The following is a 72,089-nucleotide window of genomic DNA, read 5'->3' as shown; positions in this document are numbered from 1 at the left end:
GTCTTCAATGCAGCGAGAAATTCCCGCACCCGGAGGCGTCCTTCAGCTGGCCCCTAAACAAATATATATACTAGTTCAGTGATAATGAACGCCATACTAAACTCCAAATTGTACACAAGAAACTAAAATAAAAAATAATACAAGACTGACAAAGGCTAGAGGCTCCTGACTTGGGACAGGCGCAAAAATGCGGCGGATTTAAACATGTTTATGAGATCTCAACCCTCCCCCTATACCTCTAGCCAATGTAGAAAAGTAAACGAATAACAATACGCACATTAAAATTCAGTTCAAGAGAAGTCCGAGTCTGATGTCAGAAGATGTAACCAAAGAAAATAAACAAAATGACAATAATACATAAATAACAACAGACTACTAGCAGTTAACTGACATGCCAGCTCCAGACTTCAATTAAACTGATTGAAAGATTATGTCTTCATCATATGAATATCAGGCACAATCCTTCCCGTTAGGGGTTTAGTATCATACCATCATAACATATATGAGAAGAACATAACCCGTGTCATGCCAACAACTGGTTTTTAAATAAATGTGTTTAGTGCGGATGCAAAGACCCTATAAGTGAATCAATATTAACGCCAAAATATGCAATCTTTAATGACCTGACAACAGTATCGTAACTATATCCCTTCTTAATAAGTCTATTTAAAGGTTTTGTTAGCTTCAGAGGTGAATACTGACATTTTTGTGCTTTATAAAGAATATTTCCATAAAAAATTGGATGTGAAATACCTGAACGTATAAGAAGTCTGCATGTTGAGCTATATTTACGAATGATGTCCTTATACCGATGATAAAATTTAGTAAATGTTTTGACTAGTTTGTGATATCGAAAACCCTGGTGTAATAATTTTTCAGTAATACATAAATTTCTCTCGTTAAAATCTAAAACATTGTTACATACACGAGCAAATCGTACAAGTTGTATGAATTGACCCCCCCCCCCCCCCCTCCCCAGGGCCATAAAAATGAAAGAAGAAGAAAAAAAAACGACTGAATGTGTTTTGGTATGTTCCCTGCATAAAGTTTGTTTATTTTGATTCGCTATGATAAACTTATTAAACTGTTAAATGTCACTTGAATATTTTTGATTGGTTCTAAAAAATACCCTGTAGTATAGGGAAGTTAACAGTATTGGTATTCCTTAGTAGATTTTTTGTAAAATCGGTCAGCCAATTAAACATGTTGAATAAAAGAACGGATGGAGGGGGATACAAAAAAGAAAGTCCAAGCAGGTGAAGCATTAAACGTAAGAGCAAATCACGTAAAAAGTATTACACATTTTTCGTTTCAACAATAGTTTTATATCTTTGCTAAAAATAGAACTGCCATTCGGAAACATTTTGTTTGTAAACATGTTGAATCGATACAATTTTGAAATTAATCTTTTAAAAATATCATTGTTCTTCAGTTATTATAGCTTGTATTTCATTTTTAGGTTTATTTGGCATCTTTAGAGATAAAAATTTTGATAGTTTGAAAATTTTAAATCACAATAATATTATTTTCTTTCACAATAAGTGTGTGAAGTCCAGGTAATTATTTTAGATAGTCACGATTTGGGGGATCCATACAGATGACGTTTTAATTAGAATAATCGTATGGGGATTTCTTCCTTCCGTTTAATATATATTTTCTGAAGAAAAAAAATCATTATCACCAGGTTATGTCAGTGAGGATACAGTTTCATGACAAAAATCATCGAAATCAATATAAAATCTAAAGAAATCGGCAATGGAAAGGTTCAGTATCAGCTTACTTATGATAACTCGTTTGTTCATATTCTAAATATATAGTGGAACTATTGGTTATATTTGAAAAGTATATGATGAACAAATTTAAAAAAGTAAGTAAGCGGTCCCAATCACACGACGATTTCGTGCATCTTAAACCTTGAACATTGGATTTGCACCTGATTAGCCCACTGGAATTTGTATGAGAATTATTTTCACACGAGTCGTGCCTTATAAAGCCCCCCCATGACATCATATGTTCGATTTGTATGTATTTTCTCTGTAATTTGTCAGTCTCGCCTGCCATCATATATGTATATAATGCTAGTTTATTCTCCTCTTGTACACTCAATGTGCCTGAGGTTAAATAAAGACTTTGAACTTGAACTTGAACTTGTTATAATAAACAGTTTAATCAGAATAATTCACGACGATCATGAATAAGAACACAGTGACATGTACTGGGGTAAGCTGTAACTTTGTTTACGATCCACCCTCCCGCTTTAAAATCGCAATTTATGGATTAAAAAAGGTAACGAAATTAATATCTATCTATAGTAACCATTACACATATCTATAATGCATGTGTCTACATATTCCTAACTTAGCAAATATCGGAGTAGCTAATTCATCACATTTTGAGTTCTGTAAAGTTTACTTTTTTTTTATCATGTGTTGTCTGACAGAGAAATTTACATCCATTACAACTGTTTATTTTTACTTTATTTTGTTGGACTAACCAAGTATTTAAAGAAATGAAAATTAAACTGTCCTAAGCCATGATGATTTAAAATAATGTATGAACGTGAGACACGTTGAGATTTGTTTTGCTTTGTTTTCGTTTTTGATTTAAAAAATCCGACTTCGTGCTGATCATTTCTCCAAAAACCCTTTCTAATTTTTTTCAAAAATTGAGGCAAAATTCAAACAACCACCGCTAGTAAAAAATAGGATACTGGTATAATTGATTTATTGGATATGTTTAAAATATGATTCCTTTTGATAAAGCTAATATCTGAATACAGAAAAAAAATCATCACATTCGTAAGGGAACATTTGTGAACCGAATGACAGATAAAATGACTCGGTAAAATAAGGGAAAAAAAAAAAAAAATTATTTCGGAATTGAAAAAAGAACATTTTTTATGAGGTCACTTTGGTAATCAGTTTCTATTTGCTTGTAGCATAAGATCACGAGTAAAATATCATATATTTCCATACAATGTATCAACATGGAAATTTTGTTAAAATTATGCATCTAAAATTTCATTGTTTAATTTTTCATCATCAGAAATTGACATCAACGTCTTTTTCAAACGAAAGGTACATGGAAATGTACAGTAAAACCAAAGAAAGAGCTGCACAATAGAATATGTTTTCTTTAACTGGGACTATGATTAGATATATTTATGAAAGCTTGATTATTATAATATAATGGTCTCTTAAATGAAAGTACTTGGTTGTAGTCAACATGTTCTATTGATATAAAACGGAACTATGAGAATTCTAAAGATGCTCTATATTACTATTGGTTTACATTGTATTATAGATATAACAAACTTTTTTGCAATCAGATATCAAATTAATTAGGTGCAAACCATTGAATAGTAAAAATCGTGTCTTTTAAAGTTTCTAGAAGAATCAGAAACAAAACATTATTATAAAAATCTAAAACAAATGCCACCGTAAAATACCTATTACTGTATTACATTTCATGTAATGTTCAGTGACTTTATTTAAAAAAAAAAACTTAACCAGCTACACTGAAAGAAATACCTAGTAAATGGTCTAACTTACCCAGTAAAGGCAAATATTCTTACTATATAAATAAGAAGATGTGGTATGAGTGCCAATGAGACAACTCTCCATCCAAGTCAAAATGTATAAAAAGTTAAGTTAATCTTTCAATCAATTTAATTGAAGTCTGGAGCTGGCATGTCAGTTAACTGCTAGTAGTCTGTTGTTATTTATGTATTATTGTCATTTTGTTTATTTTCTTTGGTTACATCTTCTGACATCAGACTCGGACTTCTCTTGAACTGAATTTTAATGTGCGTATTGTTATGCGTTTACTTTTCTACATTGGCTAGAGGTATAGGGGGAGGGTTGAGATCTCATAAACATGTTTAACCCCGCCGCATTTTTGCGCCTGTCCCAAGTCAGGAGCCTCTAGCCTTTGTCAGTCTTGTATTATTTTTAATTTTAGTTTCTTGTGTACAATTTGGAGTTTAGTATGGCGTTCATTATTACTGAACTAGTATATATATTTGTTTAGGGGCCAGCTGAAGGACGCCTCCGGGTGCGGGAATTTCTCGCTGCATTGAAGACCTGTTGGTGACCTTCTGCTGTTGTCTGTTCTATGGTCGGGTTGTTGTCTCTTTGCCACATTCCCCATTTCCATTCTCAATTTTATTTAACAATTATAGGTCAAAGTACGGCCTTCAACACGGAGCATTTGCTAGTTGATGGATTTAGTAAATAATGAATTTTTTCTTCTTCATTTAAATTATTAAAGATATTATTTTCAGTACATATGTGTTCAAAAAAGGCATTTCTTAGTGTTTTATTATAATCACAATAGAGTAAAAAATGTTTCTCATCCTCTAGTATTTTACATTTATGACAAAGTCGTTCCTCTCTTGGGATTTTAAAATATCTCCCCTTTTCAATTAAGAGGGAGTGATCACTTAGTCTAAATTTAGTGATCAATCTCCTTATCTGAAAATTAGATATATTTAGATAAGATTCTAGTTTGCAATCTTTTTTAAGTTTTTTATATAGATAAAATTTACTTTTATCATCAGTGTTTTCAAATTTAGTTTCAATTAAATCTTCATATCTATTTTTCATTTTTAACTTTATATCGTTTTTTATTTTATTTACATCTTTTACGTCCTTACAATTAGAAAAAATATTAAGGTCAATATTAGTCTCTTCAACAATATTCTTTGCATATGTATACCATGAATAAGTTCCAGTCAAATCTAGAGAAAAAGCTTCCTTTATCAATGGATTAATATTATTATTATATAGTCTAGCTAAATATAAAAGGGTTTGTGTTTTAATAAAACATTCTATAGGCAATCTTCCTAATTCAACTCTTGCTCCTAAATTGGATGCATTTTTTCTTATTCCTAGAGTAGATTTACAAAATTTAAGATGCATATTTTCAATAGGGGTTTTGTCTGTAAAATCAAGTTGATTAATTTGTTTTCCTGAAGATAAGGCTCTGTTTTTATAATACAAATAATAGGATAATGGTAGGATAGATAGCTTTTTTAAAAATTTCTTTTTTAGTTTTTTGATCACTTACTATTATAATTGTTTTCCTACTTAGTCAGTAAGGAAGTTACAGATTCCTGAATAATCACCACAAAAAATACTATCAATTGACATATATATATATATAGATTCATGTTTTGCATGCACACGTATAAAAATTGCGGTTTTTATCCAACGCAATCATAGGTTTGAACGTTGTTTTCAATTTAGACTTATATATATAGATTCTTACATTGATACCAGTGGATTATCGGATTTATCCAATCAAGATAGTTAAATTATCAATTTTAAATTCCGAGCCTCGGCGAGGACTTTAAAATTTATAATTTAACTATCGAGATTGGATAAATCCGATAATCCACGAGTAACTATGCAAGAATCTGTTTCTCTAATGATTAAAAAATAAATTTTCCTTTTTTGCTAAACTAAAATCCCCTTCGAGTGCCTTCCACTTTCCGTAAAGTTGTCAATTTCATTAACACCTGTTAGCATATTTTGATGCATCCAGTGAGCTGAGAAAGGTTATGACCCTTAAACTCATCCAATCATCTTCTGGGATCACTGGCAACCACACGTCGATTAAATATTTTTGTACAATGGGTTCGGAAAGGGATAAATTTCCATAGAATTAATATTAGAGAAATAAATATATTAATTCAAATTTTTGGCGGCGTCTACACATTGTTTCATCCACATTCAAAACCAATCCATGTTTAATATGAAAAGGTACATGTAGGTATCTATTCAAATTTTACATTGAAGTTACAAAATGTACTTACTTAAAGTGATATTGTTTTTGTATAAAAATTGGACTTTGATAACAAATCATTAGTTTAACTTAAAGAAGCCAAATACTTTAAAACCCATTGAACCACTCATTGATAGAAATTAAAGGTCGTTTGAAAAATTAAATTTAGAACATAAATCGATCCATTATGTTTTTGTTATTTTGGTAATATTAGAAGGGGGCGATCTCAAAGTTGTCATCCATATTGACGTAAAATATATTTCTTATAAATTTGAGATTGTTATTTTTTTCTCAAGTTGTATTTGCAACACAATAAACAGTCTAATCATAATTGTGTATTGTTGAGCCAGTTGGGTAATTTTTGTTCTAATCAGTGTACAGGAACAATTTTTTCCCCCTTTTTTAAATGAAAGTTAAATGATTACATACGTATAATAGAAAGTTAGAACGAACAAATCCATGGAAATACAGGAAGACAAGACGAACGATCATCTTAATAGCGTAACACTTAAATATAATGACTACGTAATTTAAACATGCACTAGTTACATGTAACCAAAACATCACACTGTTATAGTCGCACCGGAAGTTAACAGTGTTGTCAATGGTTATATACATATAATCAAGTGTTACATAAAGAATTTAAATAGTAAGATCTTACTATATAAATCATTAGTTAAAGTATCGGCGGGAAGAATTTAAAAGTATCCCAGGTATGTTTTTATTTATTGCCTTCTGTCAAAAAGAAAATGTGTTAATACAAATTAACCTATAGCTGTACAATGGAACGTATGGGAATGCAACCCGAGTATAAATCTCAACAACCGAAAATTATACCATGGTTTTGTTGTACTTGGTCTTCGAGAAAAAGAAAGATAGCAAGACCTGGCTGCCTGAATTTTTTGACATTTGAACAACATTCAGTGCGGGGCCACTAAGCTAAACTGCCCGCTTTGCACCAGCCGATATAAATGAATGCCTAGGGTGGGAATCGAACCCACGTAAACCAACTTTGTTGTCCTATATTTTTTTTGAAAAAAAATCGCTGCTAGAACAAATAAATAAAATATATAAATGTGTATATATTATACTGGAAAATATAAGTTGAGTTTTGGGTTATTGAGATTTATACTTGGATTGTATTCCATAGGCTCCACTGTACAGCTACATAGATATAGGAAGATGTGGTATGAGTGCCAATGAGACAACTCTCCATCCAAGTAACAATTTATAAAAAAAGTAAACCATTATAGGTCAAGGTACGGCCTTCAACACGGAGCATTGGCTCACATCGAACAGCAAGCTATAAAGGGCCCCAAAAATTACTAGTGTAAAACCATTCAAACGGGAAGATGTATAGGTTTGAATTTGCCGAGGTGACTTTTTTTTAGAGAGGGGACAGGGAGCAAGCTCCTTTTAAGGAGCTTCATATATGGTAAATGCATAGACTTTTTCATTGCATTACTCCAAATGTTGGCTTGCTAGATCACCCTTTCTGTATCCTGGATCCGCACCCGATTTGTTATACATTGCTGACATCTAGACTTTAACGAGGTTGCTCAAGTAATTACAATAATGTTGAAATAGCGTCTGGTTTCTCTAAATGAAGCTTAATTTTTTGTGTAAATTATTGCTAGTCAACATGTGATTTTAATCATGAACATTTTGAAATCCCTTTTAATTAATGTACGACTTGGGCTTTAGGTACAAATTAAGATGTGGAATGATTCATCCAAACTCTCAAAAAGATTCTTGTGAAATTAATTTCCTCAGAATTACTAATAAATATTAAAAAATTAAAACATTCGAACATTTTGATAAAATAAAAAAAACTAACCCTTTGCAGTTCAATTTTTAATCTGGGGTATCTTGCGTCCATATCCAGAACATTTAATTCCTTTAACATTTGTTCGTCTGTAACATTATCCGTCACCAATGTAAATGTGCATCCATCGCTGTCGAAACATCTCGTCTAACTGATTTTCCCGCTGTTTCAGAAGCCCGTGCTTATTTTAAAAAGTAGGTGGAGCTTTTTGTGTAAGGCCCGAAAAGGGTTATTTAATTGATTCTTATCAAAATTATTTTTAAAGTAAACAAATAAAAATATATGAAATATACAATTTTAAACAGCAAAAGATGCGATAGGTTAAAACAGATATTCCATATTTTTTGGATAGTTTTGCAGTGTTTCGTAAATTATACCATAGTTTTTGTTGAAACCCCTCGGCAACCTCACTCGACTTCGTCTCGTGAGGTTATTGCCGGGGGTTTCAACAAAAGCTATGGTATAATTTACGAAATACCGCAAAACTATCCAAAAGATATGAAATATCTATAACTTATTCTGTATATATTCTATGGAATGCCAAACTGTCTTATTATGCCCATTTTAATTATATGATGTGCATTTACCTTTATATGATATGCACTTGTCATTTTATGATGTGCAAACAACTTTATATGATGTGCAAATACCCTTATCCTCGATGATTGGAAGTTCGTTACTCTAACTCGAAACGGAAGAAATAAATCACAACCTTGAAGCAAATATTATCCACTGTGGATGTAAATATTCTTTACTTATTTCCAAACAGTCTGATACATTTAATTGATGAATAGCTTTAGAAACATGGTCAATCTTTCTACGTTTCGTATTGTGATGCGATTCCGTAAAATAAGTAGACATGCTTGTAAGTTCGTGACCTTTGTTTTTGACGGTGGCTTTTGCGCATGTGCAACAATATATGGGTCAGGCCTATTGTATTATGTATTTGAATATTACAGAATGAATTTGAGATCAAATAACAAATGAATATCTCGAAAAAAAGAAGAAATTGGGACATACTAACATTTTATTCTCCCTACAAAGATTATTATAATTTTTACACGTGACTTTCAATGATCAATTGGAAAGTCAAGAATTAAACACTTTGAACACGTTTAAGATAACTATAACGATGTCACAATGTCATTAATGCATCAAAGTATTTTTTCATTCAATTTGCATTCAATGGCATAGGATTAAATTACTTTTACGAGCCAATATTCTGCAGGTTTTTGCTTTCATCAAACTATATCAAATCATTCTCTTAAAAAATCCGCTCACATACAGACTTTAAAAAATAATACTCTTGGCCTTAAATAGAGGAATAAGAGGCCACATAACCTAAAAATAGATGATGACTCATTGTTGAGATGTCAATAACATTGCTGAAAAGATTTTCCCAAGAATTTAACGAAATTCTAGGAGAGGAATAAAACAGTAGTAGTGGAAATAGACGTTTAAACAAATAATATTCTAGAACATACACAACTTCTCTTTTTCAACCCGATATTAGTGAAAATGCAATGAAAAATATTCGGTTAATTAAGTTTTTTGAAGTAGCACGTCAGTGCCGATGATAAATACTTTTGCATGACGTCACGAATAAAGTGGAAATCCCCAAATGTCACGAACTTCCAAGCATAACGAACTTGCAATCATTGATGTGCAAATGTACCTATATGATGTGCAAACATCCTTATATGATGTGCAAATATACTTATGTGATGTTCAAATATACTTATATGATGTTCAAATATACTTTAAATGATGTGCAAATTATGAAATATACTTATATGTTGTGCATAAATCCTTATATGATTTGCAAATATACTTATATAATGTGCAAACAAACTTATATGATGTGCAAATATCCTTATAATATGTGCAGATATACTTATATGATGTGCAAAGATCCTTATATGATGTGCAAACATACTTATATGATGTGCAAATACACTTATATGATGTGCAAACATCTTTATATGATGTGGTTGTGTCATTATATTATGTGCTTGTTACATGATATGATGTGGTCCGGTTTACTTCATTATATGATGTCAAAACTTCCTTATATGATGTGCTTTCATCGTTGTTATCAATAAACATGATTACGATTAAAACGATTACTGTCTGCGTCAAAACTGATTCCGATATGCTTCTCCGTAATTACTACAAACCCGGCTCAAATTTGTAGTTTTCGTTTGGAAAATTGTTGAGATTTTAAAAGAGATAATCCTTGTCACGGTGGTATCTCGTTTTAAAGATAAAAAAAATCACATCTGATATTGTTGAAAAATGGTCAAAATATGAATTGCAAAGTTTAAATTTTCTAACGTTCGATAAGGAAGCTTGCTCAAACCCACCCACCTACCCCTACATTCGCCTTTTTTGGATTATTTTTCTGCTCTATTACGTTTAGAATTTTGTAACGTTCGATAAGGAAGCTTGCTCAAATTTTTTCAACAATCCAGTTCCTTCCTCAACAGTGATGAAGCCTCAAAAGAAAAATAGACAAATGAATATTAGTTTACGGTATGGCTTAGGAAACAAGCAACTTCGAAGCGAAAAAGACTAAATGTTGATAGTAATAGACAAAAAGCCGCGTGGCACCTCGTGAGAATCAGAACATTGATGTGGAGGCTACTTCTTCTACCAAAGGTAGCTGGAATACAAGCAGAACTGAGTGTATTGCTTCCATTCAAAACCAAATTAATCATGCGGAGTTTCACCCAGAAACAGAAGTCAATTCAGGACAGGCGCGAAATTGTGAGATCTCATGTCGAGGATAAATTCTCAGTGCACAGAATTCCAAGGTGTCACTACAGTGATTCGCAGTAGAGCAGTTGATAGCGATAAAAGAATATTTTCTCAAGACGAGATTGATTCGCCGTTTCAGCAAAAATAATAGTATGTATATCCGTAAAGGGAATCAATTATTCACCCCCTTTAATCAAAATAAGAGGCTCGAGTTGCTAAGTACAGTTTCGCACTTGACCAGTGGGAACATTTCCCTACAGTAGTAAGTCACGTTCCGAAAAGAATCCCTGGTATATTTGATCCAATTGGGGCTCATATCCCGGGAAAGATTAGGGAAAATTGGCTTGGAGAGTTTATTTATTTAGAAGTATTGACTATTGTCAAAATCGGCTAAAGATTTGGCTTCCGATTCCTACTTGGATGGTGATTGTGTTTTGAAAGGAGGTGCTCTTACAGTGAATAATGAGAAATCAGTTTCTTTAAGCTATATAGAAACTTGGACTTCTGACTTTATGATTAACATGGCAATTATGTTTGAAAATGGCCGTCAAAAGCCCAAGAGTATTTAGAATACTAGTATATGCAAAGCATTCGAATGGCGGCTTCTAAATGTACTTATAATGGTTGGGCGGTGTATGATGTCAGAGCAGTATTGATTCAAAAAAGAGCGCTGTTCAACATCTTCTTGGGGTGTCATGGATCTTGAGTTTGTGGGTTTTGTGTGTAGTCACAGGGAACGTCAATCAGTCATAGTCTGTAGCCATGAGCAATAATTTTAGTCCCTTCTTCAATTATCAAGACTGTCAGGTCTCGGATTTCGATCCTAGCAGAATTCAAGCGGACAGTCCTAACGGCCTCTGGAGTGGAGTCAGATTGGTGTTTTGAGGGACATTACGTTTTTTTGCAATTTTTCTCAGTCGTTGTTGCTATTCAATTGTGGGGCCGATTAAGTTATGGTTTAAATTGACAACCAATCAGTTACAGTGTGTGTACATCAATTTCGAATTAATCCTATTACTTCAGAAATTTTGCGCAAGATTATACAATCAGGTGAGCTCACGGTCGTTATTAATATGATATTGGAGTCCAACCCATTTTTTTATTAACGATTTGTCATTTAATATTTCACATAATATATATAAATTGCATTTGCAGATTCGCAGTTTGAAAGCTGACCAAAGAGGTTTCTTTTACGACTTTATTATTCCCCAAGGGGAGGCAGATCTTTGTCCTATGAGCATGTAACATGCCTTTTTCAAATTAAATATCCTTTTACAGAAAAACCCCTGTTTTACATTTTTTTTTGTAATTTGTTTATTTTTGACATAAAGACCCTGTTTTACTTTTTAAATGGGTCACCTTTGACTCGTTTTTCAGTTTATTCCCATACTTAAGAAATCCCCTCCCTTTTCGTGGCGTTAAAGACCAAACACTTGCATTATCGTTAAGAATTATAGATGGAGCATCGCATTTGAGCAGAATGGGGTGTCGGATACAGAAATTAAAGTTGGGTGTCTGGTGCATACACGAGCTACATTCGTATTTATTAAATTATAATAGATATGAAGAACATGAAAAATATATTCAACTTTAAGCAAAACTACATTTTTGTCGAGCCTGCGACTTTTGTCGCAGAAAGCTTGACATAGGGATAGTGATCCGGCGGCAGCGGCGGTTTTAGCTTACATCTTAAGAGCTTAATATTTCAGAAGGTAGAAGACCTGGATCCTTCATACTTTGTATATAGATGCCTTATGTTATGAAGTTTCCGTCTGTCATGTGTCCATTGTCCTTGACCTCATTTTCATGGTTCAGTGACTACTTGATAAAAATAGTTAAGATTTTTAGTATTCTTAATATTTCTCGTATTATGTATGTGCGTACCTTGCAAGGTCCTCATGCCCGTCAGTTTTCGTGGTTAAGTCCATGTCTCATATACTAGAAGCAATAACTCTGCTATATTTGGTGTATGGAATGATTGTAAGATGTTTATGTCCATCTGGCAGGTGTCAGCTGACCTTAAGCTCATTTTCATGGTTCAGTGGTTAAAGTTAAGTTTTTGTCTGTTCTTAAACTGTATGCAATAGATCAACTATATTTGGTGTATGAAATTATTTTTCGATTTACATGTCAGTCGGGCATATTTTATTTGACCTTGACCTCATTTTGACGATTCATTGCTCAATGTTAATTTTAGTTTTTTGGATTGTTTTTCTTATATTATAAGCAAACGGTCAACTATTTTTGGTGTATGGAATGATTGTAAGGTGCATATGTCTGTCTGGAAATTATCATCTGACCATGACCTCATTTTCATGTTTAATTGGTCAATCTTAAGCTTGGTACTCTCAGTCGAGGAGAATCTTAAACTATTCGCCTCCTCAAGTCATTTGGGTTCACACGATTAATGTCTTATCAAACGAAAGGCACTTATGGAGCAAATAAGGTAAGATATAAATATTCGTTTACACGTGTTAACGCCAAATTTCTCCTTGGTTTGGAGTGACATTGCCCCGTAGCTATTGGCACTTGGCAGATAATCAGGTGGCTATCAATTCAACTCAAATTTAAAGAGTTAATCTAGTTGATCGTATTATCATTAAAGATGAAATAAATCATGGCCTTGTCATTTGCCATTCTAATATAACAGCTTAAGAAAGAGATTTGTTCAGCGGCTCAGGAATGATGCAGTGCACTTGTCAGTCAAAGGTAATGATGCTTTCTTGAACAATGTACAAGGAGCTTGAGTCTGAGTTCAGAGTTTGCAAACTCTGTTCGTCGAGTATTTTTTAATTGATCAGCATTATTGTAAGTCAGTACCATCTACCATGTAGTAAACTCGTTTTGTTGGGGATTAGTGTGTATAGACCTACTAATTTTGGCGGGATCTGGCAAGATGACGGGGTCATGACCCTATAATTCTACGTTAGACCATATGCTACAATATTTTTCTGTGGTACCACAGCGAAGTTGTGTTTTTAAATGGTTTTCTCTTGTTTACCAGAGCGGCCGGTTCATTACTGGTACCAGTTTTGGATTATTTTATCCTCCGAGTACCGGGGAAGCGTTATTCAGGTTATAGCCTAGCGTTAGTGTGGGGTCGGGCTCCTCGTTCACTCTAATTTAATTAGAGGAACTTTTGTTACTTCTGTTACCAGAAGAGCACCTACTTGCCAATATTACAAATGCCGGCGGTTTGTATCGTCTTGCCAGACCTCGTTTACTGTTTTTCCTGCGGCCGATATTATTCCACATAGTATTTCTTGAATTATTTAAATCTTTGATCAAAATATACATGTGGATTGATTGCCTATGAGACAATTCAACTGTATAAACAACGTGGGTGTAGGCCCCAAAGGTGACCGTACAACCTTCAATACCACACGCGGCCGATTTTATTCCACACAGTATATTTGAATTATTTAAATCTTTAATTAAAGGTAAATGCACATCATATAATGAAAATGGGCATAACAAGACAGTTTTGGCGCTCCATAATATTCGATAACGATTTTTTAATTTCACTTCTGAATACCAAAATTTTATTGAATTATCTGATAGTAGCAAATGAATTCGTTCTTAAACTGTGTTTATCTAATAAAAAAAAAAAAAAAAAAAAAAAAGTGTCACTTTTCAATCCCTAACCCTCCACCCCCATCCCCCTATAATTTTTATTTCTTTTTTAATTCTGAAAACATGTCCAATCTAAACGATGTCTGATTGATCTCCAACTTACTAGTATGTTTTTTTCTGTTTTGGCACATACTTCCTTTTCGTGAATATAAATAATCGTACTATGATAGATACTTTAATATTTCTTTTATTTGTTTTTCGACCACTAACTATTATAATTGTTTTCCTGCTTCGTCAGTAAGGAAATTACGGATTCCTTAATAATCACCACAAAAATACTGTCAATTGACATATATATATATATATATATATATATATATATATATATATATCAATTCAAATGTTTTTTATTACATTTTTGACGGCGTCCATACATTGTTTTATCCACATTCAAAAGCCAATTCATGATTAATATGAAAAGGTAGGTATCTATTTAAATTCTTCATTGAAGTTACTTACTTGAAGTGATATTTTTTTTTAAATCGGAATTTGATACCAAATTATTAGTTTACTTAAAAAAGGCAAATACTATAAAACCCATTGAACCACGCATTGATTGGAATTTAAGAGCGTTGTGAAAATTAAATTTAGAACATAAATCGATCCATTATTTTTTTTTGTTATTTTGGTAATATTAGAAGGGGTGATCTCAAAGTTGTCATCCATATTAACGTAAAATATATTTTTTTCTCAAGTTGTATTTGCAACACATTAAACAGTCTAATCATGATTGTGTATTCTTGAGCCAGTTGGGTAATTTATGTTCTAATGTACAGGAACAAATCCCCCCAAAACCCATTTTTAAATGAAAGTAAAATGATTACATACGTATAATCGAAAGTTAGAACGAACAAATCCATGGAAATACAGGAAGACAAGATTAACAATCATCTTAAAAGCGTAATACTTAAACATAATGACTGCGTAATTTAAGCATGCACTAGTTACATGTAATCATATAGTTGCACCGGAAGTGAACTATTGTCAATGATTATAATCAATCAAGTGTTACATCAAGGATTTAAAAAGTTATATTTTACTATATAAATCCTTGGTTATAGTAAAAGCGAAAAGATTTAAAAAGTGTCGCAGGTATGTTTTTATCTATTTCCTTCTGTTTTGAAAAATAATGTATTTTCTGTATATATTCGATAACGATTTTTGTATTTCGCCTCCGAGTACCACAATTTTATTGAATTATCTGATAGCAGCAAATGAATTCGTTCACTTTTTAAACCTGTGTGTTTATCTAATAAAAAGTTTCAAAAATCTTGTATCAGGACCATCTTTACCAATTATATTTAAACCATGTTTAAAAAAATTTGAGAAAATTACATAGATTTTACCCGTATTTTGTATTCTAGCTTAGGGAAAAACGAGTGTAATAGATCTGACTGTAGAACGGAATTGATCTCATAAAATAACTGATTATTTTTTATCAAACTGGATTAATTATCAATATTATGTTCGTTTTAGTGCCCTACAAATACTTACATGTATAATGAAAAATAAAGTATAGTTGGTAAATTCTTGACACAAATTCACCAAAAATTAAAAACAAAGGAATGGCATGTTATTTCTGTTTTTCATCGCAAAGTCCCAATGAAACCTTCAGGTATTTGACTATACGTTATAGTTATTGACCAAGCAAGTCGGTATGCATGTATGTCATTTAATCTGCACGGCTCGGGTGACCTTACTTGACCCGAACGACGTAGGCGTTCGGGTTAATGGATCATCCCGACCATGCAGGATAAATGATATATACCGATTTCATTGGTCAATAACTGTTTTAACACATGACGCCATCAATGTACATGAACGTTTTGGAAATATTCGGACGATATTCAATCCACGGTTCATGGGAAAGTTTTCTTGTAGGGTAAAGAAAAGGGGAAAATACTCATTTAAGTAGTAAAAGATTGGTCACTTTTAAATAATAACTTTTTTGCTATTCTGGCTTTCTCCAAAATTGTTACAATATTTGAAGAATTGTGTTTTTGATTGTTTCTGTTAAAATTCACAATATTATATAAATTTCGTGACGATCAAATCAGATCAAATAAGTTGTCTTTTAAGTCGGCAAGATAAATAAAATTGCAACATACGCTCTGAGTGGACATTTGATTAACGATTTAGAAATTGACATATTCCTTAGACACCTGTCTATTGTTGAACACTATATGTAGCCCTCTTGATGTGTTTATATAGTTTTTGTCGTTTGATTTCTGTCTTATTGGCGTATAACCCACATCTCCTTCCTTTTTAGTTCCGTTTGATGTACTTTTAAATCGGTGTATGACAAATCATAAATGAAAAGATTATTGAATATATATTAAAAGCTTTTCTTTCCCTCAAGAATATGCTCAGAGGAAGATTAACCGAAGAGAGATGTACTTAAATTTATAGTGCAAAGTAAACAAAACAAAAAAAAGTTTCACTTTTCAATCCCTAACCCCCACCCCCATCCCCCTATAATTTTTATTTCTTTTTTAATTCTGAAAACATGTCCAATCTAAACGATGTCTGATTGATCTCCAACTTACTAGTATGTTTTTTTCTGTTTTGGCACATACTTCCTTTTCGTGAATATAAATAATCGTATGATAGATACTTTAATATTTCTTTTATTTGTTTTTCGACCACTAACTATTATAATTGTTTTCCTGCTTCGTCAGTAAGGAAATTACGGATTCCTTAATAATCACCACAAAAATACTGTCAATTGACATATATATATATATATATATATATATATATATATATCAATTCAAATGTTTTTTATTACATTTTTGACGGCGTCCATACATTGTTTTATCCACATTCAAAAGCCAATTCATGATTAATATGAAAAGGTAGGTATCTATTTAAATTCTTCATTGAAGTTACTTACTTGAAGTGATATTTTTTTTTAAATCGGAATTTGATACCAAATTATTAGTTTACTTAAAAAAGGCAAATACTATAAAACCCATTGAACCACGCATTGATTGGAATTTAAGAGCGTTGTGAAAATTAAATTTAGAACATAAATCGATCCATTATTTTTTTTTGTTATTTTGGTAATATTAGAAGGGGTGATCTCAAAGTTGTCATCCATATTAACGTAAAATATATTTTTTTCTCAAGTTGTATTTGCAACACATTAAACAGTCTAATCATGATTGTGTATTCTTGAGCCAGTTGGGTAATTTATGTTCTAATGTACAGGAACAAATCCCCCCAAAACCCATTTTTAAATGAAAGTAAAATGATTACATACGTATAATCGAAAGTTAGAACGAACAAATCCATGGAAATACAGGAAGACAAGATTCACAATCATCTTAAAAGCGTAATACTTAAACATAATGACTGCGTAATTTAAGCATGCACTAGTTACATGTAATCATATAGTTGCACCGGAAGTGAACTATTGTCAATGATTATAATCAATCAAGTGTTACATCAAGGATTTAAAAAGTTATATTTTACTATATAAATCCTTGGTTATAGTAAAAGCGAAAAGATTTAAAAAGTGTCGCAGGTATGTTTTTATCTATTTCCTTCTGTTTTGAAAAATAATGTATTTTCTGTATATATTCGATAACGATTTTTGTATTTCGCCTCCGACTACCACAATTTTATTGAATTATCTGATATGAATGAATTCGTTCACTTTTTAAACCTGTGTGTTTATCTAATAAAAAGTTTCAAAAATCTTGTATCAGGACCATCTTTACCAATTATATTTAAACCATGTTTAAAAAAATTTGAGAAAATTACATAGATTTTACCCGTATTTTGTATTCTAGCTTAGGGAAAAACGAGTGTAATAGATCTGACTGTAGAACGGAATTGATCTCATAAAATAACTGATTATTTTTTATCAAACTGGATTAATTATCAATATTATGTTCGTTTTAGTGCCCTACAAATACTTACATGTATAATGAAAAATAAAGTATAGTTGGTAAATTCTTGACACAAATTCACCAAAAATTAAAAACAAAGGAATGGCATGTTATTTCTGTTTTTCATCGCAAAGTCCCAATGAAACCTTCAGGTATTTGACTATACGTTATAGTTATTGACCAAGCAAGTCGGTATGCATGTATGTCATTTAATCTGCACGGCTCGGGTGACCTTACTTGACCCGAACGACGTAGGCGTTCGGGTTAATGGATCATCCCGACCATGCAGGATAAATGATATATACCGATTTCATTGGTCAATAACTGTTTTAACACATGACGCCATCAATGTACATGAACGTTTTGGAAATATTCGGACGATATTCAATCCACGGTTCATGGGAAAGTTTTCTTGTAGGGTAAAGAAAAGGGGAAAATACTCATTTAAGTAGTAAAAGATTGGTCACTTTTAAATAATAACTTTTTTGCTATTCTGGCTTTCTCCAAAATTGTTACAATATTTGAAGAATTGTGTTTTTGATTGTTTCTGTTAAAATTCACAATATTATATAAATTTCGTGACGATCAAATCAGATCAAATAAGTTGTCTTTTAAGTCGGCAAGATAAATAAAATTGCAACATACGCTCTGAGTGGACATTTGATTAACGATTTAGAAATTGACATATTCCTTAGACACCTGTCTATTGTTGAACACTATATGTAGCCCTCTTGATGTGTTTATATAGTTTTTGTCGTTTGATTTCTGTCTTATTGGCGTATAACCCACATCTCCTTCCTTTTTAGTTCCGTTTGATGTACTTTTAAATCGGTGTATGACAAATCATAAATGAAAAGATTATTGAATATATATTAAAAGCTTTTCTTTCCCTCAAGAATATGCTCAGAGGAAGATTAACCGAAGAGAGATGTACTTAAATTTATAGTGCAAAGTAAACAAAACAAAAAAAAGTTTCACTTTTCAATCCCTAACCCCCACCCCCATCCCCCTATAATTTTTAATTTTTTTTTAATTCTGAAGACATGTCCCATGTAAACGATGTCTGATTGATCTCCAACTTACTAGTATTTTTTTTCTGTTTTGGCACATACTTGATTATTAACCACTGATATAAACCTCATTAAATTCGATTCCAAAATAGTTACTTAAAAGAAATTAATATTTAAAAAGTCGTAATAAATTCCATTTAGAACAAAACCAATCCAAATCAGGTTTGACTTTGGAACACATAATATCATTAAATGTTTATAAGGAACAATAATCACTTTCTATTTCATAATTTGAAAGGACAAAGTGTATACAAAGTTGTTAATTGATCAACTATGACGTAATTGATAGGTCAGTGGCGGATTCAAAATTGGGCGAAGAGGCCGTACGCCTCCCTTTAATTGGAAAATGTTTAAGTTTTAATTGGAAAATCGTCATTTTTTTTTATAGAACTACGCCCCTATACCATTGAAAAATCCTGGATCCGCCCCTTAAAGATAAAAGTACATTTGAACTGTGCAGTATATCTAAGGTAGTTAATGCACACCTTAGCAGTGAGTGTGCATTATCCAGATTATAGCACAGTAAGAACAAAGAGATTTTGCCTATGTCATGTGTTACATGTTAAGGCTGATAAAATCATGGTATTTGTAATCATATTTATACTTATTAATGTTTTTAAAGTCCGATGTTTGAAGGTTATCTCGATGATTTGATATTTAAGTCAACTGATTCTTTTTTTAATTAATTCTTTCTTAGTTATAAAAACACGACCATTCATCATATTTTTGTATTTTTAAGTATATTAAATTGTGGTATATATTTTAAATGTATTTATTCCAAATACTCAATTATTTAGGACAATATTCATAAAAAAAGCAGGTTTCTTGTATAAAATTATTTCTTATATATCTTTTGTGCAGTGTGCGCATCTTTCTTTTTCTGTAAATGTCCTAGCTCTAAAAATACGTTTTATTGCTTCATTCGAGTACTGGAACATGTCATATTACATTATTTACACCGGGGAACATTCATACACTGATACGATATTGATTTCCTGTTTGATGAATTTGAAAACGATTATTAAATCTGTTAGTTCTTAGCCCTTTAAATTCCACATCAATGTAGACAAATAGTTAGTCAAAATACATGTATTACTGACGATTTACTATTATTTTTCATTCTATTGTTTTGAACAAATCCACCAATTTTTTTTATCCTATTGAAGATTTTAAAAGTGGCCGCTGTGTTTATTTTTTATAAATATTTATAATTTTCTTGAGGACTTTTCAGAATAATTGCTTCGCATCACGGTTCGATATTCACGCCATCTTGAAATTATTACTTAGCAAATATCGCTTCTGTCTAGTTGCCTTTTGATGTGGCAAATGTTATACTTATATTACACAACTAATTCTGGCCCCGTCAGAAGGAGCATACAAGAAGTAGTATATATTTAAAACAAAATAGTTCCTACGCACAGGTTTTACTTTCAAAATATGTAGAATATTTTTGTAATTTTTGTATCAAATGAAAGCTGAATGAATAGTGACCAATTTAGAACACTTTTGACTGATAATTTTAAATAAAAAAAAAAATGCTAGAAAGTTAAAAAGGAGGGTAATTTTGCCTGTTTCTCATATCTGAAGTACCTGTTTTTCAAGAACCAGTACGCTCTTGTATGCATTAAAGGTATGTTGATTTTCAGCATAAGACAAGTAAAGATAGAACTTTGACATACAACGGCTGTTATTTGAACTTAAGACAAAAGAGCTATAAATGCTTGAATTCAAAGAATTTAACATAGAAAACAATGGAACTAAGAATTGGTGTTGTGCCTCCCAAAATTATATTAAAAAAAATCACTAGAAATATAATATTTGGAAGTTTCATGTTTCATCAACTTTTTGGGCTGAAAAATTGTTAATGGCAAATTTCATCCTTCAATTGCTGCAATGTGGGTCCTACAATAAGGCATTTGAGCCTTTTTTTGTCATACGTTACATGCATACAGTCATGAAGTTCCAATAGTTGCATAATTTAGGATTGAAATCAACGAAACATGTATATAATGACTGTGTGTAGTAAAAAGATAGCTCTTGGTCAAATGATCTTGAGATTTTTCAAGTTTATTGTTTTCTTATTGTAGCTTTTTATGACTTAGGCAATTGGTATATAGTCATATAAGACTTCCAAAATCTCACTTTAAATTCAATATTTAACCAAATTAGTAATGGTTATACCAAAAATGTCCCTTTTCTAACTTTCAGAAAAAAGGGGGGGACACAATTTTTAATTATGGCTTTTGTTTGGACTACTATAATTTTATTATATGAACAATCTATTATAAAAATATGGAGTGTAGAATATTAAATGCGGAAGAACATTGAAGTATGGATATTCAAGACCCGATTAACAGTTATTACTTCATGTTGACGTAATTTATGATTATGCTAAGTACGCCGTACCTTTTTAAAAAGGTTAAACTTGTACTATTATTATGCTTGCTCATTGTTGAAGGCCGTATGCTGACCAATAATTGTTCACGTCTTTACCGTTTTGTCTTTAATGATTGATCGTTGTTTGCTTTACGTCAAGTGGCAAATAGTATTTAATGGATAGTTGTTTCATTTGCAATCAAAGTATTGCTGTGTTTTTGTTTATTCCACATAGGCTCAAGGTATAGGGGCAGGTTTGAGATCTCACAAAAAATGTGGAGCCCCGCCGCATTTTCGCGCCTATCCCAAGTCAGGAACCTCTAGTCTTTGTTAGTCTTGTGCGTTTTTAAAAATTTTGGTTTATTTATTTTTTTATTTTTTGGAGTTTAGTATAGCGTCCATTTCGCTGAACTAGAATACATTATTATTTAGGGGCAAGCTGGAGCCCCTACCCGGGTGCGGGATTTTCTGGCTGATTTGAAGACCCATTGGTGGCCATGGGCTGTTTTTGCTCCATTTCCATTCTCAATTCCATAATCTATATTTTTCTATTTTATCATTTCAGGACGAGTTTTTTATATAATGAGATATGTGATTGTTATTGTGGCAATTCATACCTTACACGTGATGCGAAAGCATAGAGGTAAGTCGAAGTATTTTACTTGTAATCACATGAACACCAAAATTAGTGAAACCGAATGCGTCTACAATTAAGGTAAACATCACTTGCTATTCATATATCGCCGGCATACAAATCCACACCCAGTCAAATATGTCACCATCAGGAATAGGACACAGCCGATAAATAAACATATCAGACGATTACATGCAGAGACATACACTAAAATTATATTTCTCTGCTACTTATAAAGGTTTACCTAAACTTTTTCTTAACTTTATCTTCACCTAAATTTTTAGATCTAAGAACGCGAAAACAAGTCGCTATCGAGTTGAGATACAGACACGTCGTGCTGGTCAACCAATTCGAGATGATAACAGTAAAACTTATGAAGTGTCGATTTCAGTTGTTCTTCCTTATACCTCTGTTTGAATTGTTCAACATTTTCATATAATTTCTTTTTATACCATGAACATATATACATTTTTTGTATAACCATTACTCATTTGATTAAACAATAAATTTAAAGTGAGATTTTTGGATTCTTATATGAGTATTTTTTTCAATTTTTTATATGTGTAAGAACAATTTTTAAATTTAAATTGAAATTTGTTTGGGGTATAATATTAAAAAAAAAGGTTTGGATTATGCACGTAGGTATGAGTAAGTGTCAATGAGAGTTTCTCTGGTGAGTTTCTCTTTAAAGATCTCAGTAGTATTGCTGCATGCAATTGGTTCAGGTAATTTGTTCCAATGTTTTATAGTTTGGCAGAAGAAAGGAGACTTGTAATTGTTTTTGCTGCATCGGATTTGTCTGTATGTTTGTTCGTGATAAGACCTAGTGTTTGCTTTGCTTTTAATTAGGATGTCAGAATATGGTCTGGCAATTTTGTTGTTGGTGATTCTTTAGAACATGTTAAATCGGCTTTTAGGTCAATTCAAACGAAAAAAAAACCCAACATCGCCTGACTTTTGCACAAAACAATAAACGAAATACAAATATGATCGAAAGCTTCCAACGACAACCACTGAACTACAGGCTCCTGACTTGGGATAAGCACATATATTTAGACTGACGGCCGCGCGGTGAATATATAATTAGTTTTTTTTGCCTTTTAAAGGAATGGTAAACTGTAAAGGAATAAACTTTGAATAATGTTTTAATTTATTAACGACAAAATCAGTTTTGGTACCGATAAACATAACACTCAAAGATCGTATGACGGTGTTTAGTCTTTAATGAATAGTTGTGTCATTTGCAATCATACCATATTTCCATATTATTCTATTTCATCTTTTCAAGACGATTTTATACAAAATGAAAGACGTGATTGTTGTAATGACATTATATGCCTTACACGTGATGGGAACTCCTGAAAGTAAGTCAAAGTATTCTGAATTATATACCAGATGCGGATACAGAATTTAAAAAAGTGGACCACAAACTAGGTAACGTTAGGATTACAACAAGTAAAAAGTCTACTCATTAGCCGCAAATGTAGTTCCACCCCCTATATCAACCTCTGTATACATGTGAAGTTTCGTAAAAAAAAATTGAATTCATTCAGCGAAAAAATTTGACTGTAGGTGAATGTATTATTAGTTTGTTTGCCTTTAAAAGAAATGGTCATTACCTGGTTTCAATTAAAAATGCTTGTTAAAAAGCAATGATTTTATAAATACGCTGGTGAAAAGCGGACGTAATATGATAAATCGTTGTCTCATCGTCCGTATGTCAGTCCATGCAGCGTAAATATGTCGTGCAATGAATGATGTGTTAGGAACGTTTTTCTTAAGATTATGACATTATTAAATGGGACATTAGATACGAGAAATTAACAAATTTGAATATGATTTTTTATTATTCAATCATTAATGAAAGTGATATAGTTGAGGTAGGTTCACTGTATACCGCCATCTTGGATTGTACAATAGCAGTACACAATCTGTCTAGTTCTTTACCTAAATCTTCAAATTTTGAGACAGATTTGCAATTTATGTGTAAGACTGCTTATTTGTATAAATAAAAATAGGTGATTCATTGCATTATCAAAAATGTTTCGGACCAACCATACAAATATTTCGGACCTAATTTCTATTTCAAAAAACAACGGCAGACATGATCTATTAACCAAGCTCTGTTCTTTACCTATAAATAAATTAAATAAAATTTTAGAGGATTGCAACACAATTTCATGTTGCAGTCCTAAGTATGAAATCGTTCAAATTATAATGGCATATTGTTATTCTAAACTGTTTCCCAAAATTGATCGCCCTGAAGATCATAAAAAATATTTTATCAAAATAAAGTATGTCAATAAAGGTTTTGATTTTGTAAATATTGCCGGTATTTTTAACGACCATTCAGTTAAAGAACAAATTCCTGGATATTTTGATAATACTGAACTCCCTCTTATTTGTTATATTTACAAGAAATCTACCCGGAAATTTGTGTCTGTAAAGATGTAAATATCAGTGAAAATACACCTACGTCGTGTAATTGTAGTAATTCCGAATACACTTATGGTCCCATTTCCCATGTTATAACAGGAGACCTTAACATCGTTCGCGACCGAGAGTTTAAATCATTCCCCAGTAAAGGACCTAAATATCGTCCCCCGTCAATTATTAATTGGAATGAGAGTCGTAATATCATCTATGACTCACTTCGTGCTTACTGTTTGAAATGGATAAAACGGAAAAAGCTGACAAAAAAATCTTTGGACTCTTTTTTTAATTCAGTAATGAAGATAGTTGATATACGTATACAACATTTTAAAGAACATTTAACTCTTAACAACAACCATAACAATCCTATTTCTCGTATCAAACATAAACTAAAAGAACTAGCCAATGAATTTGTTTTTATCTCGGCTGATAAAGCTGCTAATAATATCATTATAATTTGACGTAAATTTTACATTGAGGTTATGCAAAAGGAAATCACCAATTCACCAACATTCCAACTGATTTCATTTTCAGAAAACGATATCTGTAACAAACATAAACTGTTAGCTACTTCTTTACAAGCAGAACCAAATACAATGAAAGTCCCAACTATGTACTGGCTTCCGAAGCTACACAAATCACCTTACAAATATAGATTTATTTCGTCTTCAAGTCATTGTTCCACTACTAAATTGTCTATTCTACTTACTAGTACACTTGGTACAATCAAAAACTTGATAATAAGTTGTTCAAATGAGGCCTTTGAACATAGTGGAATTAATTACTTTTGGAGTGTCAAAAACTCGTTGAAAGTACTTGATAAATTGCATGCATATATTGGTGATTTTGAATCTGTTCAAAGTTTTGATTTTTCTACCCTATATACCACTTTGCCTCATATTCTTATTAAGAAAAAATTCACACACCTAATTAAATGGGCATTTAAAAAGTCGAAATGCGAATACATATGTTCAAACTCTTTTAGGTCATTTTTTAGTAGCAACAAACAAAAGAACTATGTCAATTGGACATGCTTTGATACGATATCTGCCCTTGAATTTTTACTTGATAACATTTTTGTTCGCTTTGGAGATTCCGTATATCGTTAAGTTATCGGAATTCCAATTGGGACTAACTGTGCACCACTTATTGCGGACCTGTTTTTGTATTGTTATGAGTTACAATTTATGACTAAAATCAGCAAAGACCCATCGAAACAACATCTGATAAAAAAATTTAACAATACTTTTAGATATTCTGATGATATATTGGCTCTCAATAATGACGACTTCAGTATGTATACTAAAGAAATTTATCCTGTTGAACTTACTTTAAATAAAGCTAATACTAACAATGACCACTGTCCTTTCCTCGATCTTGATATCTATATCATTAACGGGAAGCTTAATACAAAAATTTATGATAAAAGAGATGATTTTTCATTTCCTATCGTTAATTATCCATTTTTAGATGGTGACGTTCCCTTGACACCATCTTATGGTGTTTATATATCTCAACTTGTACGATTCGCTCGTGTATGTAACAACGTATTGAATTTCAGCGAGAGAAATTTATGTATTACTGAAAAATTATTACACCAGGGTTTTCGATATCATAAACTAGTCAAAACATTTACTAAATTTAATCATCGGTATAAGGACATCATTCGTAAATATAACTCAACATGCAGACATCTTATACGTTCGGGTATTTCACATCCAATCTTTTATGGTAATATTCTTTACAAAGCACAAAAATGTCAGTATTCAACTCAAAAAGCTAACAAAACCTTTAAACAGACTTATTAAGAAGGGATGTAGTTACGATACTGTTGTCAGGTCATTAAAGATTGCATATTTTGGCTTTAATATTGATTCACTTATAGGGTCTTTGCATCGGAATTAAACACATTTATTTTAAAACCAGTTGTTGGCATGACACGGGTTATGTTCTTTTCATATATTTTATGACGGTATAATACTAAACCCCTAACAGGAGGGATTATGCCTGATATTCATATGATGAAGACATAATCTTTCAACCAGTTTAATTGAGGTCTGGAGCTGGCATGTCAGTCACTGCTAGTAGTCTGTTGTTATTTATGTATTATTGTCATTTTGTTTATTTTCTTTTGTTTCCCATTCTGACATCGGACTCGGACTTCTCTTTTACTGAGTTTTACTGTACGTACTGTTGTGCGTTTGTTTTTTCTACATTGGCTAGAGGTATAGGGGGAGGGTTGAGATCTCAAAAAAACATGTTTAACCCCGCCGCATTTTTGCGCCTGTCCCAAGTCAGGAGCCTCTGGCCTTTGTTAGTCTTGTATCATTTTTAATTTTAGTTTCCTGTGTATAATTTGGAGTTTAGTATGACGTCCATTATCACTGAACTAGTATACATATTTGTTTAGAGCCAGCTGAAGGACGCCTCCGGGTGCGGAAGTTTCTCGCTGCATTGAAGACCCATTGGTGGCCTTCGGCTGTTGTCTGCTCTATGGTCGGGTTGTTGTCTCTTTGACACATTCGCCATTTCCATTCTCAATTTTATTAAACAAATATCAAATATTCATTGTTTTAGAATCAATTTTCAACTTAGCCATTTAAGGGGAGATAACTCTTATGGTAAACATTTTATACTGGAATGATAGTAAATTTTCATGTTTTACTTGTAGCAAGACAAAAAGTTAGACGACACAATTTTTTCTTTTTATTTTCTTAAAGCATATTATAAAACCTATTTTCTCATATTTTTTTTTCTAAATTCTATCTCATAGATGATCCATACTTTTTATTATATTTTTGAAAAAAAAAACATTAAAAAAATCTTCATTTTGGCAAAGTATAAAAAAAATCTATCTTAGGAAATATATACCGTTGATCCACCTTAAATAATAATTCGCCTTTAGCGGCCAATTTGGTTCAATTTTATCAAGATAAGCTAAGAATCATTGTTAAACTTGCAAGTGAAAAATTCGACCTCATTGACTCCGTATTCATGTGACCTTCAATTCAAACCATTAGCTGGAGATGGGTTACGCATATATTCGGCTATTAAAAGGAAAAAGATGTCAACATTGACGTGAAACAAAGCTGGACCATTTGGTTGACTAATTCGATCAACAACAAAAAAATCAAAAAAATCATTCTTATACAGGTAAAAAGCGATGATAAACATACAATATGGAAACAAACAGACCTAGAAAAATCCAATTGCATGTGGTTGCTATCTGTTTATATTTGTATTCACGTTTATATCGGGTTATCATGACCGTCGGCAATCTTCGGAGGTCATCTCGATGGTTAATTAGATGACTTCTAGACAAAAATACACACGAAATGTTGATAAATATTATTAAGTCCATGTATCGTAAATTGTTTATTTTAGACTTTTTGTAATTTGGATATACGTTTTAGTATGTTATAAATCAATTATGAGTATTGGAGTCAAATCGGTGAACATGAATTTGACAGCTAATGCCCCTTTAAGAATGAGGGTTTTAAAGTCTGTATACTTTTTTGTTCGATTTTCCCTTATGTTTTTTCATAATTAAGGGGGTTTAATCGTAGAAAATTAAGCAATTTTCAATATGTCGCACACTTGAAGAATTAATAAGTTAATTTCAACTTAAATTTAGATTGTTACACTTACACCTGATTGTAAGAGATTGGTGACTTATACCCCCGCTTCGAACATTTGATAAAAGGCAAAATCTATCTATCCACGGAAATTTTCAACCAAATTTTTCAAATCTTAGATTAAGATATATGAATAAATACTCGGCACCATATACAATTTGGTTAACATAGATCCAATAAAAACAAAGAGGAAAAGATACAGTAAAAGTAACACTAGACAAAGTTTCAATGAAAAAAACCATGAACTTCATAATTGGCTACCTAAACCCTAAAGAAAATTGAAACCATAATAATAGTCTTGATGCGTAAAGTCCACACCATAACATAATTTTGTATGATAATTTTATGTAGATAAGTCAATTAGTACAAGGGAAATTGAATATTGAAAACTTGTGTCCCCTATTTTTATAAAACGCCAAAAATCAAAAATGGAATATATCAAATTCATAACTTAAACCGATTGGAAAACTCGATAAGTGTAGTACAATATTATTCAAAGAGCTGACGATAAATATGTATAAGTGCTATTCCAATGCCTTATAAACTGTCCTGTTTGTCAATACTGAACCCAACAGCATTGCACAGGTCATAAACACGGATATAAACAGCCTTGCGTCTTTGTTTGAAAAAATGCAACCATACTGGAACATATATGAAGAAAATATTATACACATAGTAATAACACACAAGTGTCGGATGACTTAACAAACATCTATTCATTTGCAAACACAGACTTCCGAATAAGTCTTGTGTCTCCCTCTTCATGTGTACTAATTGACTGAGTACAGTCACTGACAGTCCCGGCACAAAGTTGCTTCAGTCTCTGGATGTAAAAGAAAGAAACACCCAGTGCAAGTGCAGATAAGAATATTTATGTTGTCCCGGTCTTGTAAAGCAAAACTTGATAGTTCCTTGTAATTGTTTTCCAAATGAAAACAATTGTCATGTACTATCCAAGTAAGAAAAAATAATTGTAGGGAAGGAATGAATTATAAAGCTGTAGGAATAGAAACTGCTGATGGAGATGGATAGTAATCATGATTTAAGATTTCGAAAAAAAAAGAGGCGGAAGATATCAAGGGAACATTCAAAACTCTTCGTCTAACGATTGTTAATGACGTCTCAATGTTTTGCAGTACTACGAAGGATCTGATCATTTTGAGGTGTGGGATTCTTTTTACTATTTCTGAATATTTCAAATCCGCATTCATCTAGATGAGCGAAAAACCTCGGAAACACCAACTGGGATTCTGAAAATTATATTTGATTCACACTATGTTCTTTTTTTTTTAATCTGAACCAAAATGGAATCCCAATGATGATTTTCTAGTTTGCACTTGCAGTTTAGGGGTTGTTTACTTGCTATCAATTAATTCTGAAAGAATGGAACAAATTTATCTAGCAAGCAGATCATTGTATTGCCTTTCTGTTAGCCTTTGAAATGCAAAATTATACTCAGAGTCATTTGAGGCATCAGGAGCAGGTTCTCTTTCTCTCGGTTAAGAAAATAACTGGTATTCCACACTGGATGATACGAGCACAGTGTCTTTTAAAGTTATCTATGGAGATTGAATCGAATTCGTCGTAAACATAGCAAAACACACTATCGTGTCGCACCTCTATTGCTTCAAAAAGTGTACTATTTCTCTTTTTTATTGCCTTTTGTTAATTTTAAGTGATATCAAATAAGGAAATAACACATACTTGCCATTACATTTGATTATACTCTTTTTGGCACTGATTGAGCAAAACCTCCGCGTGCGGGATTTTCTCATTGTTTTGAAGACCCATTGGTGGCCTTCGGCTGTTTTCTGCTTTGGTTGGGTTGTTGTCTCTTTGACACATTCCCCATTTCCATTCTCAATTTTAGAAATGCTTAACATATTTCCCTATTAATTCGGTTCTATTCCGATGTAGAATAGAATTATAAGAGAGAAGACGTTATCAAAGTAAAAATATATTTTATTGGCGAAGTAAGATTATAGCTTCTGTCGGTTACCAACTCATGATCTAAGGGTCTTTGGGTAACCGTAAATTAGACGCAAATACAAAATGCAAAAAATGCAAATAAAATTATTAAAATAAAATAGATAATGAAAATTCAAAATTCAATTAAAAACTAAAATGAAAATATGGGGTGCTGAATTGAACCCTGACAACAGATTTCAAAATCAACATGAGAAACTACGTTTCATGTGGAAATGAAGATTACATAGATTAATCTTGAGGGATTAATGTTCTAAATTAAATAATACATAGTACACTATGACTGTTATTCCGTTATCACTCGTCAGATGGACGTCGTACAGTGGTTACACCCAATTTACAATAACCTTGACAAATCTCACTACTAGCCTTGTTTGTAGTCTGCTCGACTGTCTTCTCTACTACTTGATTGTCTATTATTGTCCTTTGTATCCCAATGAATTCCTTAGAAATGTATTTAGTAACGCTTCGAATACCAGACAATTAGTTGGCTTGGCCGTATAAACTCGTCAATGAGTTGATAAGTCATTGTTATATTATAAATAGCCTCTGACTAAATTTTATTTTATCTAACTGGTTGGGGCATAGTAGTATTCACCTTATGTCAGATTTATAAATAAGCAATCATATGAAGTTCCTTTTCCCTATTATACTTTCAATAGATATCTGTACCATCGCCCTCCCCCTAAAAAATTTTACATTTCACAAAAGAATCACATGTACAAATTTAATTGAATTGATTATAAGGATATGTATAATATACTAAGTATAGCAAGTCCTTTTACAAATAACCACATCCACGAAATATAGAAATAGACTTCGACGCTGTTTCTTCTAGACCGTCACATATAGCCATCTCAGTCAATTCACGTGCGTAATTCATATGACTATGCAAATAGTCTCATTACTTTAAAACATACTTCACACGTATTCAAGTCTGTGTGATATAGAGGTTGATATGATAAATCTTTATGACGGTGTCCCAAAATAAATATAAGGGTATTTTCGGCGAATCTACAGTGGTGAAAGCCACAATTGTTCATGACAACAGTGTCCCGGGACGTAAGCAATATTTTCCAAATCAATCTAATTCATGTAAAGCATTAGAAAAAAAGTCAACGAGATGAAATACATTTGAAGGTCCACCTAAAATATTGAAATATTCAATTCCCAATGGCCCATGAAGGAGGTTTTCCGTGTGGGTGGCATTGGAATCATATTTGTGTACCTCTATTGCCTTTTCCCCTACTGTTGAATGTCAGTAAAGTCTATTTCTAGATGAAAACTCCATATCGATGAAAAGAATATGTTCGTCCATTATGAACGCCTGTATACTAGTATCTTTATGCCAAGGTCATATATAAAATAATGTGAAATTACCATATATAGTTTATTATCTACCAGTACACGTCCGTCATTGTCCTTTTTTACATAGTGCACTTAATGTAGTATCTTTCATGGATCAGAATAACCTTTGTCCTTTCGATTATGGTATACTTATATATTTCAATTTGTTGCATTGTTTCTTTGAAAGACATATATAAAATAAGAAGAAGTGGTATGATTACCAATAAGAAAACTAAGGGGACAACCAGTTGCTATTTTTAGGGGAAGGTGGATTTTTTTCTGAGGGAAATTAAGTTTCAACTTTGTACGGTTTTGACATGCAAACATTACTTTTTACTTTTGTACACCTTTATTTACTGCATTGTGTTGGGTAAAATATACATTTTCATTTTGTTTGGGCGAGGTTATTTATTTTTAAGTCCTAACCAGGCCAGACTATTTAATTTCACAATTCTGCACCCCCTCCTCAGAATATCAAGTGGTCGTCCCCTAACATACAGAGTCAAAATAAAGGTGATTACAGCAACTATAGGTAATCATACGGCCTTCAACATTATTAGCAACCCGATGCCCTGTAGTCAGTTATAAAAGGCCCCGACATGACAAAATGTGAAACAATTTAAAGGAAAAAATCAACCCGAAACAAACATGCCTTCAGAGTTACATGTGATCCATTAGCAAACAAGACTAGGCAACAAATATTAATCAAGTAATTGATGAGCCTTATACACAAAACAAACTAATTTCCAGGTATTCGAAGCGTTACTAAATAGTTTTCTAAGGAATTCATTGGGATACAAAGGACAATAATAGACAATCAAGTAGTAGAGAAATTTAAAACACTTTGACAAACGGTTAAATTGGAAAAACATGACTCACGTATTCGAAAATCGTTCAATTGATTTAATATGTACTATTAACACATGACATAGGCAAAATCTAATTGTTCTTACTGTGCTATAATCTGGATAATGCATAGCTAAGGTGTGCATTAACTACCTCAGATATACTGCACCGTTCAAATGTACTCTTATCTTTAGGGGCGAATCCAGGATTTTTCAAAGATATAGGGGCGTGCTCCATAAAAAAGTTTGACGATTTTAGATTTAGACATTATATATTTTCCAATCAAAGGAGGGGGGGGGGGGGCATACGCCCTCTTCGCCCCCTTTTGAATCTGCCACTGACCTATCAGTACGGCATAGTTGATCAATTAACAACTTTGTATACACTGTCCTTTCAAATTATGAAATAGAAAGTGCTTCTTATTCGTTATATGTTTTTAACACATGACATAGGCAACATCTGATTGTTCCTACTGTGCTATAATCTGGATAATGCACAGCTAAGGTGTGCATTAACTACCTCAGATATACTGCACAGTTCAAATGTACTCTTATCTTTAGGGGCGGATCCAGGATTTTTCAAAGATAAAGGGGCGTAGTTCCATAAAAAAGTTTGATGATTTTAGATTTAGAATTTATATATTTTCCAATCAATAGGGGGTGAGTGAGGGGGGCATACGCCCTCTTCGCCCCCTTTTGAATCTGCCTCTGACCTATCAATTACGGCATAGTTGATAAATTAACAACTTTGTATACACTTTGTCCTTTCTACATATGAAATAGAAAGTGCTTCTCATTCGTTATAAACATTTAATGATATTATGTGTACAATTAAAATCTTAAAACAGTGTTTTAAAGTCAAACAAAATAAAGTTAAAGATTGAAAAAGTGAAACGTGTTTTGTTTACTTTGCTTAATAAATTTAAATACATCTCGCTTCGATTAATCTTCCTCTGAGCATATTCTTGACGGAAATAAAAGCTTTTTATGTAGATGTGTAAGGAGATGTGGGTTATACGCCAAAAAGACAAAAATCAAACGACAAAAACTACCTAAGCACATCTAGAGGGCAACATATAGTGTTCAACAATAGACAGGTGTCTAAAGAAATGCCAAGTGCTAAACCGTTAATCAAAAGCTCACTCATCGCGTATGTTGCATTTCTATTTATCTTGCCGACTTAAAAAGACAACTTATTTAATTTGATTTGATCGTCACGAAATTTATATAAAAATTGTGAATTTTAACAGAAACAAACAATAACACAATTCTTCAAATATTGTAACAATTTAGGAGAGAGTCAGAATATCAAAAAAGGTTATTATTTAAAAGTTACCAACCTTTTACTACTTAAATGCATATTTCCCTCTTTCTTTACCCTACAAGAAAACTTTCCCAGGAGCCGTTGATTGAATATCGTCCGAATATTTCCAAAACGTTCATGTACATTGAATTGATGACGTCATTTGCTAAAAACAGTTATTGACCAATCAAATCGGTATATATCATTTATCATGCACGGTCGGGACGACCCATTTACCCGAACTATTACGTCGTTCTGGTCAAGTAAGGTCACCCGAGCCATGCAGATTAGATGATATATACCGACTTGCTAGGTCAATAACTATGACTAGTATGAATTTAAGTTTGATGTTGAAAAATAGCTGATACATTCTGGTTTCATTGTATAGCAAAATATTGTTGAAATCATCATTCAGTTATTGATTATAACTGTTTCCATGTCAGATCATGAAAAACATGATAATCGGAAAGTTACACTCTATCCAATTGTCGTGACTACAATCCCGTCCCCTTCCCCCGAATATGACCAACCGAATTAGAATTATCACAGGTTTTGTACTAACATGAGCAACATGACGGGTGCCACGTGTGGAGCAGGATCTGCTTACCCTTCTGGAGCACCTGATATCACCCCAATTTTTTGGTGGAGTTCATGTTGCTCAGTCTTTAGTTTCTATTTTTTGTCTTGTGTACTGTTGTTTGTCTGTTTGTCTGTTCGTCTTTTTTTGAGCCATGGTGTTGTAAGTTTATTTTCGGTTTATTAGTTTGAATGTCTTTGATATCTTTTGGCTCTCCTTTATGGTGATTTTACAGAAATCTGCATCATAGGAAAACTCTACAACAGGGCTAAAATGATAGTATATTGTTTAGGCTTTCATCATGTGGATTTTCAGCCTTGAGGTATTTCGGTCTAATAAACCCTTAAAATAATCGACTTTTTCTTGATTTGTCACTCCACTTTTTATGCTGATCTAAAGTAAAAGGCAACAACCAAATACGCATAATCCATCCCGCTTTCACAAACCCTATTATGGAGGTCAGATTCAAATCAAAAGAAATAATTACTTTATAATTGGCGTAGACTAATGTATAATTTGTAGAAATAAGAAGATACTCAAATTTCATGCACATTAGGATTGTTCTTGCATTTGAAAGTGTTTAATATTTTTATAGTCAAGTTGACCTACTGTTAACACAAAAATGTTATGGTAAAGGCGTCTCTTTCCATTACTTTGTTCTGTAACTGTGCTGTTTTGATTTATTTTATAGTTAATCTTTCACTTGAAACAGAAACAATAAAAATGGGGAAATCTCTCATTCTTACATGTACCGTCCATGGAATATCAACAATCGACACAGATGTGACGAGACAATTTTTTAAAGGAAACAGCGGAGTTCTCCTCTGCTACAACGGATACATAAAACAAACCAGGAAATACGAAGAAATTCTGTCCGAGGGAAATACATTTAGTTTGAAGATTAATAATGTTACCGAGTCAGACGTGAATAGTATATACCAATGTCGATATAAATTTTCTACTGTAGAGCAGTTGATAGGAATAAATGAAAGGAATTTTGAGTGTAAGTATGACTTTTTTAAAATAAAACACCAGTATGGTACACTCGCGTTAGATTTAATAGAATTTTGTTTTTTTCCCAACGAAAGAAACTCGCGCAATATTTTATTCTTTCCTGAACTCCAATCAGTTTCGTATTTAACAACTACTTCTATTTACTAGCCCCCTGAAGAATTGAATTGCTTCCCTAAGTAATTGATATCGATATACTTATCCTCAGGTATTGCAATATATGTATAATACTGTGGATTCATTTATTTTCGTGGGTATCAATTTTCGTGCATTGAGGAAAATTTGCATTTTCGTGGATATTTGTTTACGTGGTTGTGCCAATCTGTGCATACAAAGTCTATAGAAAATTTGTAATTCGTTGAACATTTGAATTCGTGGTTCACCTTTACCCATGAAACCTAACGAAAATTAGTATCGAACGATTATAATATCCACAGTAATGATACTGGACAGCTAATTAAGCGCTTTTCTGCTGAATTGCATATTCGGTCATGCTTTTGAATATGTACTCTTATAATGCTTATGTTGCATCTCTCTATATATCTGTCCTAATTTTTAATTAATTACAGATGAACCAACTGAAAATACAACGCTAGTTGAAATCAGCAAATACAACAATAACAGTTTTAAAATTCAGATTAATTTTACAAAGATTTTTCCGGTACCTAAATGCTCAGCTCACACGAAGGTTAGCATAAAGTCAAATATATAAAAATACCGATAGTAAGATTTAAAATATGAAAGTCTGATGGAAAAAAAAAATGTAAATAAAAATTGGTAAGATGATAATTTCGTCTAGGGCCCATTATCATATCACGAGAATATCGTACCAAACAGGAGAAGTGATGTCATGGGGCTGTTTTTTTTGGCCTTGTAATTTGCCTGAAAATAATATTAAAAAAAGAGTTATAACGTTATTTGTAAAATTTTAACCTGTTTTAACACTTAAGTAGGTTTTTACACAATTTTCTTAAATTTTAGAACTTTTAAAAGGATATATGACCCAATTTGAATTCCACTTATTATCGATTTTTTTTACTATTACCAACAATACTCATGGACAGGACCTTGGTACCCTTTCGGGGAACTTGAGTTCATCTCGGTTAGTTTACTCTTTAGTTTCATGTGTTGGGTTTTGTTATTTGTTCGTTTTTTCCCTATTGCCATTGTGATGTCTGTTTTTTTACCAATGTTATATTTTTGTCCGTTTGTATGTTTTGAACATTTTTTTTATTGTAAAGTCAGTGAAGCGACGTCATAGGGGCAATTTACTTAATTGTAACATAAAATAGGCTTAATTCAGGAACTATTTAACTACATAATAGTATAGAGCACAAGCATCATCTAAAATTATTTTTTTATGCAAGTAGATAAACTTCTTGTATAAGTATTCTTCTTGACAAAGGCTGTGTCTATATTATTTCTAACATATGTGGGTCAAATGGTCATGATTGTTGGAAAATCAAGTACTGTGTTTACTGTACTTTCAATGTAGAGAAACTATCTGAAATAAAAAAAAATGTAACGTTTTATTTAATTTCTTATTTTCAAAATTTTACTTTAGGAACTTGAGAAAATTGAATACAATTCATTTCACGGCCAAGGGCGGCATCATACCATCAATTTTCTTTCCGTGTTGCGTTATACATTTTTGCCCATACATTTATTTGCAGTGCATTGTTTGTTACAGAACTGAATATGATAATAACGATTTGTCAGATTATTTACCACTAATCGTGTGAGGTATACAATATTTGATATAGAATAAGGAGATGTGGTATGATTGCCAATGAAACAACTATCCAACAGAGTTCAGATCGAGTGGATTTAACCAACTGTAGGTACGGCGTTCAATAATGAGCAAATCCCATACCGTATAGTCAGTTATAAAAAGCCCCGACATGAAAAATGTGAAACAGTTTAAAAAAAGAAAGAAAGGCGGCCTGGTTTAAATACGACAAAACAATAAACGAAAAACAAACATGACAGAACGACAGACAGCAACCAACGACAACCACTGAATTACAGGCTCATGACTTGAGAAAGTCACATATAGAATCAGGCGAGGTAAAATATGTTTGTGAGCGCTCAAACCTCCCCAATTAACTGGGGCAGTGGTGTAAGAGCACAACACTTTGCAGAATCTTTTAATCAATATAAATTGAATACATAGAACGTTTAATTAATCGTTAAGAGATTTCCTTTACAGAACATTACATAAACATACAACAATGGATGATAGTTTATATATGCTATACATTATGACACCACACAGATTATGATATATTCGTTGTTACATTTTTACAGACCTGGAAATTGAATTTCAAAAATACAAGTATCGTTGAAGAAAGAATTTTCTACAAAGTATCGTTAATGTTGATGCATGATGTTGAAGAACAATGTAATACAGAATTAGAAATTCATTGTACCGTTGGCAGATTCACACACTATGACAAAACAATTCCATTCATGCAATGCTCGAGTAAGTACATGCATAATGTATGTTTTATAATTGAATGATTCTCGAATATTTTAAATCCCTATTGACTCCAAGTATTAAATCAATTGTTTCAAGATAAAAAAGTGTTTTAAGTTGATGAAAAGATTCTGTAAAAAAGAAAGTTAAATCGAACTAAGTTTTCGAGTTTTTCTTATATTAAAACGTTGACTTTTAAACCTCAAAATCGCGATTTTTGTGAAAGTTTAGCTTTTATTATAATAATGGTAATAAATCCATATTTGAAATTTTAGATAGAAATAGGGACCACATTTGCCTTATCGGACTTGCATGTACTCCTTCAAATTAATGAGCGATGGAGCAGAGTGACAACTTAGTCGGTACTGCTACTGTTAGATGATAAGTTCCGAGAGTACAACGAGCTCAGTAGCCATTTCTTTGGTATTGGCATGATTCAGATGATATATTGTCTATACATTTTTATTTTATAAATTCAATTCATCATATATAATCTAAGATTACAACTCCCTTAAACAAAGTTGAACTTGGACGTTTTTAGCTCTCATTTTAGACCCTTTGTTTTGCTCTCTCGAACATTTTAGTTTGTACGTTGGTATCGAGGGTACAGAAACAGATGATGTACTCATCCTTGTTATTCATTTTTGATACCACTGAGTCGGGTCAGCTGTCGATGGACTATTACTCCCTAATGATGATAGTTTTTTGCGTGAACCCCCTGAGGGGTTCACGCTTATATATTGGCGAGCTTTGGATGTGTCTATGGGCCACTCGATATCTCTCGGCCGGAAGTCGGAATAAAATTCTCGGAATGTCTCGAAGTTTTCGATCATTTATACAGGTAGTTATCTACGTCTTTGATACGGTCCCTCTATGGCTAGGCTACCACGTGACATTAACAATCAAAGTAAATTGGAAAGTAAAACAATAAAGACTAAGTTGCAGTCAAAAAATCATTTAACTATTAGAACTTATTTGCCTTTTCACAAAACATAATAATGTGTTTTTAATAATGTAAATGATTATCAAATATCAAGTATAATGATAACGCAATTATATAATCCATACTTTGAGACGGTCCCTCATCTCGTTGTGTGTGTTGTATTTAATAAACCTGGGAATAGTTTATTGACATAAAATGACCCAGAATAAACTGATTATTTCTGAACGTTTAACATTTGAGATTTAGTATTTCAATCATAGCATGAGAAAATGTCGGAAAGCATGAAGAAAATTAGGAAAACGATATTTCTGTAAAAATATTTTTCTAAGGTCGGATACGCAGTGATCGGAGAGCAGAAAGATAATCAATCAAAAGGATTTTTCTGTAAAAAAAATATCTAATTTCATTAATAAATACTACCAGACTAAGAGAATATTCATTGTTAAGGTTAAACTGAGACTGAATTTATTCCTAATAATTATAGAATATAATCAAAATTGTAATTGTATACGTGAATTATGTCTTACATGTTTGATCAGACATTACACTTATGAAAATTATTTGTAACATATGAGCACCAATGAGCAGGGATGCGTACTCAAAGTTAGTTAAATATCTAAAACTTAAAAGGTCGTGAATGAAAAAAATACTTGCGTGGTTTCAATTCACAAGGATTTTAAATCATTGCATCTCACAAAAAACGTAATTAATGTTTACAATAATCATAACGAAATTAATTACTATCATAATGTCAATTATTGTTTATTGTTTTAGTAGGGATTTATAAGTCACTGCTTATATTTTGTATAGCAATATATTCATAATCTTTAAAAAAAGATTCATTTGATAAATAAAATGTCCATCCGTAAATACTTGACATTTGTGTTTATTGATATTATATTCCAGCTATTTTCGGAAAAAAGTTCACAAACAGGAATGTATGTTTATTATAAAATTTCATTTTGTTTTCTTTTTTTTTCTTTTATTAATTCAACTTTATAGCATCTTAATAGTTGTACTATGATACGGTATTGAAAATTGTATTCATTGTGTTGAACAGCTATACTAAACGTCTTGATTCATTCACATTATACACCCTCTTCATACGCACACTATCGGTTTTTCCGTTCACAAAAATTCCGGATAAAATGTCAATGAATCCGGAGTCAAAACACTTAATTCAACTATAAGATTAATATATGTGATGACGCAAATGCGTATTCTTATCCAGAGAATCAGTGCATATGCTTTCTATTTACTATTTCTTGCGCAAAAATACCACGTTCAGACATAAATGTTAATTTCACTCGCGAATGCGAATTTAGCTTTTCTGATCAAAATTCATGACGCGGTAGTAAGAGCTTGACATGTGATTTTCAAGCACGATCATCATTGCTAAAAAACGGTATTCTGACCTCTAGCTGTTTCTCTTTTGCTTTCTTTTTTGAGTAATTGTCATAAATTTTGACATTTTCGAAATGCCAAGGATTTTCTACCTGAGGAATAGATTACTTAACTTCGTACTAATATGTTTGGCTTTTTTTTACACATTTTTCATTCGAGCATCACTGATGATTCTTTGAAGACTTAACTCGCGTCTGGCGTACAACATGTTAATCCTGGTATCTTTTCATATCTTCATGTCTTTTTATATAAATTGGTTCTTTTGAGAGTATGTTTATGTATTCATAAAACTTCTGAAAATAAGATATTCTTCAAAACCAAGTTTCTCTGTAGAATATTTGGATTGATTTAAGAAAATCAGGATATGATCCTTAAAATTTAAGATGTTTTATGAGACCAAAATAAGTCTCTATATAAGAGGTCCAAATGAAGCTGGTGTGTTACTCTCAAGAAATATATACGAAACATTCTTTAAAGTTGCATGCCACAGGGTTTCACTTCACATGGAAAATTTATCTATACAATATCTACCATGAGTACAGACAAATTCAATAACGAGTTCATAATATGAAGGAAACTCAATAAAAAGATATGATAGATAAAATAAATGCATCCAGATTATAAAGCTAACTGAGTGCTTAAATTTATATTGTAATTGGTTTTTGCAATTTGCATTATACATCCGGTTTGTACAAACTGGGATTTGCAATAGGTTTATGAAAAATATGATGTACAATCCCAAGTAACAAATGAAATAGTCGATCTTTAAAATGTATATTCAAACAGTAGCTGTATATATACACATTTCTATTCACAACTATCCAACATTACTTTCAACTGAGATGTGTAAGAATGTACACACTATTACATAGTTTTGATAAAGGTTGTTTAACTTCATCATTATCTTCTTCTTTTCACAGTCAATTATTTCAATTCAAATGGAAACAAAAATTCAGCAACAATCTTTTGGTGACCAGTCAGCGATCTTAGGTTCACGTATTGCTTTCCTTTTTTTAAAAAAAGCAACTTGTTTTTTCTCAAAACGTTTTGGGCTTTAGGGCAACTCCAAGCTTGTCATATTGTATAGATTAGAGGCCTGTCTATTGATTATGGCTGTTTATATACCTATATGGAGTTATTTTCTTTCAGAACGATAGGTCATTCTTTTGAAGAATCAACCCGGACCTACGGTCGGTCTTTCATTTGAACAATCCTGACACCTCGCTGTGTGTTATACGACAAGGAAGACCTTAAAATATGCATTATCTATAACATAATAACCATTTAAATTATTCATGGTTAATTGTTTCAGATTAGTTGCTGTCCCTTTGACGTATACCCACATCACTTTTTAATCATGATGAAAAAGGACATATGTTTTGAATTTTTGTACGAGCTGATGATTGTGATTTAAAAAGATTCAGAAGTGAAGTTTTGATTTTATGCAGTGAACATGGTGAAGTCTGACTACTATAAAAATAAGGAGATGAGGTATGATTGCCAATGAGACAACTATCCACCAAAGTTCAAATAAAGTGGATGTAAGCAATTATAGGCAACCGTACGGCCTTCAACAATGAGAAAAACCCATACCGTATAGTCGGCTATAAAAGGCCCCGACATGAAAAATATGAAACAATTCAACTGACAAAATTAACGGCCTGATTTATAACAAAACAATTAACGAAAAAAAAAACCCAGACATGAACCAACGACAACCACTGCTCCTGACTTGCATTGGGGCAGGCACATAAAGAATTTGGCGGGGTTAAACATGTTTGTATGCGCTCAACCCTCCCATAACCTAGGGCAGTGGTGTAACAGCACAACACACAACATAAAAACAAACTATGAAAATCGGTTGAAAAAGGCTTAACTCATCAGATTGACACAAAGAAGAATAACATTAAACATAAACACAGCCCGAACGTGGCAGGGTATTTATCCATCCCTAAAAAAAAAGACACTTAGTACAGATCTGAGAGTACTCACAGTTACTGACAGCTGATTCAAAGCCAATAAGAACTAAAAAAAATCATGTATCTAAGACTAAAATATCAATCAGTACACATCCAACATCCAATGGATTTAGTAAAGACGTAAAGAGAAAAACATGACCTTGTGCAATGCCAAAAATAAAGGTATCGACAGACTGTAGTACCGTTAAAGTGCATATGTGTATAACAAAACTATTTAGTATGAGTTTAATTTACTGATAACAAAATCAATATTTATATCGATAAAAACAATATTCAAAGATCTAATTACAGTGTTGAATTGGTAACCTTTTAGCATAAGTTTATTTAAAAGATTGAGTTTGATAAGTTTACCCGGATCGTATATAAATTTCCGTGGCTCGGTAAACAACATCACCTTAAAATTTAGGATGTGCTATATATTCCGTCTGAAATAAGTTTTTTACAGGTACAGCCAAACTTGCAAACCAAATCTTTGTATCTATGGAAGAATTTAGTAAACCTTTTAAGTAATTTGTGGTAACGAAATCCCTGACTTAACAATTTACCAGTAATATGATAGATTACGCTCATTTAAATCCAAAACGTCACTACAGACCCGGGCATAACGAACGAGTTGGGATATATAAACACCGTAAGATGGTGCCAGAGGAAGATCACCGTAAAAAAAAATGAAAATTAACAATAGGGAAAGAAAAATCATCCCTTTTATCGTAAATTTTTGTGTAGAGTTTCTGGTGTATAACTGAAATATCTAAATCTAGGAAAGGACACTTATTACTGTTAATATTTGATTTATTTAAAGTAAGTTGCTGTGGGTAAATGTCGGCAGTATATTCAGAGAATTCTTGATTATTTAACGAAAAAATATCATCAAGATAACGGTAGGTGTTGTTGAATTTATCAATTAAATGGTATTTAGACGGGTCTTTACTGAGTTTGGCCATACACTGTGATTCATAACAGTACACGAACAAGTCTGATATTAAAGGGGCACAATTGGTGCCCATAGGAATACATACAATTTGTCGATAAACTTCATTGCCGAAACGTACATAAATGTTGTCAAGGCAAAAAATTATGGCTGTAATCATCTCATCACAGCTCCAGTAAGTATATCTAGCATATTTACCTTTCTCGTTTGAGAAAAAGGCTTTATATGAGTTGCAGCAAATGAATTTGCAACTAGATTTATCGAACGACCATTAATTTAAATCGGAAAACTTTTGTTTGATAAGATTGTGTGGAAGTGTAATGTAAAGAGCGGAAAAGACAAAACAACTGTCAACCGAATCAAAAGGACCACCAAAAGCACGTAATTTATCGAAAACATCCAAAGAATTTTTTAGGCGACAATCATTAAAGTTATGTTTTTTTAAAAGTCTCTCTCCAGACCAAAAGAACCCATGGTACAGAATGGTAATGAACTTTTCGGGTTATTTCTGCGTTTCCAGACTAGCGTGTTTATACTGACTTTTCGTGGTTTTTTTACGTTCGAGTATCTGTATCCCAATTCTTCTTAATAAGGGTAACTGTTATTACTCTATACTTATTCATAAATGTTATGTTTTGTTTGTTTGTTTGTAAATTAGTATACACATTTGCATGAGTAGGCCCAACCTCTTTTCAATGAACTTCACAAATCAAATACCATACATTAAAATATGGACCCTGTTGGTTAAAACTAAGTGTTTAAGTAAATACTTGAGGATTTTTAGTATGTTCTGTCTGTTTATAGACGACTGTGCAAACAAAGAAACTTTTCCTCATCTTGAAATAATGTTATCTATTACTATTTTGCGGTATAATATCAGTTTTCTACGATTTTGATGGCAACGAACTATCAATGATGCGGCATCGAACTATACGTGTTTACTTTAACATCTGTACAGGATTAAACGTTACTTTTCTGCATTAATATATATTTATCTATGTGTAAACTGGGCCGACGAACTCATAACTGAGTATTATAGTCCGAATTATGGGAAGTTATCCGGTCCGTCGGCACATTTTATGCATACAAAATATTAAGAAAAAAGCAGTTTGGTCCTTCAAATTCCAGTTAGTAGAAAATTATATTTAAAAGAACAATTTCCTTAAATATATCACAAAAGCAGGTTTACGTTTCACTACGTATTACAAGGGTTCAGTACGTTTCTAATTCGGTTCACTACGGTTGAAGTAATTTTTCGCACGTTTTCCTACGGTTTTGCACGTTTATTCTACGCAGTATCACGTGTCACTACGCTGTGATCATTGACCTATGAAACGGCGTCATTAATTAATAAAATTCAGAAAAGACAGAGATGCAGAGAGCGAGCAAAGTAACTCCTGAAAATCACGAGACTTCAACAGAGGTACACTTTATTAATATTTATACATCTTTCATTTCAATTAGATTATTTTGTTCCTATTTTTTGGTCTAAAAATTTTGATTTTTTTGTACTCCAAAAGCAAGATTTTTTTGTTTTGGGTTTTTTTCAGATAACATTTTTGTTGAGTGGATACATGAATCAAAGCTTTGGTGGGATCTTGTCTTTCCCTTTTATGTTAATTGCTCTTTTGAAATGTTTTACGTTGCACATTGTCGTTTAAATTTCAATTTCCCTCCTACCGGTATTTGATTTATCTTTTTAGTGTGTTTCAAACCAGACCGTTCTGATGAGGACCAGAGGCAGATGAAGGGGTCGTGGAGGGCGTTATAGAGGCCACAAAATTAGTCCGTCGCCTGATAATGAAGTAACTACAAAAATGTAATACAAGTGATACAGTTATTTTATCCTTCCTTGAAACTCCCAACATAACCCCTGTTCTGGTACCTAATTCCTACATCGATGATACACAGTTGATCAACGTTGTTTATATGGTTATGTAAATTTTTCAAAGGGAGTCTCTGTTCAACAATCTGCATTGGATGTTCCCATGGGTAGGTTCTGTAATCCACCAAGTAATGTTGGGTACCTACCTGCCTGGCAGCACCAATACCAGCTAACTGGACAGGAAGTCGCATTTTTAGCAAAACCGGTTTCAAGCTCAAGCCGACATTGAACCTGTAAGAGCACATGCAGCTCCTCCGGTTACATGCACACAAGATAATACAGCATCAAGTATTGCAGTGTAATAATGCGATCGGATTCAATGAACGTCGATTCACCCTCATCATCACTTTTCTCTTTATAAACTTATTCGTTGCAGAAACCGTAGAGCTGTAATAATGCCTAGAATAACGTAATGAAACCTAGTAATGCGTACCATGAAGCGTAATATACCGTACAAAAACATAATGAAACGTGGCAGATACGTACTAAAACGTAATAACACCTAGTGATTAGAATCAAATACGTTTTAGTACGTATCAGGTACGTTTCTAATACGTATTTCTACGTTCCTTCTACGTTTTACTACGCTTGTCTACGTTCCTACTACGTTTGTCTACGTTCCTACTACGTTTGTATTTTAAGTCACGTTTGTATTGTGCAGTTCAATACAAACGGGACCGATCACGTATCACTCCACGCATAGCTACGTATATAGCCGTTTTAAGTACGGATATACGATTCGCTATGTATATTGCCGTTTCGCTACGTTTTGAAAACGTAGCAAAACGGGATAGCCGAAACGTGACAGCGTGACTGAAGCTTTACTGTGCGTCAAGAAGTAGTGTGGCAATATTTATATTGTTTGGCTCTTATTGTTACCAACCTTCAATTTTAATAAGAAGCAGTGCAAAATTTTGAAAGCTGAAGATTATGGAAGCATTAAAAGAGGTTTTGATATGTATGCATTTTTAATGTGTTATATTTCAAAGGTCATCAATGACAATAGACCATTTGCCAATTACAGTTTGATTCAGGGTTTAATGCTAAAACTATATTTCCCTTATAATAATTGTTTCCCTAATATAGGACATACTGCTATCCTATCCATTGAAAATCAGTTGAAAGAATGTGTATTACGTACATCATTTACTCGTAATGTGTAAATGCTTCAAGCTGTGTAATTGATTCTAAGGAAATGTTATTGAAAATACAAAGCACTTACAATTCGGTAATTTATTATAGTATAAAATCAAAATGGAAAAATGATATTCTTTTTTTTTCATTGACATTGCACAGGCAGATTACCAGTATGTCCATATTAAGGGAAGCAATTCTAATAAAAAAAAACATTATTTCAGAGCTAATTCTGGAATTGACAAATGACCGATTCTTTTCAATCATTTTACAAAACTTTCTTTGTAGAGCCCCTCTCCCCTCAAATATTTGTATAGATTTTATCTAAATTACATGTCAAATATCCGATCTGACATTTAATCTGTATGGTACATTAAACTATCTTATTAAATGAGGAAAAGGTATCAAGAATAATTTCGGACCCAGGGTTGAAGCCCCCTTTTTTTCTCAAATTTGTAAAAGTTAAAAACAAGTTGTCGAAAATGATATTTTTCTGGAACCCCCTTTCAAAATTGTCTAGATCCACAACTGAAGGATGTGTGTGTCTGTGCAACGGTGTTTTTTCGTAAGACGAGGGATGATCATGGAGTGCATTTTGAAATTGTTATTAATTTTCACAGCTGACTATGTTCACTCCAATCTATAATAGTTCTGGGATCTTCCTTGTACTTGATACTTAGAACTATAGGCAGGAACCAGTCTATCCTCTGCTACACATTGCTTATATATTTAATGTCATTTCAAATATTGTTTTCATATATTTTGCTAGAGTTGTATCTCGAACATGAATCGACTAATAAATTTGATTATTTTTGGTGATGATACAACTTGGAGTTTCTTCTCTAGATGCTGATCCTGAGATTTATTCGGAGGAAACTACCACTGTTTTACAGGTAACCATCCCCACGGATCGAAGTCCGTGATTATACTGATACTGATTGATTGATTGTTGGTTGGTTGCCTAACTTCCTGTGGCAAATATTTCATGCGTGTTCAGGACGATACTGTTATATACCACTAACAACTAAATTTGGTATATTTGATTGAAGAAACATAATAATGAATATGTATTTTTTCAAGATGAGACATATTGTTTTGTCCGTTTTTCGTCTATTCGTCCGTCCGTCACAAAGTTTGTGCTCGCAACTCCTCAAAGACCTATTTGTGGATTTCAAAGAAATTTTAAAGGATGGTTACCCATAATGTGTAGCTATGCATTAAGGTTTAAAGTTTTCAAAACGGTCACCATTGTCATGGAAACTTGATTGCGAAAAATGCAAAACTTTTTACACAGCCGCTGACCCAACATATAAACTGTATGTATAGCCATAACTATGGATATCTTCATGTGTTAATGACATTTATAAGGTCTTAATTATGGATTGACAATGGAAACCAAAAATTACTTGGGGTGAATTCTAATAGATACGTTCTTCTCAAAAACAAACTCTAATTTCAGTTTATTTTTAGGTAATGATACAACTAGGAGTGTTTAGATGATACTCTTGAGATAGGTTCGGGGTGAACTATCACAGGTTTGCAGGAAACAATTTCCACAGATCAAAGTCCTACAGGACGTGAAATTTCTGTTTACGATGCCGATGCAAATAAACATGTGCCTGCTGCAGATTGGAATGAATTACTTACCCTAAATACAATGTAGTTGAATACATTGCGCTGCCACAATTAGTCCAAAGTTAAATTGAAGGTCTACAGTTTTAAAGCTAAATAAAATACTCAAAAATTGAAATGATATATATTGTTTTTTCAGGTCCCCAAAATCCAAGAAATCGTGTTGAGGCGCAATGTAAAAACAGTTATAATTTTGAATGTCAGTAATAAAAATACACTTAATATTTTTTATTCACCTGTGATTCGGATGTTAAATTTGTCAGATGAGTTCATTTATATATTTCATTTTTTTTTGTCGTGTTATCTCGGCTGTCTTTTTCTTTGTGTTACTAAAGAATCAGTGCGTACGAATAAACGTCCAGTGATATTTTATATATTATTTTACAGGCACAATTCCTACGACTATTAAACTGACTCTAATATGTCTAAGTGGAGTGATATTTATAGTATTCCTGATTGTGCTTTTGTATAAGAAACGACGAAAACAGAAACCACGTAAGTATGTAAATGATCAGGGTTTTCCAAATTGATAAAATCTGAGCCGGTAATATGAAAGTCTTCTTTGGTATATCATCTCCAAATCATTTTTCTTTACTTCATGCACATATGCTTTAATTTTGTTTTTAACATAGTCACTTCAGTTGATTAACCAAATTAAAATACTTATTTTTATCCAAATAGATCTTATGGTCTGTACAACCATATCGTCTATATTTACTCTGAAATGATTGGCTATTTATAGTTGAAAAAAATAGCATTAATATCACATCTTCGTATTGACGAAACGTTTGATTAAATCAATGGATCCAATTCAGTTTTGTTTATATTGTTTTTTATTTGTTTTTGGATAAAAATATCATTTGATAAATTTAGTAAGTTATTAAAAGCGTATATATGCTTACAGTTATACATTTCATATCGTAGAAGGGAATGAAAAGAAGGCCTAGTAAATCACAAATACATTTTTTCTTGGATTCGAAACATTTTTGTATAATTGATATATTTATTTGTAAACTTGAATTAAACATGATAAATTATTCTACATGGATATATTAGAAGAAACAGATGAACAGACAAGACAAACTCTACCCATTAACCCAGCTGAAGAAACATCTTTTTAACATGCATGAATCACATTGCCGATAACGCAAGTCTTCTAGATGAAGAAGGTGCTTGATACCGTCACAGAGGAGGCACATATATAGTAGAAAAAACGCAGACTGCAAGAGCGGTGCTTGGGAAAGGAGAGACGAACGACAGAAGATTTATCTTTTATAAGTTCATCCACTAAAGGCAAAACATGTTTATTTTTCAATTATTCAGTACAGATATTTCAAAACCTCATACATTACTTGTTTAAAAATCAAAATCTAATCATTGAAAGTTATACAAAATAATTTGAGGATTCGTTGAACATTGAGTCTTGCAGGAGGAGATAGGGCCATGATCTGGGTCCTTAAACTAAATTAAATTTGTTGTTGGTTTATTAATATTTGAAAAAAAAAATTTTGTACAGAAATGTCAGTGGTGATTTCATGATACCGTCATAAACATTTAACTACTAGATAATATATATCATTATTCCGTGTGTTTTTTTTAGTTTAGACGCCATTTAATTAACCATAACGATGACCTTCGAAGACTGCCGACGATCTTTTATCCGATATAAATATGAATATATATATATATATATATATATATATACATGTATTCAAGTCTAAATTGAAAACGACGTTCAAACCTATGATTTCGTTGGATAAAAACCGCAATTTTTATACGTGTGCATGCAAAACAAATTTTTTGGTAGAAGGGTCTAAATACAGCAGAAACAACATTTTCCAAAAGACCAAAAAAGTGAAAAAGTATATTTTAACAAAACGCATTTGACTAACAGGTCGAACAACTGATGTTCTTAAACCCTGCTGACTGCCATTGGCGATTGCCAAATAAACGGATCAAAAGATGTAACAAAATGGATCTTTAAAAATTAATAATCGAATACCAAACAGAAAACAATAAACTTGCGGAAAAGATGGTATACCGCAAACAAAAGGTGCAAAAATTAGTACACCATATCCGGATTTCGACAATTAATGTCTCTTCAGTGATGTTAGGGATCGAAACAGTATTTGGAAGGCCATAAAATATACCTCAATTTAGAATAGCCTCTTGAATTTTAAAGAGTCGAAATAGGATGAACGGATCATATAAACCCGAAGGAAAATATAATACAAGCCTAAACGAAAAAATATAAACAAGTCTTAATTGAAAACGACGTTCAAACCTATGATTGCGTTGGATAAAAACCGCAATTTTTATACGTGTGCATGCAAAACAAATTTCTTGGTAGAATGGTCTAAATACAGCACAAACAACATTTTCCAAAAGACCAAAAAAGTGAAAAAGTATATTTTAACAAAATGCATTTGACTAACAGGTCGAACAACTGATGTTCTTAAACCCTGCTGACTGCCATTGGCGATTGCCAAATAAACGGATCACAAGATGTAACAAAATGGATCTTTAAAACTTAATAATCTAATACCAAACAAAAAACAATAAACTTGCGGAAAAGATGGTATACCGCAAACAAAAGGTGCAAAAATTAGTACACCATATCCGGATTTCGACAATTAATGTCTCTTCAGTGATGTTAGGGATCGAAACAGTATTTGGAAGGCCATAAAATTTACCTCAACTATATATATATATATAAAAAGCGACCACATGCAATTTGATTTTTCTAGGTCTGTTTTATTTCATCTTATAGGTTAAAATAATATGTTAATCATCGTTCTTACCTGTATAAGAGTGATTGTTTTGTGGATCGAATCAGTCAACGAAATGGTTCACCCTTGTTTTACTTTCAATGTTGACATTGTTTTCCTTTAAATAACTGAACTGACCTACTACATGCGTAACCCATCTCCAGCTAAGGGGTTAAATTGAAGTTCACATGAAAACGGATTCTCATGAGGTCGAATTATTCACTTGCAAGTCAATACTGCATCAGTTATGTTTTTGAGCTTATTTTTATTGGGCCAAACTAACTGCTTACAATGAAATATTATTTCAAAATTCCGCTTTTATTTATACTTGAAAAAAAACCAGAAATGTATTTTGAATTTTTGTCCAACTAACTTGTGTAGCTAATACACCTTTGATATGAGCATTTCCAAAAACGACATTTAAATCACAGCAACACTTTTATTGAAACTATTCAAAGATACTAGACTTTTAATTTGGTACGGAGAGCGCGCGTTTCTTCTACATCAGAATCTTCAGTGGCGCTCGAATCAAAACAGTTTGTAAAGCATCTTATAGCTAAATCGTCATGCGAATCTTTGAATGATCTGTGTCCACCTTTGACGAAAATATAGTATTTCAGATCGAGATGCAAAGAGATGTGTTCCCTTATACAAATTTAATACGATATTTCCAGACTTTTTGTAATAGATATATTGATGTATATGTTCGTAACCGACCCTTATTGATTGTCTTTTTGTCGTTTTTACCTACGTCGACAACGGCGAAATCAGGTTTAGTAACCGTCCGTTATTTCGTAAAAAACTTTCGTCAAAGTTTCTTGGCTTATTTGTTAGGGGATAGTTTTATATTTGGTATTTAGCTTGATTCTGGTAAGTTGAAGTAAATAATTTTTACAACTGCCGTATAGCCACTTCTTGTTATCCGATAGTTTGAAAATTTACCACACACATTGTACAAGGAAGTTGCTTGGCTTCAATTATTTGAAGTAGAGATCACTTATATTTCACTATACATGTTACTCCAATAATTTTATTTATTAAGTAATCTTTTTTTTCCATTTTCCTTCTTTCCATTATTTATCTATTTTTTTTAATTCAATCTATATCATTTATAAACAGATTTTTTGTGGTTATCGTTGTTTCTTTTCATGATTAATTATTTTCTATAATAATTGTTCATTTTTGAAACTGTTATTTTTATTAATTTTCGTTTATTACCTTATGAACTGGTGTAATTAGCGTAGGCTTAAACTTATACTTTGTTTATGTTAACAAATGACTTAATGGTGTTTTTTATTTTAGAAAAAAATGTTCTGGCGAATAAAAGTATCACTCTTAAATTCTTATCTGTTATTCACTTTTTCCGTTGATTGATAGCGTTTGATTTTGTCAGTTTTATGGAATTCCCCGTTTTGAATTTGCCTTGATGTTCGATATTTTTGTTATACTTTTGTACTTTCGTTGATGATTTCTCTGTTGATAAATTAAGCGGCTTTGGTTCAAACTCCATCAAACAAAGATGATCTTAGATGAATTTGGATACTTTTAGGTCTATTATGGTCATATAGCTCTCCATGTGTTTTTATTTTGTACTATCTTTGCACGAAATTAATAATTAATTTCAGAAAAACTGACAACGCAATGGCAAAAAGCGCAAATACAACAAAAAGACGAACAAATTCAAAAGACTACATAGAAAACTAAAGATTGAGCAACACGATCCCAAACAAAAACCAGGGGTAAACTCAAGAGCTGTGGAAAGGTACGTCGTTTCTTGTCCACGTGTGGCACCTGTCGTGTTGCTCAAGCAAGTACAAATCCGGTGAAGTCTCAAGAGAACAGTATTGTGGTTACGACAATTGGAACTGTTGGATTCCGTGACACAGATATTCCATAACGGTCAACCAAACCCCGTGATGGCGTCCATAATAAAATATTTTCGTTATCTGTTCAAGTCATCTATTTCACATATATCTCACCTATTACAACTTAAGATTAACAAATGTTAACCTCGTGGCACTTATGAAAGAAGACATCTAGAATAATCATGGGTCTGGTATATTTTCCTTTGGAGTTTAAACCAAATATGAAGGACTTAATCTTCTGTCACTTTATTGGATACCTAAGTTACATAAGTGTCTTCAAAAACGTAATATTGCTGGGTCTGCCAAGTGATCTGCTAAACCCCTTTCCAAACTATTAACATGTTTATCAGCAATAAAAGCTGGGTTTTCAGAGTTATTGTTAAACAACCTACTCTAGTGGCGGTATCAATCAGATGTAGATACTAAAAAAATCCAAAGATCTATTAGTCTAAGAGCACATACAATATAAGTCTCTTTCATCTTGCAATAATATAAAACATTGAATTTTCTACTCTTTACACAAGTATTACCCATTTCAAACTTGAAGACAGATGGAAAGAATCAGTCTAACTTCATTCCATAAAAAATAATAGCAAACGTAGAAACAAATATCTTCATTAAGGGAAGATAAATCCTGCTTTGTAAAACACTACACGGATTCAAACAGAAAATTCTCTGGGACATATTTGTAACGTTTGGAGGACTTCTAATGGGAACCAACTGCTCTCCCCTTTTTAACGACTTGTTCTACAGAAAAAAGGTTGTCTTAAAAAATATTGTGATGAGATATAATCAACCAGCTGTGTCAATCAAATGTGGATTCTTTTAATTGATAAAGATCTACTGCAATACATTAAATCATAATCTTTACACATTTGCAGTAATTTCTACACTTTACACTTCTTTTTCTAATGCCCATTTGAAAGATCGAATACATCGTCTTATTAAACAGCGTTGTATCTACAAAAACAAAAATGTGAATTACAGATACAATTTTCATGTTTCAGGTATTTAAATTCTAACTATGTGAAGAACCGCACTGATTCTGAATACACCGAAGTTGATATCATAACAAAAAGCAAATTTTGATCGAATTGATCAACAAATTGTTGAGTTTGGTGGATTGATGATTTAACAGACTCTCTGAATTCCTATGGGTACTCATTATGCACAAATACTGACCGATTTGTTTTGCAATCATATAAAGTAGAATACTTATAAAAAAAATTAAAAGGAAACTACCAAAACTTTATATAGTGACCTTTTCCTCGATAGCGACACCGATTGACTGTTTATTTAAACTTTCCAATTGTCAACTTCCCATTTCTCAGCAATGACATACCCTCTGTCCCCTCTCGTATGATGTATGGTATTTACATATCCGAATTGATAAGTTACGCTCGTGCATGTTTACACTATATAAACTTCATCGGTAGGGGTGTGCTAGTTTTCTCAACTCACTAGCGACATGTTTTCGCAATCTTAGATCCTTAGATACCACAATAGTCGTCTTATCTTTAATTTTTACCGATAATGTCTTATTCTTAATTGTGACATTTTGACTGAGTGTGAATTCCCAGAGTAGGTGATGCATTCATAGAAGAACACGCTTACCCCGTCCACGCATTCGATCTCGCTCCTTTTGGAATCCTGCAATTCCCTCAGTTTCTACTTGTTACCTTGATTTGCCATCTAAATGGATTGATGACATTTTAACATCGGTAAGCTAATGTTGCCTTAATTTAGAATTACAGTTTCATAGGTCTGTTCTATGTTACTTTGGAATTTCAACCAAAGATGAAGAACTGGATCTTCCTTCACTGTATTGGATACATAAACTCCAGAAGTGTCCTTACAAACAACGTTATATTGCTGGGTTTTCCAAGTGTTCCACGATACCTCTTTCTAAATTATTAACATCCATGTTATCAGCAATCAAAGCCGGGCTTCAAAATTATTGTGATACTACCTATTCTAGAGGTGGCGTGAATCAGATGTGGATACTAAAAAATTCCAAAGATCTTTTAGAGTGCATACAATCTATGCATTGAAGATCCATTGGTGGCCTTCGGCTGTTGTCTGCTCTATGGTCGGGTTGTTGTCTCTTTGACACATTCCCCATTTCCATTCTCAATTTTATTTTAAGACTCTTTTATCTTGCAATAGTGTTAAAACATTTGACTTTTCTACACTTTACACAAGTATTCCCCATTCCAAACTAAAAGACAAATTGAAAGAGTTGATCATGCTTTGTTTCATAAAAAAAAAATGGCTTACGTAGATACAAGTTTCTTGTCTTAGGGAGGGATAAATCGTACTTTGTAAAAAATCACTCTGATTCAAACAAATAATTCTCTGAAACTGACATTATCAAGATGCTTGATTTCTTGATTGACAACATATTTGTTACGTTTGGAGGACGTGTTTTTCAACAAACAATCGGCATTTGCATGGGAACTAACTGTGTTCCACTTCTTGCCGACTTGTTCCTTTATTCTTATGAAACTGACTTCATACAGGAACTTCCAAGGAAGAAAAAAAAAGACGTTAGCAGTCTCCTTTAAGTTCCCATTCCGCTATATAGATGATGTTCCCGGTTAAGTCTGTCTCATATCTTGACTTACATCCAGAAATTGAAAATTAGGGTCGGTTGAAAACAAAACTTTACGACAAAAGAGATGATTTCAGCTTCCCAATTGTGAACTTTCTATTTCTATGGGGCAACATTCCAGCAGCGCCTGCATACGGAGTATATATCTCCCAATTGATACAATATTCCAGGACTTGTGTTTCCTATCATGATTTTCTTGATAGAGGGTTACTGCTCACACGGAAGCTATTAAACCAAGAGTTCCAAGTGGTGAAGTTGAAATCTTCCCTTCGTAAACTTTATGGACGCCATCACGAGTCGGTTGACCGTTATGGAATATCTGTTTCACAGAAAACGAAGGATATATTCCAATTGTCGTAACTACAATCTCGTCCCCTTCTCCCGATTGTGACCTACCAATGCAAATTAGACATATCACCTGGTTTGTACTTCCATGAGCAACAAGACGGGTGCCTCATGTGGAGCAGGATCTGCTTACCTTTCCGGAGCACCTGAGATCACTTCCTGGTTTTGGTGGGGTTCGTGTTGATCAGTCTTTCTATGTTGTTTTGTGAACTGTTTTGTTTATTTCCTTTTTCTTTTTTAGCCATGGCGTTGTCAGTTTATTTTCGACTTATGAGTTTGAATGTCCCTTTGGTATCCTTCGCCTCTCTTTCATCTTGCAGTTTTTTGGATTGATATCAATTGGTTTATTTACAACTGTACTTGTTCAATAATTGTTTTTGTTTTTGTAATAAGTCATAAATGTTTTAGTCACGTCCACACGTTATCCCAGTAAAATTATGATGTTATTTGGTCACAATTTCCGATAAAGTGCTGTCTGATATATTTTTAAAATGAATTTCCAATTGTTTTTTTTCGATTGAGGAAATTCAATATTAATTTCATTATGTTTAGTTCTTGCTTGCGGAAATAAAAATTATGTCGTTCCAAATTAAAAAAAAAAATCAATAAAAGCGTAACACAAAGAGCTAATAATATTCTGCATTTGATTACAAAAATGAACAGGAAAGGGAAGTTTTCGTCGTGTTGATATCAAATTCATAAACAGTATTCAAATCAGAAGAAGAAGAAAATTCAATTGGCGCTTCCTAGTCCATGAGATGAAATAAGGTAAAATTATTATATGTATTTTAGCCTTTTATGTTCGTTAATTATTTATATGAAATTGTATTGACCATGTTGTTTGAAAATGGTGTGCATCATTTGACTGAAAGTGGTGATGCAACATTTGCAGGATTTTTCTGAAATAAAATGAAAAAATCATTATTTGTATTTTAGCCTTTTATGGTCATTAATTATTTATATGAAATTGTATGTACTGAAAGTGGTTTTTTTTTCTGTAGTAAAGTGAACAAATATAGTTTAAACCACTTTGTACAATGGACAAACTCAGCAAAGATAACATGCATATCGTTTTGTACGTCAGAGCTCATTTTCTCCACATACGACTAACCAGTGGCACACGAACCAAAACAGTTTGGAGCCTTTAAACCTAATATTCCGAAACATTATGCTTAAAACGGCTAAAGCAATCTATCATGGGGTTCGAAAAACCTTCGTGTTTTGAATAATTCAACATTTAATTAACTGTTACAGTGAATTTACAGAAAATAAACATATCAAAATATTTCATGTCAGTACAAAAGTGGGCTGGTGATACCCGTAAGGAACGAAAGGTCCACTAGCAAAGGAATCAACGAAATGGTTGTATAAAATCATTAAAATTACCAGGTTTATAATTTTATACGCCAGACGCGTGTTTCGTCCACATAAAAACCAAATATTCCGAAAAATGTTTGCCAAATACGATTAAGGCAATCGATACTTAGGTGCATGTAGAAACACCGGTTAGTGTTTCGAATGATTCAACATTTTATATATAGTGAATTTACAGAAAATAGACATATCAATGATATTTCGTGTCAACACAAAAGTGCTGACTTCTAGGGTGGTGATACCCTCGGAGATAAAAAAAAAAAAAAAACAAAACAGTTGAATGTAAATATTTTTTAATCGGCAGGTTGACCAATATTCAGTTTATCGTACCCACTCTCTACATCCGTCCGTAACATATTGAGAACAGGTCACTTCTAACAGTGTTTGCATTTCATACATTTGTGCTGCTGACTGCTATGAATAAGAGGCAACATATACTCGACAATGTTTTAGAGGGTTATATAATTATCCGACAATGCCTGGCCTTAAGAAGCATTATTTTTCCACTTTAACGCGTCTCTCACGAAAAGCTTTCATATTCTGTGATACTGCTTTTCATTTTAATAGCTTTAAAGCCGTCACTAAATAGTCTCTTATAAGAAGCTTTCGTATACATCTTTGTTGAGGGTTTTGCCTCTTTTGTAGCATAACGAATCTTCTGATCGATTTGAGACTTCGTGTTCGAAAAATTGAATACTTTGTAGGATAATGTGTCAGCTTTTTTTTCCAAATATATGTAATTTTTATTTCATTGAATAAGGTACTAGTTGACGTACGATTGTACGGTAATTTTATTTCTCATAGCAATCATTGATTTTGCTTTCCTTCATATGGGGACGTTTTATCAAATTATTCTAAAATTTGATTGGAACTGTTCAAACCGATACAGATTTGACTCTTTACATGTTTCATCTCTCATCCTGAACCCATTTGACACGGAAAAAATGGCGAACATAAACAGGCTGAATCATAGGGACAACTTTTAGAGTTTCTAAAAATGATAATCATTTGGTTTTTTTCAGAATGATGAAGTGGAGCTGGTTTTTTATATGTTCATTCACTGTAGTCGTAAGATATGTTTTAGGTAAACAAATTAAAAGGACTTATAAATGTACATGTATATGCATTTCAATTTTTAACAGATTCTATAATAATAATGTAATGTTTAAAAATGCATGTATATATCTTGTATTATACTATACATATATCATACGCAGAAGAACGACTAAATATGCATTATATGTTAACACCAAAAGGGTCAGTCGTCTTGAGATTGCCCAGTATACGATATTTTGTTGACTTCATTGTTCAAGGCCTCACAGAAGCTTCAAGACGAGGAACAGCAGAAACAGTAATAAGTGTTTAGATTTCTTATGATTTTATATATCAAAATGTTAGAATCAAAAGCATTAATCTTAAAAGCAAAGAAGTTGACGCGTGTAAGAAACATAAGTTGGAGCATCGTTTATACTAAATACCGTTCAAGCAGTTTTTTTTTATTACACGCATGACGTCCCGCCCAAAGTGACGTTTTGTGGGAATTCGAACGCTTTAACGTCGCGCCAATAGTTAACTTCCTTGAAACTGTATCGGATGCCCTTAAGATATCCAATTGATATATTGTTCCTTTTTATAACTAACTCCAATAATTATGAAAACACTCTTTGATAACATGAAAGTATTAGAAGGCACCGATAGTTAAATTCAATACTTTGATTTCACAGTAGGTATAGTGTTCGGCTGGGATCGTATTTCTTCGATCGAAGTGTGATCACATTTTTTTCACACAAGTGAATATGATAAAAAATGTTAACAAACAGACATCCTTTCTGGTAAAACGTAAAAAAAATAAATGCTAGCACCTCATATACAAGATCATAGAAGTTAAGTTAGAATTTGTGATAAAAAGATATTATCAACTCTACATTATTTTGTTTTAATAACGTTTAATTTAGCCTTACAGTGCTATATTCCAAAATATAGTTTGAAGCCATTTTTATACTCATATCAATGCAAATGTCAACATCAGCTCAGTAGACATTATTTCGGTACTGACATGGTTTATAACAAACCTTTCTAAAACTGTTTACCACCAAGGGGGACTAGAATAGACATATGGTCACTTAGTCCTCTTCCGACCGGCAGTAAAACCCTTGCAAAAAGTGGGGCATCTGTTTGGCTGTGTAGGATGTACAAGTACGCAGCCAGGTCCGGTCAGAATGGGGGGTGTTTAGAGAGAGTGCAACGCTTACTGCATGTAAAAAACCCTTGCCACACCTCATAGAGGGATTTGTAGGGTGGTCTGTTGCAAGGCAACATTTCTTTCCCTATCCAATATAAACTCATTTTTTCAGTGGCAGTCTTCATTTCCCGGCCTTCATCCAGAACGTTTTCTATTACAGGACCTATCTATTGAATTTATTTGTAATTTTTTCACGACCTGAGCATGCATGAAATATTTACCACTGGACGTTAAGCAACCAAAAACAATCATTTCAAATTGCCCGTTTATGAATTTAAAATTATAATGAAACTACATGTAAGGTTTCAACTCGATCAGGCAACGTTGACCCTGTATGGATTTGACTATTTTTAGGTTCCTTTGGTCATATAGCTCTTCAATGTTTCAGTTCTTATACATCCTTGGCTTTAAAAATTTCGGATTTAAGCGTTTGGGATGAGGTTAATTCAGAAAAGTGCCTTTGACGCATGAAATTTTTAAAGTGTTGTTTTGAGTTTTTATTAGACATTCCATTCATTTAAAATGTTTGTCAATGAGAAATAGTACATTGTCTAAAAAAACATTCGGTAAAAAGTTTTCAGAACCAAAAGTAACAATTATATTGAAAAGGATTAAATTTGATCGACATAGTAAGATGACTGTTGTGTTTATGACTTATAAATAATACATGATATTGTCCTTCGCTAAATTACAGTTACAATCTAGAAAAGGTCAGTTTTTAAGCCCAATAATGCCTTCTTTCTTCTTCACATGTTCTTAAAAAAAACCGGACCATTTGTTAAAAAACTCGAATGCTTTAAATGTTGCCCTCGAAAAACAATAAAAAACACGGAATTGTCAGTGAACTACAAGTAAATTGTGCGTCGTTTGTGCTCAAAATATGTATTGTATTGAGAATAAGATGAATAGTCATGAATAAAACTTTTATACTCACGAAATATCAATAAATTGATTTGATCACATGTAATAATACGCAAAAAAAAAACCCTGATCTACACCCGAAAAAAGTGGCCCAATTAACTCGAAAAAACACGATCTCAGCCGGACAGGATACCTACCGTGAATTTATGAGAATGAAAATTACAAGTTTTCTGTAATTGAAGATTAACCATCCAATAAAAAATTGAATCTAAGTCTTACATGAGTTTTACTTACAGGGAATGAAATTGTTAGAGAGTTGTCTGTGGATGTAGGAAGCTCTGTTATTTTAAATTGCACCCGTAAAAGTGAAATTGCCATAACTTGGCTGGGTCCAAGAAAATCTACTCCTTCTTCCGAAAAAGCCGAAAATGTCATAATACCTTATACAGACGGATGTGTTTTGAATCCCTATTTCAATGGAACTAACATCAAAGTTATTTCTAACAATGGTACTTGTGGATGTAACTTAGAAATAACAAACTTTTCAAGAGTTGACGAAGGATCGTACAAATGTTTGACTTCTGACTTCACAGCTTACATTTTTAACATCTTCGTAAAAAGTAAGTAGAAATCTGATTACAGTAGTTGTCGTCTGTTTATGTAGTTCATACGTGTTTCTCGTTTCTCGTTTTTATATAGATTAGACCGTTGGTTTTTCCGTTTGAATGGTTTACACTAGTAATTTTTTGGGGCCCTTTATAGCTTGCTGTTCGGTGTGACCCAATGCTCCGTGTTGAAGGCCGTACGTTGACCTATAATGGTTTACTTTTATAAATTGTAACTTGGATGGAGAGTTATCTCATTGGCACTCATACCACATCTTCTTATATCTATGTATGTTTTACCTTTATCTATGAAAGGTAATGTAACAGTGATGAACAACAATAAATGATATAATCTAATGATATGTTAAATTTTTAAATTCAAAAAGCGGCAAAGTCACGAACGAAATCATTTAAATTTCAGTTAAACCAAGTGTTGCTCTTGGACTAAAACCTAAGCAATTGATAGAAGGAAATGAACTGAAAGTAATCCTGATCGAATATTACATGGGTTTTGCTTGATAATCAATATTACGACTTACTAAAGCAAATGTGAATTATCTGAATTGGTCACACTTTGGAGCTTATAGATGAATAGTTGAAAAATATTCAGGATACATTAATGCAACAATTGATACTAAAGTATATTGTCAGAACTGTTATTTATCTTGTGTTGAATTTGCATACAAATAAACATTTGTTGTTTAAAATTTCGCAAAGTGATAAATACTTGTGAATTATTATATATCTGTGTAAATTAAATCAACTGTTGGATTTTACCTTTCAAAGTATGACAAGAATCCCAAATATATAGTATTTGATCTAGTATTCAGAAACTAAACTGACTGATTAAATGATAGATTGGTCAAAATCTATATATACCCCGCGACTTTGTAGCGTGAAATATATAAAGCATTGTTGGACTGTCAGTCTTCTAGGATATCATCCTTCAGAAGTCACTACTAATTTTTTAACATAATGCCTGGCAGAAGGGTCGATGTTGTACTGATTGATCTCACGAAAAAATCTTATTAATTTAAGGACAATTTATTCTAGTAACATCGATTCCCCTTTTTCACTTTTTATTAAGTATTTTAACTGCTTTTTCCCTGGATATTCAATAACGACCAATACAAATCTAAATCTTTAAGAGCCTTTCAAAATGTATTATTGATAAAGAACAATGTGAATTTTAAATTCTATTTTGGGGGTCTTGCCAGTAATCTGACTCACTGATTATTCCCCGCTATGCATGCGCTTCAACATACGGCGCACACATTTGCATTATTTTTCTATGAAACTTAATATTGGTGTAAATAATTGAAAATAACCAAACACTTTTAGTAGGCATCAGAACAATGTCAAATATGTTAAGTATCTAACTGTATATTACATAAAAGTCAATATGTTGTAAATATTTCCGATAAGTTATCGGCCTTTTTCATATTTCTTGCAGACCCTCCAAATGTTGATGTAGCATACAAGTGTTTAAATAGGACACTTATACTTCAATGCAATACACCAGAAGTACTGAACAATTACACGTTTATTCAATGGGAGCAAAGATCAGAGTTTAATGAACATATACGATTTTTGAATTATTCGACCGATGGTTATGTTCTTCGTACATCAATCGCAGATGCTGGATTACAGGACACTGGAATCTATATTTGTAATGTTTCAAATGATATACCTGACCAGAATGGAAGAAATACACAATGGGGGAAAACATTAGTTGAATTAGAAGGTATACCGACAAAATTACGCAATAAGTTAATACATATTTCATAGCACACAGAATATATGAATTAGTTTTGTGTGTTTCACCTATAATGTCTAAAGGATACAATGTGATAATGATATAACAAAAAAGGCATCCATAATTTATTAATCAAATACTAACATGCGGTCAATGTTTCAATAGTCTGTTGCCGATTTGATTCTGTTACATGTATTACATAGAGAATATCATATGGCTTTTTCAATATCACATCCGTATCAACCCGAGACAGCAATATAATCTAAAGAGCTCTGCTCGAGGTATTATATTGGTTGAGGGTAGATACGGTGTGTGATATTGAAAAAGCCATATCATATACACTCTATTATATACATATACCTCACGTAGATGTGTTTAATGTGACATGACGTCATACAGATAAGGGGGGTTGAAATGACGTCATATAGATTAGAGGTTTGACATGACGTCATACAGATTAGGGGTTTGATAAAGCCTTTGCAACCGAGCTGATATCGATATCATCACGGGTGGCTGATACAGCACGCTTGCCAATGATTGTATTACACATACAATTTATCTGTATTTACTACTAAGTATATAATAAACTCTTCTAACACAAGTTGTATCCCTTAGCAAATTCTAGACAGGCTAAACCGTACAAAAGTGGCTGCCCTTCATGATAAGCATGATAACTTGATAGTGATATATGGGCGTTTAAACCAATTGTTAAAGAAAACTAAAAACAAAAAACAAAAAAACAAAAAACTCGGGATTTCAAAAGTGTTTAGGTTAACCAATGATTAAATATAATGAACAGATTTAAAAAAAACTTACATTGTAAAGATTAACATATGAATCACAGATAAATTCGCTCTTTCCGATTACTCTTCATTGTCTAGGTAAATGTGGCACTGTCCTCCTAAGGAAAACAACTCGTACAGACAAATCTCTTATTACAGGGACAATAACGGAATCGTCAAATTGACTATTGATATCAAAATAAATATTTTCATAAAGTATTTCTATGCAATTTAATATAAAATGACAATTTCTAATTGATTATGATACTCCCCAAAACGGTTAATGTATTTGGAGTCGTACCATACGAAGGTCATTCCAGAAAATGGCGTCATGAAAAAGATATTAAACGTGTATATATGTATTAAATGTAGCACACTGGTATTGAATTAACAAAATTACACGGGTGTCATTCGGTATATCGAGAAAAATTATCGTGAAAGAATATACTTAACGGTGGTCAAGTATTGCGATTGGATCGTGAAAACTCTGGTATAGGATCGTGATGGAAATCTTATCGAGAAGACATATGCAAGGTCAATTACTAATCTAATTTAATGAATTATACGGACAAATTTACAAAAAAATAAAAATGTCTGTCAAAATGGTTCAATGTTATGATCAGTATGTGAGAAAAACCAAGGTTTAAAAAATGGAAACAACACGTGTAATAATTTCATGCGTCCGAAGCGCTTTTCTGGATTTACCTTCATCAGGAACGCTCAAAGTCGAATATTTGAAAGCCGAGCATGTATAAACAAACAAGATGTTTTTTTTCATATTTCGAATGACTAAACAACTTTTCTTGTAAAATATCAGTCCAGTTTAATTATTTAAATGGTTCTTAAAGTTACTTTGTGTTAACATAATCAGAAATTTTGCAAAAAAAGAAATATTTACAAAAAAAATGATTTTTCGGATCGTGAAAGATCTCATACCGCTTTTTGAAGATCGTGAAAAGGATCATGAAAGATCTGATGGTACGAAAACGTTCAAATCATTATTCAATAATACGATAATTTATATATGTAACACTCTCAAACGTGTCCGATTCCCCCAAACGTGTCTATTTCGCCCAAACGTGTCCAATAATTTTTGTTCGCCAAAACGTGTCCATTTTAAATCGCAACAACGTCTCAAAACTTTCAGCGCTGATATGTCCTCAGCGACGTCAAAACGGTTTACGGTATTTCACTGAAGAGACATAGACAAGAAAAATAACTTAAAGCATGTATCATAAGCATCCCTAATATCAGGCTCATAAATTATAATCGTCTGAAAAACGTGTATTACTTAAAGGTAACGTTAAAATACGTTTAAACAGTATGTGAAACTTACAAGATGTGAGTTTCAAATGTGCATCATCTTTTGTAAAAGAGGTATTAATAGACTAACAGAAGATAATGGATTAACTTCTTATTGCTTGCTAAACATTTTGTGGCAATTATTTCATGCTTATTTTGGACAAACGATTGATTGATTGTTGGATGCTTTACGTCCAGTGGCAAATATTTCATGCATGTTTAGGACAACACATTTACAACAAAATTAATAGTTAGGACACGTTTTTGCGTTTTTAAGATATGGACACCATTGAGCTTTCATAAAAAGGAGACGGTTAGGCTTTAATTGGACACGTTTGGGCGTTTTTAATGAACAAATGTCACGTTTTAGCGTCCTTTAGCAACTAAATGTGTTTTTGCAGTTCAGTGACGTCATATGGACACGTTTGGGAGAATCGGACACGTTTGAGGGGATGGACACGTTTCTGAGTGTTAAATATATATTAATTGGTATAGCAAAAACTGGATTTGTATGACTCATTCCGGTTCTCTTTTGTTTGTGAATAGGGCTATAATCGTTCAATGCCATTGGAACTGATTATCTTAATATGTATAATACCACACCTTTTATAGCAATACCAATCTATTTGTCCGTTCTTCAAAATTTTTTATTTCCTATACAAATTTAAGATTGAAAATAGAACTTAATCGGCTAAATTGCACAGTGTTATTGAGAAAATTGAATCATTTTGACAGACACAATTTTTTTCCCCGATTTGTTCCGCCTTTTGAAAATACAACAGATTTTTCCTAGATTTTGAAGTAGAATTACAATTAATTGCATTCATGATCCGATACCAGTTCTTTCACGATCCGATCGCAATGCTTGACCACCGTTAGGTATTCTTTCACGATCATTTTTCTCGATATACCGAATGACAGCCGTGAATTAGTATGTGGTAAGTAATGTAAAAGTGTACTCGATTCATTAATAGTACTTTACGGGTCATATATTATGCCACACTTTACTTTGCGATCAGTTCATATAATGAAAGAGCGATATTGTTTCCTAAGTTTGTGTCAGGACGGGGAATGAACTCTAACAACAACATGTATGCACAAAAACAAGACATTTGAATTGAATAACGTATAGTACATATATATTAGGTCGAAACATAAAGATATCTCTAAGTTAATGATTAACTAAAAAGAAATAATGATGCTTTTGCGACATAGTTAGGGACTTAAAATATTTTTTCTAATACGTGCTATACCCCTATGTAACTTTCTGTCAAGCTTCAACCAAATGAGAACCATAAACCGACCCTATCATTTACACTGACGGATACCTAAAAGAAGACCTAATGATTTGTCTTCGATTACAAGACAGTATTATTCAAATGATATACTCTATTGAAATAAGACATACATATAGATTCTTACATCGATATACGTGGATTATCGGATTTATCTAATCTCGATAGTTAAATTATCGAATTTAAAGTCCGAGCCTCGGCGAGGATTTTAAAATTCGATAATTAAGTTTCGAGATTGGATAAACCGATAAACATGAGTAGCTATGTACGACTATGTTTCTCTAATGATTATCGAGAGCCTTCCACATTCGTGATTTCTAAGTCATACACTTACGAAATTAATGCGCAAAAACTTCATTAATGCCTCTCGGGATCAAATGGAAGCAAGCATGAATTAAAGACCACTTTAAATCCAGAACATAACATTTAATGAACTATTATATTCATATGAAATAGTTAACAGCTACAAATGAATAACAACAATATCTGAAGGTCGAATATTTTGTATACAGTTGTCTATTTCTCTAACACCTGTCAGCACATTTCGATGCATTCAGAGAGCTGATAAAGGTTATGAACTTCTAACTTTGACAATCATCTACTGACATACCACACGTTGATTACATTTATTTAAACAATGGGCACAGAAAAAGTTACATTGCCAAAACATTAGAGAAAATTATCACATAATTTCATGTGATGTCGGAATAAGGAAAACGATATTACGTTCAACTATCGAAATAGTATGTCGTAAATTCGATAAACTATGTCTTTTCAATTAAAAGTTTTATAATTATTCTACTTCGAAGATACGAAATATTGAGATAGTATAAAAAAACCTTTTCTGTCAAATACCGAAAGAAAAGACCTCACGGTGGCTTTGATACAGAAAACAGCAAAAAAGCATCGTCCTATTGCTTGTTTTTATCCATGTGCACAAATGTTGAGTTTGTGTCCTAAATTAATACGCCATATCCTTCTGTTCCATTATGTCAAATAACAATTTAGTTCCAAAATAGTCCGTTTCTCCATACCCGAATTCATCTTACACGCAAACGTTATGTGATAACGTCAGAATTCTATGGCGTGTTGGGATCAATATAACGTTGGCTGTGCGAAAGCATCTATTTATTGTTATAATGTCGTCTTATTTTAGGTTTTCATTAATGTGAAGGATTCAAACTCGAAATGTGGGGTTGTTTTTTGTGTGTGTGTGTAAATCTGTTTAAATCATTTCATATGCTTGATTCGCCTGTGTTAAAAACTAGATAAATGGATCGAAAATTATGACACGTGATACGACTATTTCAACCTCCACATTGAAACTATCCCAAAACTATCCATTGATGTATTATATTGACCAAAGGTTATGTCATATTTTCAAATATGATGTTGCAAAAACGGCAATGTTTTTAATTAATGAAATATTATGTTGAAATATGCACAAATTTCTCGAAAAAAAACGACATACAAAATCAAATTCAAATACTTTGTTGATATATATTTCAAAATAACGATATCCTCTGTGGAAATAAGTAAATTGATGTAACTGCATGCTATATTAATCTAATGAGATATATGTCGTTATCCCAAAATGATTTACTTGACCCGTACTTAAAACGTCTGAATATTTGATTCAAACCACCAACAGTAATGAAAAGGTAAAAAAAAAAAAAAAAAAAAATATAAAAAAAGGTCTTTTGTTTAATTGATCAATTTAATTATTTGTATGATTTGATGGAAATGTGGTGCATATGACGTGCCGAAGGATAGCAGATGTACGATATTTAAGTTTTAGATTTTTCCTGCCATGTGTAAAATAAGAGTAGAGTGTTATCGTATATAAACTACAGTACTACTATGATATTATTGTAGGGATTAGAGCAAGAACGCATTAAATAAGTGAAACAATATTATATATTAAAGAATATTTAAAAAAAAAAAAAAAAAAAAATACAAAACAGAAACGAAATTTTATATATATAGAGCCTGTGCTTCAATTTACATTTAGTAGTCAAAGCATTATGATAAAATATCAGTACTACATATATATTACAGATGCACCTGTATTTCTTGGTGGTGATATTATCCGATATGCGAAGTTTGGTGAAGTTATTGACATTTCAGCTGTAGTTTACAATAGATATAATGTTACTAAAACGGGAATACAAAGTATTACTACTAACCAATCAATAGGAAATATTCTTAAACTCAAAATAAGCATAACTAATGTTAAAGTACGCAAGATTTTCTACGGTTCAAATATTACGCTGAATGCTTCCCTAGTATTTTTTCAACTAAATCTGATGAAACAAAAAGACTTCACAATCTACATTCTAAAAATTTGCAATATATTTGGATGCAGAGATATCAAAATAGATATAAGAATTGACACATCAAGAATTCCAGGTATGTCTAGTAACATTTAATCACTAGTAGTTCGCAATCCATGTAAAATAAGAATTTTTAAATTTTTTTAAAATCTATTGGATTTAAAAATTGCGGTGTCTATGCAAACAGTATTTACGATCATCTCAAAGAATGATTTCGCTAGATCTCTTTAAAAATAAGGAAAATATTTTGTCGTGCAAACACTTGAACAAAAAATTCACTTTATGTGGCTGCTTTGGGTATAAGTTAAAGGGGATCTGGGGTACGAACTACTAATGAGACAGCAACCCAACGACACAGAAAAAACCAAACCAAACCAAAACAAAAGAAAAGACAAGAAGAGGCAGCTTCTCCAATATACAAGTGATCGGTTATTGACGTTTATTACATATTCAAATACGGGGCACACAAATAACTACAAACTATATAGTTGATAAATATCATGTACTTAGTATATAGACATTTGAAAATATTTGCTAGGAAACGCAGTGAGCCAACACCGCCATCTAGAATCAGTAATTGCAGCACTAGCAATTATGTCTGTTTTAGGAATTGGAATGATAGTTGCATTTTTAATACGGAAAAGAGGTAATTTTGTAGATATCTATAATGCCTTTTGAAAAAAAGGTTTAACCGTAAGGGACGAATTAAAGAAAAATAGTTGTTTTATTGGCAATTCTACCACATCGCCTTTGGCTGCTTAGTAAGTAAGTAAGTAAATATTATTCAAAGTCGGACATTGTATCTACAAATTAACATAATAAACATGAGCTGTGTATAGCTCTTAACCGACTTGATATTTAAAAAAAACCCAAACAAATAACAAATTATAAGCACATTTGACAGAATACACAGCACACATATAAATAAAACATATGCATACGAAAGCCCAGAAGGATCATGCGAGATCCGGTATTCGAAATTTGAGATTCAATATCTGAAATTCGAAATTCGAAATTCGAAATTCGAAATTCGAAATTCGAAATTCGATATCCAGCGTCACCAATCAGAAGAATACTTCTAACTTGTGAATTATTTTGGACCAATGAACTATGTTTTTATATAAATGATATTTACATTAGCGGGTTTATAAATACACGTGGGCTTTTAACTGCATAGTGTAGTAAATTGGTTGTCGTGCAGGAAAGAAATAAGAAGGTATGTTTTATTTGTATATTGCACTATTTGTTTGTAGTTTAGTTCAACTGCACGAATCTAATTAAGGTGTATTTGCCCCACTGCACGATTGAAGCCTTACATGCATGTACATGGCTACACACAAAAGAGATAGGGGTCGTTCAAACGATTGCCACTTGTATGCGGATCAGGTTGTAAACATAGCAAGCAGTAGCTGTGGAACATGCGGTACATATAGTTTCAGTTGAAGGGGCGGCTTCACAGGTGGAATGGAAGGGTGATTTTGTAAATGATGTCATGCCATACACATTTATTTTGACCAGTGCCCCTTTTCGCCATAGAATCCCAAAGGCGCGCATTGAAACTTTTTGGCGAAATCACGTTTTCGAAAAGCGGTATGCATTTAGTTTTTGTCTCAGGCATTTATAGGGTATAGGTAGACTTGCTACATGTCCCATCCTAATTTTCTTTTTCTTCTTCTTCAATTTTACCCCTTTAACAATTTTATTGCGATAATAAAGAGATTTACAGTATATTGCATTTAACACCTGCATAGGAACCTTTCTCCAAGGGCAATCAGTATACTGGCAGTTTTCAGTAAACATATACTAAATAAATTAGTAAGAAAGAAATAAAAGAAAGGGAATTGTAGCAAGTCTAGGGTATACGTACCTTTTTACAGGTATTTTTAATAAACCATTATCTAACATATTTCACCAATTTACATATAATACACCAGTATGTCATGTCTTATCGAAAGAATGCGATAAATGCATTTTAATCTGTTATCTATCTCATGTAGAATAGAGAATGGAAACGGGGAATGTATCGAAGAGGTAACAATCCGACTACTGGGCAGAAAACAACCAAAAAATTCATATAAATATTATTTAATATTACTAGAGTGTTTATGATTATACTGAATGACCATAGAATAATTATAATAACATTGTATTCTTTTGAGGCAGTCGTTTTTTACTATCTTAAGTATTCAAAGTACCTACGTACTGTATACCTACGTACTGTACTACTGCCCACTCGATCTTGCCTGGATTATTGAAGTACTGATGTTTATAAAAATCCGGTAGTTCTCATTGTAATAGTGTTTCGTGATATTAAAACCTATGAGTTTAATTAGGTATTTGAAATTCCCTTACTGCTTACAGATCGAAATAACAAGAACGACATCATGTGTTGGTCATCTTTTTGAAGGATGTCCAATAATTTACATCCGCGAATTCAAACTGAAATGCGCTATTCAACTGAAGAAAAAAAAAAATTTCTTGATGTATTTGTAAACATAGAAAACGGAGAACTAAAAACAGATCTTTATACAAAATCAACAGATAAACACCAGTACCTACATGTTTCGTCAAGCCATCCAAATTCTGTCAAAAATGCTATACCTTATGGACTCGGTATTCGTGTTAAACGAATGTGCTCAACAGAAGAAAATTACAAAATAATAAGAGAAGAAATAAAAACGCACCTGAGAAAACGGGTATATAATAATTCGTCAACTGAAGATCATAATTCTTTAAAAAGGGGGTGATGATCCGATCCAGTCAACAAGTATCTGTGGACGGAATCATACGGAACCATCTGAGATCCACGGAATGCTGCTTCATTATCGAAGATCGACGAAAGTCGATTTAATGGTCACAAAATTTCTTGGAGGAGCAATGATGACTTTTCTGGTATTTCATCTGAATATGACAGAGCTGTTGCTGCGGGAAATGATTGAATTAAAAAATATATATACATAAAAAAAAAAAAAAAAGAAAAAAGACTTTAACAACACATATTTCAGTGTTTGGAAAAAATACACTAGAAGCTCTAAAGAACCAGTGCCGCACTCCTAGATCAATGTCCATCTTCAACACTCTCCATTATTGTGGATTAGAATAGAGAATTAACGACAAAAATCAGTTTCTCTCGATTTATCTTCTTTAGTTTTTGCCCAAACACAATAAGGATTAAAAAAAATCCTTATTTCATAAGGGCAATCAATTTGATTAAATGTCTACTAATGATCTTGGCAAAATTTGAGTAAGTTATTGTTTGTTTTGATCATCTTTGTTATTTAAAGTGTCTATATATCTTCTGTATTTTCAAGATAATAGGCAAAACGCAAACAATTGGTAAACATCACCATTAAAGAGCAATAACTTCAATAAGGAATCGTTTGACGATTTCGGCTCGTTGACGATCTTGTCTTGCTAATAAATTTTGCAATTTAAAATTTTTTAATCTATCTATTATAGTTTCCAAGATAAAAGACAAAAACACTAAAAATGGGTAAAATGGGTAAAATTTATCATGAAAGAACAATAAATCCAATAAGGAGTTGACAGACAATTTCGGCTATTAGGCTTCTATGTAGATCTTGTCTTGCTGATCATTTTTCTTTATTTAAGTTTCCACATAGCTGTGGGCCAGGTACGCTAAAGACGGTGTCTAACGCCATAGCCATATGCACTGGAATTCCAACTAGAAACCCCCATTTCTATGTAACTGGAGATCTTGTCCCTCTTGCAAATATACAAAATTTAAAATGTAAATACTGAAACAAGATTGTCACCGAATCACTTAAAGTTAATTCAGTGGTCTTACTAAAAATACCAAATTTAGGAAAGAAATTTTAGCGTGAAATGTTGAAACATGTGTATTTTGTCGTTACGGTGACAATTTGGGGTCATCGATGATATAATTAAAATAATCGATTCTCTTATTTTGTATCGAACACGTAGGGCAAATATGTGTATGAAGATTTTGGTAATTTTAGTTGAACAGAAAAAAATAGTAGTTTACTCTTCTATATAGTATGGGATCCTGACACAATATTCTCAATACCGTAAGCGGATTTCCGGTTGGAATCTTTTTGAATTAAAGCTTGCAAAATCGAAAATATTTCATCAGGATTCCAGGTCACTCTACTATTATGGTTTTAAAATATTTTACAAAAAATCAAGTTTCAAAGTATACAAAATTATCTTATGTAATAATCTCCCTACCTTTATAGCCTTTTCTGTAGAATTTTGGATTAAACTATTTTTTTAAGATATTTCATATAACGGAGTGAAATTTATTCTTTAGGAAATGGCAAAATAAGTATAATTTCTTCGAAAATAAAATATTTGTATATTTTATAGATAAACAAAACCAAATCATTTAAATTTTTTTAACTAAAAATGCTGGTTTACCCCTATATTAACCTAAATTATTTTAAATTTTTCAAAGTTGTAAAGTTACGCTAGATTAA

General features: G+C 32.4%; 1 long non-coding RNA gene across 1 annotated transcript; it reads left to right on the top strand.

Moving 5' to 3' along the window:
- The first annotated feature begins 35,684 nt into the window (after positions 1-35,684).
- On the top strand, positions 35,685-47,964 carry LOC127702984 (uncharacterized). Its single transcript, XR_007982615.1, has 3 exons — positions 35,685-35,797; positions 37,417-37,591; positions 47,881-47,964. It is a non-coding gene; the product is annotated as an uncharacterized LOC127702984 (long non-coding RNA).
- Positions 47,965-72,089: the final 24,125 nt, after the last annotated feature.

This window comes from Mytilus californianus, unplaced genomic scaffold (genome assembly GCF_021869535.1).
Source record: "Mytilus californianus isolate M0D057914Y unplaced genomic scaffold, xbMytCali1.0.p SCAF_5, whole genome shotgun sequence".
Classification (NCBI taxonomy): Eukaryota; Metazoa; Mollusca; class Bivalvia; order Mytilida; family Mytilidae; genus Mytilus; species Mytilus californianus.
The sequence above is the reverse complement of the archived record's forward strand: the minus strand, read 5'-3'. Positions and strand labels throughout refer to the sequence as shown.